Source organism: Stegodyphus dumicola, chromosome 11 (genome assembly GCF_044657685.1).
Source record: "Stegodyphus dumicola isolate Sdum_Otavi_A_Nest chromosome 11, ASM4465768v1".
In the NCBI taxonomy this organism is placed as follows: Eukaryota; Metazoa; Arthropoda; class Arachnida; order Araneae; family Eresidae; genus Stegodyphus; species Stegodyphus dumicola.
Genome location: NC_140778.1, coordinates 54,717,709 through 54,789,797, shown reverse-complemented (window position 1 = coordinate 54,789,797; position 72,089 = coordinate 54,717,709). Strand labels below are relative to the sequence as shown.

The window sequence follows — 72,089 nt, the reverse complement described above, 5'->3', positions numbered from 1 at the left end:
AGTAATATGGCAGCCTGGAGTTTCCCGTCAAACAATTTTGCGAGAAATTTGGCGACCTGAGGGCGCATATAAGAGTAGTTTCCATACTTATCTTGCATAAATCTACTTCCAAAATACTTTATTTCAATACAACCCATGGTTTAGAAAATTAATATTACTGACATTCAAGAGTAGATAAAAGAGTAGATAAAGATATGTCGGACTTAATTGACAAAAACATGTAAAATTAAAGTAAGGCAAAAACAGAAGCGTAAGATAAAATCTTGTGACAGTTTTAAGAAATAACTGGCATTGGTTCCTCTTCTATAGTTAAAAAAGGATTTTAAGGTTTTTATTCCTGGGTTTTGGAAGCACATATATCAGATAACCTTAGAAAATTAATAAGAATTATCAAAACTCTGCTTCAGTCTAAACTTTTTGGATTTATTTTAACGTTAAATTAATAACCTGTCAAAATTTTGTATTTTGTGAAAACTATATAATTTTGAAAATATGTTTGCAGGTGGATTTGTTCAAACAGCATTCCAAGTTCTTCGATTACATATTTGCATGAAAAGTCTACAATTAAACTCATCAAAAGCTTTAGAAAGTGGAAACTAATACGCTGAAATGAGTTTGTTCCTACTGTGTGAGGAAATCAGCTTTTTCATTACCATCAGTTATACGGTAGGGTACGAACTGCGCCAAATTTGATCGAAAATCCCTGTCCCCCTCTTTTTTAATCCACGAACTGCGCTACGTTTCCTGTCCCCCATTTCTTTCCAAGAAGATTGGGTGCTACAAAAAGTCGTTTATCGCCATTAATGGGACATTCTATTGAGACTGCAAGCCTTTATTATCGTTTATCAATATTGTAAAAATTGTGCATGTAAAACAAATATTAATTTAAAGTCTGCCGAGTGCTAAAAAATAAATTCCTTTTACAATCATTTTAAAGTTTTATGATGCTTAAAGGAATGATGAGCCAGATCTTTTTTATTCTCTGTAAGAATTAAAAACTTTCCAAATTGTAGATTTTAGTCGCTGATACATATATCAGTTTTGAATAGTAAAATTGTTAGATTAATGACATACACAAAACTGATACATAATCAACCTATCAAATATCGGATTTGTAGCTCACCTTAAATAAGTTTCTTGTCTAGATAAATATTAACAAATCTTCTTAGATAGCAGAATGGTTTTAACTTTCAAATTTACCATTTTAGGTAAACAGTTCTAATTTAATTATAAAAAATTATCTTTATTAAATCTAAAAATTGGACTTCTTAAATCGTTCTAAATTCACACTAATATTATTTCAATATATTCCGGTATTAAAGCTTTCCATTTTTAATCATTGAAGTTATTTTAAGGTTATTTAACTTTTACAAATTCCATATTTTAATACTAGAAACGTTTAAATATTTATTCTGTTTTCCACCTGATGTACTTGGCATACATTTAATTTCTAATACACATTTAATTAATAAATTTATAATTATGAGCGTCATCAGAATTTTTATAATTAACCAAAAAAAAAAAAATTCAAACTCTCTTATATTCATATCCTGGGATTTTCAGTCTCCCTTTTAATCCATTCCTTTTTCACATATTGTTGCACTGTACTCAAGTTTTCATATATGTAAAATTTATATAATTTGTATTGTATTTATGCCAATTTATATTTAAATGATAATTTTTACAAATTCTTGCATCACAACTCTAGTTAACAGAAGATGTTTCTAACACCTTGGGCAAAGCTTAATCTTCAGCACGTAGCTTATTTTCTAACCTAGTTAACTAGTTCTAATACACATTTAATTAATAAATTTATAATTATGAGCGTCATCAGAATTTTTATAATTAACCAAAAAAAAAATTCAAACTCTCTTATATTCATATCCTGGGATTTTCAGTCTCCCTTTTAATCCATTCCTTTTTCACATATTGTTGCACTGTACTCAAGTTTTCATATATGTAAAATTTATATAATTTGTATTGTATTTATGCCAATTTATATTTAAATGATAATTTTTACAAATTCTTGCATCACAACTCTAGTTAACAGAAGATGTTTCTAACACCTTGGGCAAAGCTTAATCTTCAGCACGTAGCTTATTTTCTAACCTAGTTTCAGGCTGAATTATTTGTGAAATTAATTACTTGAAATTATTTCTTAACAAAGATGGTCGCTAAATCACGCTAATAATATTTCTAACTGTTGTAATTTATAATGCAACGAGTTCGTGTGATTTATAATATAATGTATTTATAATTTTTTCAGCAGTATTGAAATTAATAGCAGATACTGATAATGTTATAGATTTAAATTACAATGATTTAGATTGCCATTGCCTTCTTCACTCATGCTTTTATACTACATTCCTAATATTTCATAATGGCATACAGGTAAATTCAATTCATTCACCTAATATGTAAATCTCTAATTCAGCCCACTTTTGTTTTTCCTATTTTCTGTAATATATTGCTCAGCCTAATTTTAAAAGGTCTTATGATCAAGCGGAAAAGTCACTAAACATTGGTAGTTCGACCCGAGTTTCTAGTCCCAGTGATCCCCAAGCTCTTTCTTTTTTTGTACTTATTTACTGTGTAAAAATGTATAGTAAAAATTTCAGTTCATGAAGTAAAAATACTTTTAAAATTTATTCTTTAAAAATATTGCAAAATTTTTCACCTTTCTTTTTAAAAATCCCTCTGATAAGATAAAGTAAGGAAATAAATTAACTTGGTTTCAGTGATTGATATCTCAGTGCAAATTATGTGTAACTTTTTCCAAAAGCATAGTGTTTATATGGATATCAATAAATTATGGATTATTTCTCATCTAATTTTCTTAACATTTTTATTCCTGAATTTTCCTTTCACACTGTAGTGTTTAACTTTATGCGTTTTCTATAATAATTTACATTTGTTTATAATTTTACGCGAATGAAAGTAATTATTTAATTGTATAAGCTTTGAAAGATAAACGAGAAAACAAAATTCTATCACTTGCGGTCAAGAGAGTGTTTGATTCTTATATATTTTCTTCGATAGTTTTTATTTAATTTCTTTCATTTATGCATTACTACATAGTTCTTTTCAAAAAATATTTTTGTGTGCCGCTATGTCCGTATTTCAGTTTCAAGGAATGCGTGCTCCGTGTAGGGGATATAATGCTTAATAAACTTATCATATGAAAGAGATATAAATTCTCTTCTCATTTCTACTGTATTTTTTAAATTTCAACCCCTAAGAAATTTAGAAATCGTTTTCATGATTTAATATTTTATACTTATTTATTTATTTTATTCATACTTTAGCATTTTCTTTAAGTTTATTCTTTATCATGCTAACCTGTTTTTAAATATTTTTCTCAATACTTTTGTAATTTAAAATTATTACATTTATTATGATATTTCATATTAATTTGTTTGAATGCAATGGATCGCAATAATTAACTTACAATTTTTGGGTAACATGAAACACGTCTTAGGAATTCTAATCTTGAAATCATTCCATACCTGCGCTTGTTAAGTAAATCCTCGATTCTTTCCTTCCTTGTTTGCGTAATTCCTGTTTGTTATTTTTTTATGATGCTTTACACCATTTATTGCAGCGTATATATCTATCTGAATTTGAGGAATTACATCTGTGAAGACAAATATATTAGGATGGGAATGATAAAAATTCGCTCTGAATTTTGAATGAAATGCTTCACATGCATTAATTGTTCTTTCCGATGAAATATCAGCGCAAGCCCAAAGTATCGGGGGAAAATTCGCATCCTCATCTAGGTAGTTCTCGGTTATGTAATTAGTAAAGCGTGTGATGTTTGCATCCCGTGGTTGCTCTGACATCAGATCTTCAACGAAGCTATCCGAAACTTCAGTAGCATCCAAAAAGGGTAATCCAAATACCAGTCGAAGCTATCTGCCAATTTCTGAATTACCATTCCTATATTGTTGCTGCAATCCGCACTGCTGAAGTTTTCGCCACCAAGCTTGAGTCAAGTGGAATCTACATCTTGTAATAGAACATGCAGCTTCATGGATTTCATTTGCTCACAGCTTCATGGATTGCATATTCAAAATCTGCCACCACAATTTCTGGCTGAAAATTCAAATGCAAGTTAGAACAGAGTTCTTTCAGTTTTTGAAACATAGTTTCGTATATTATTGCCATAGACTTTCCTGGTAGCAAAAAAAAAAAAAAAAAAAAAAAAAAAATACAAGTTTGATATAATGTCCATTTTCCACTGTATGAAACGTAAACATCTGAAAGAAAAATTTTGGGCAAAATGTGAAAGTGCCATCAGCAAAAAACTTTTTTTTGTCACATAAGATCCTTAAATTTGAATCTGTTGAAAAACAACCTATATTATTTCTATCGTCATTAATCTGAAGAAGATTTTCATGTCGATAAGATATCACTTGCATTACATTTAATGCAGAATGCACATCAGAAATACATTTTGGAAGTGGAGGTAGGACTTTCCTTCTCTGTCGGTACATATTTCTCCGAATACAGTGAACATCATGGCTGCTAACAATATCTGAAAGATGAGCTGCAACACTAGTCAGTTCTTTCCTGATTAATTTCTTAAGTTTTTCAGATATATCTTCCGCTGCTTTCTGTTTAACACCGTTTGAAACAACTTGCCTAGAAATAGTCTTGCAACGCTCATGATTGTGACACAGATAAAATTTTGATAACACGTTATTTGTCTTAACAAGATAAAGTGTTGCTTTGCATTTTTTACTTGTACAACGCCATTTTTGGTACTCTGCTTTTCCACAGTCCTTATAAAATTTATGTCCTGAAAAAAGAACGAGAATTTTTCCTCTCTGACTGCGAATAAACTCCTTCTTAGGTAAGGGTGTACTCAAACTGCGCTAATGAAAATCCCCCCTCATATAGTCCAACTGCGCCAATCAAAATTTCTTCCCCCCCTTTGACTACAGGGTTACAATTTTACTTTTCGAAGCCAATTGTAGCCAAGAGGAAAATAAAAATAAAGAAATACAATTACATATCACAATCACAAGAACAAGTAAAGAATATCTAACAAGCAGGCTAGTTACTTGAATAACAGCAATAAATGCGCGAGCTAACAAAGAAAATAAAAGGTATTGGTAAACATACATATTAGCATTACAAACATCTTTCATTAATTACAATATTAGAGGAAAGAGTATTACAATAATATCATAAATCAAATAATTGTAAAGCTATACTTTTTATAAATTACATCAATTATAGTCAAGATGTCTGAATTAGACTGGAAAATTTAGTATAGCTCAGTGGCGTGCAAAAGATTTATCCGTATCAAAGTGTGCTAGAAATATTTTTTGTTAATTAAAGTAATCATGTAAATATTTGCAGAAATTAATAGTTAAATTAAAAAAAGCTTAGCATGAAATCTATTATAACAAATTATATTATTATTATAAATCTATTATAACAACATTACTATGCGTTTGAACACTGACGTATAAACTGCAAATAAATTTAAATTATTATGCTAAGAAGTTTTATCTAAAATTTATCTAGAAGAAAAGAATTAAGTAAACAGTACTGCAAATTAATATAATCAATCAGGCCCCTCAATAAATAAAAGCTTATTTTTGTAACCAAAAATTAAAAATTGGGATGCAAAAGTTTGGGTAATATACTTGGAAATATCTGAACACATAATTAGAAACTTACAATTAAATTAATAACAAGCTAATCAACCAACAGCAAAATTAAGCTTAATTTCATTCAATCTAAAACAAGCAATCGATCAGGAACTCCGAATAAGTGAAGTTTTATTTTACTTAGATTTGCGTATAAAATGAATATTTGCATTTGTGAAACAAGTGAATAATGTACTGATAGTCAACAGGAATTAAAATAACAGTGGTTAAAAATATGACTACTCGTCAGAAGGTATGCAAAGTAGCAATAACTAGAGAAATTGAATGATTATAGAAAACTCATAAAGCGCTACAGTGTGAAAAGAAAATTCTGGAATAAGCATGCTAAGACAATTAGATGAAGAAATAATCGTTAATTTATTGATATCCAATATAAACTCTATGCTTTTGGAAAAGGTTACACATAATTTGCACCGAGGTATCAATCACCGAAACGGAGTTAATTTCTTTCCTTATTTTTTCTTATTAGAGGGATTTGTAAAAAGATGTTAAGGTAAAGGTGAAACTTCTTGCAATATTTTTAAAGAATAAATTTAAAAAGTATTTTTGCTTTATGAACTGAAATTTTTACGCTACAATTTTACACAGTAAATAAGTGAAAAAAAGAAAAAGCTGGGGATCACTAGTGATCAGTCGGTACTACCGAACCGGGTATTTTGTAACGGGTACTTAGTTGTAACAGACCCGTTACTTCAGTACCTAAATCGGTACTTTTCGGTATTCGTTTCTTCTGTACCGAAACGGGTCCTTTTCGGTATTCGTTACTTCTGTACCGAAACGGGCACTTTTCGGTATTCGTTACTTCTGTACCGAAACGGATACTTTCGGTATTCGTTACTTCCGTACCGAAACGGGTACTTTTCGGTATTCGTTACTTCTGTACCGAAAATATGCGTCTCTTCTCGGTATTCGTTACTGCAGGATCGATGAGGGTTCAGCTCACTTCGGTTTTGGTACGAGGACAGTAGTATCTGGTTGTATTTGCGAAATGCGATATGCGCTCCTTGTGTCCATGAATGGTCTGCTTCTCAGACACGTCCGTAGTTGACATGTTTTCTGATATTCAAAATCTTACTCCGTACAGATAAAATCAAACACGTGGTGACGTGGCAGAGTTCCTTCAGTGCGCAAAATCGTTAGCTGCGTATTTCGGTACTCCAAATCGTTACTAGGGCACTTCAATACTCCAAATCGTTACTAAGGTGCTTTGGTACTCCAAATCGTTTCTAGGGTACTCCGGTACAGCAAACCGTTACTCCGGTATTTCGTTACTTCGGTACTCGAAATCGTTACTTGGTGTAGTGTCGCTTCAGTTCCGTTAAGTTTCTAATTAAATTTAGTTAAAGCGGAATGGCAATACCTTCTAGTCTCCGCGAAGAACGAAGTAAACAAACTTCGAGTTTTTGTCACGCGATGCTACGTGCATGTAAAATGTAAATAAATCTTATGAATAAGAATCTATAACATCGTAAGGAATAAAATATTGGTTCCATTGGAGTCAGAGAAGTGTTATTTTTCTATATTTGCACACCAGACACTTCACTTGGGTACTCGGTACTTGAAATCGGTTTTCGGTACTTTTCAAAGTAACGGTTACTTGAGTAACGGGTATTTTGTACCGGGTACAAGAATGTACCGAAGTTGCCCATCACTAGGGATCACTGGGACTAGAAACTCGAGTCGAACTACCAATGTTTAGTGACTTTTCCGCTTGATCATAAGACCTTTTAAAATTAGGCTGAGCAATATATTACAGAAAATAGAAGATACAGCACACGAAAAAACAAAAGTGGGCTGAATTAGAGATTTACATATTAGGTGAATGAATTGAATTTACCTGTATGCCATTATGAAATATTAGGAATGTAGTATAAAAGCATGAGTGAAGAAGGCAATGGCAATCTAAATCATTGTAATTTAAATCTATAACATTATCAGTATCTGCTATTAATTTCAATACTGCTGAAAAAATTATAAATACATTATATTATAAATCACACGAACTCGTTGCATTATAAATTACAACAGTTAGAAATATTATTAGCGTGATTTAGCGACCATCTTTGTTAAGAAATAATTTCAAGTAATTAATTTCACAAATAATTCAGCCTGAAACTAGGTTAGAAAATAAGCTACGTGCTGAAGATTAAGCTTTGCCAAGGTGTTAGAAACATCTTCTGTTAACTAGAGTTGTGATGCAAGAATTTGTAAAAATTATCATTTAAATATAAATTGGCATAAATACAATACAAAGTATCTAAATTCTACATACATGTAAACTTGACTACAATGCGACAATATGTGAAAAAGGAATGAATTAAAAGGGAACTGAAAATCCCAGGATATGAATATAAAAATAGTTCTCTTTTTTTGGTGGGGGGGGATGATGGTGTTAATTATGAAAATTGTGCTGATGCTCAAAATTATCAATTTGTTAATTAAATGTGTATAAGAAATTAAATGTATGCCAAAGTACATCAGATGGAAAACAGAATAAATATTTAAACGTTACTAGTATTAAAATATGAAACTTGTAGCAGAATTAAATAACCTTAAAATAATTTCAATGACTAAAAATGGAAAGCTTAATACGGGAATATATTGCAATAATATTAGTGTGAATTTAGAACGACTTAAGAAGCCTAATTTTTAGATTTAATAAAGAGAATTTTTAAATTAAATTAGAACTGTTTACCTAAAATGGTAAATTTGAAAGTTAAAACCATTCTGCTATCTAAGAAGATTTGTTAATATTTATCTAGACAAGAAACTTATTTAAGGTGAGCTACAAATCCGATATTTGATAAGTTGATTATGTATCAGTTTTGTGTATGTCATTAATCTATCAATTTTACTATTCAAAACTGAGCGAGTAAAATCTGCAACTTGGAAAGTTTTTAATTCTTACAGAGAATAAAAAAGATCTGGCTCATCATTCCTTTAAGCATCATAAAACTTTAAAGTGAGTGTAAAAGAAATTTATTTTTACTTTAGCACACACCAGACTTTAAATTAATATTTGTTTTGTATGCACAATTTTTACAATATTGATAAACGAAAATAATGGCTTGCAGTCTCAATAGAATGTTCCATTAATGGTGCTAAATGACTTTTTGTAGCACCCAATATTCTTGGGAAAGAAATAGGGGACAGGAAACGTCGCGCAGTTCGTGGGTTAGATGAGAGGGGGACGGGTATCTTCGATCAAATTTGGCGCAGTTTGTACCCTACCATAGGTAAATATGCTTAAATAACGCCAATTTTAATTCACGGTTGAATTTATAACAGAAGCAAATATATTTTTCACCAAGTTAGTCAAAGAATCGTTCGGAACTGATTGAAAATTTAGCTATTTAAGGAATATACACTGACTTCCGGTTGTAGGGGTGAAAAAGTTTAGAGCCAATAGTTGTGCTCATGAAGAATGCCTTGTAGCCCCACATGTTGTTACAAAGATGAATTTATTGCCTGCAAGAGTATTACGAAACCTTTTGCAAGTCCTCTGTAAATTTCTTTTGTGTTACAGAGCAATTAACAAAAGTAAATCTAAAGTGATGTATAAAAGAAATTAAACAAACAAAAAAGAAACGATTTTTCACAGACAATTCAGTGTTTCTCATCAATTAATTCAGTTCTTACTTCACGACAAGGCAAAAATACATAAAAACTCAAAATATCTGTATTAAAAATTACGAAGTAAATTTTAAACACTTATTTCCTGGAATAAATTCCAGAAAGGATTAAGCATGACTTAATTCGCAATAATAATAAATGAAGACGTTATCTTTGTTGTTGCGGAAGCTTAGTTCCTCTAGATTGGCAACAAATCCACTATTCATTTATAAAAAAATATATTTCTTTATTTTTATTTTCCTCTTGGCTACAGTTGGCTTTGAAAAATTAAATTGTAACCCTCTAGGCAACAGGGGAAAGAAATTTTGATCGGCGCAGTTGGACTATAGCAGGATTGGGGGGGGGGAATTTTCATCAGCGCAGTTGGAGTACACTCAGTTATACAATGGGAACCTGCTTGAAAATTACTCTGAGTTGAAAGTTTCTTGAGTGAGTGAGATTTTGGCGCAAAAACCAATGATGATTATGATGCGCCAAACAAAAGGTGAGATGACCTAATTTAATGAAATGAAATACTTATTAATAAAAAAATTTAAAAAGCTACATGTACCAAATCCAGAGGATGAAGTCATATAAAAAACCTGGTAAAAGCACACATTAAAATGTAATACACGATCTGGTGAAAAGATTACATTAAGTAATAAAAGCCAATGTCTTTTAAATAATAAAATAAATTACAATTGACCTCTCTTCCGATTAAACGGTCGAGAGGTAAGTCACAGCTATTAAAATATTTCTTACGAAGACTATTAAAACAGGGACACTCAATTAAAATATGACGGACAGATAGACAAACATTACAATTTGAACAAACAGGCTCATTCTCAGCTTTTAAAAGGTAGTTATGTGTCACTTTGGTGTTACCAATTTTGAGGCAAGTCAAAAGAACTTCCTCCTTACGATTTTTGGTTAATTCCCAATGCTCAATTCTAGGTTTTACATGTCTTAACTTGTTTTGAAGCTGCACATCCCAAAGTTGCTGCCATTTTTTTCGGATCTTCTCACAATAGATGGAAAGTTTCTTGAAGTATCTCAATATGTCTTCAAATATAGCTCTAATATAAGTAAAATTTCGGTTGATCTTTACATTATGGTAACTTGGCGTTTTTTTGGCGAAAATTTGGCGACCAACTCTCCTACAGCAACCCTCTATTTTTTTTTTCCCGCCGCCATTTTGTCTTCACGAAGTAAAGACATGTTTCTTTTCTTTTTATCTACTGAACACTTCTTCCAACAATCTACTAGCCGAATTACACTTATGCTAGAAATTTTATCTAACAAAACTGCTTAATCATGACAAATATTCACTGCAAAATTGGGAAAAAGTGCACAATACCATACTCCTTACGCGTTTTTCAAAATAACACATACACATAAACAATGTACACACCGACTTATTTTTACTTAAAAAAAAATCCCAGAATTGCACAAAAATGGCATTGCGCACACTCTTCACTATATCCATGTACACTGCTTGTTTCTCATAAATTAGAAAAATTTCATGAAAATACATGACAATTTTCTCAATCTTTAAACCCGGTAAAAAGAACACATATGAAATTACCTGATCGCGAAAAAGTATTTACCCTTTCCAAATATGAACATTTCCACATATAAAATAAATAAAATATCCAAAAACTTTTACCTCTAAATCATCTATTACATTATACACGTCACCAACGAATTCATACCGCAAGCATTACAAATACTTAGTATCAAATATTTAAATTATTTCCATGCACGTTTACTTCAACTTAAACGTGTACCAAATTCCTACAAACATAAAATTCACAAAATAACTATCATTTAATTAAAATATCACTAAACCATGTACACGTCGACTTATTTTTACTTAAAAAAAATCCCAGAATTGCACAAAAATGGCATTGCGCATACTCTTCACTATATCCATGTACACTGCTTTTTTCTCATAAATTAGAAAAATTTCACGAAAATACATGACAATTTTCTCAATCTTTAAACCTGGTAAAAAGAACATATATGAAATTACCTGATCGTGAAAAAGTAATGAACATTTCCACATATAAAATAAATAAAATATCCAAAACCTTTTACCTCTAAATCATCTATTACATTATACACGTCACCAACGAATTCATACCGCAACCATTACAAATACTTAGTGTCAGATATTTAAATTATTTCCATGCACGTTTACTTCAACTAAAACGTATACCAAATTCCTACAAACATAAAATTCACAAAATAACTATCATTTAATTAAAATATAATTAAATTCAAAATCACTACTTAAAATATAAATGAGCACATACATTAAATTAATACATACGTAAATACCCATTTTGAATTCACTTTAGTTACGGCCACGGGATCCAAAAATTCATGAACACTGTTTCACACAACACAGAATAAAGCCAAATACAAAATTTCCAGATTTTTTCCCGATTTCCCCCCTTTTCCAATTAAAGAACCGTAATTCGTCCATTAATATCACATGACATATCCCATGATCTCTCATTTCCCTCACACAAAATAATGCATAATCGGAACTGAGTACTGCTCACATTATTACCAAAGTGCCAGGTAGTAAACTTTATCGCCAAACTACCAGTTACCATATTGTAAAGATCCACCAAAATTTCTTTAGCTTAGGTTATTGTAACATTAAATGAGGTACAAAAAAAGTCTATTATATCTTCAGTGGTGAACTGTAGGAAGCTTCATGTGTCCTTTGTTAAATTTATCTCGAAATTGCAAACCCTATGTTCTTTCTGTTTGCTTATTATTTATCCCAGGAAAAACACGTCTTACATGCTGTAACCATACTTTAACAAACATTATATTTTACCTTAAAGCATGAAACAAAAATTAATTACTTTGGGGTTTTCATCAAGATGAAAATTGGATAAAAAAATTCCTAATTGTGTAAATGAAGCTAGTCATTATGGAGATTATTGCTTATAGGTGAAGTTAAACAAGCTTGGTTTTAAGCTTGATAAACAGTATTTTCACAATAAGATCTTCTTTAAGACTCGCAGTAAATTTTATATTTAAAGACAATCGTAAATGGGGAAACATCTAGCAGAATGTAGAAACTTTTTGAAAAATCTCAGCTTTGTTCTTAAAACTTTTCAAATGATCAACTGAGGTGAGAGAAGATAATAGCATGTGGCAACATCTGGCATAAATTTTGCATATTCTGAAATTTATTTGATATTTTATGTAATTTCCATGACATTCTTTATTTCAATTTTTTTTATGCACAGTTATTTATTTTCTGTGTTTGTAAAAATTAAAACATTTAATTATAATTCGGTATTTTGTTTCTATAAAATAAAGTGTGAGCTCTTTGTTAATATTTTAATAGCTCACCACTAGATATTTTAATCAAAATTTTATTTAGGTTGATAAATTACAGTTTAATATATATTGTCGAAACCATCAGATTATATTGCATAATATGAATATTTTTTATAAATTCTTAAAACCTGTAAATTTTAAGTTTTTTAGTACTATATTTAAAAATATCTTTTGCACATAGATCATATGCATAATTACAAAATAAAACTTGAAGTTAGAATATTTCAGTTGATTGTTTTCTATGTACAAATACGTTGCTTTTATCCATTTAACATTTCATCAGTAATTTCTTAACACATTAAATATTGCATTGGTCCCTAGGAACCAACCTTAAACCAAGCAAAATAGACTTGCTGTTTAAGATATTAGATATTGTGAAAACATAACATTAATGTAAACCATTGTAAATCAAAAAATGAGTGTTGATTATGTAATTAAATGCACAGAAGCCATTTTTGACTCTTCTATAACAATGGTATAATAAACTAAATGTTGCTAAGATATTAAATCTGCTTGGAGAATAACAATTATAAACAGAATCTTTTTATACACTTATTCTGCTACTAGGAATAATTATTAAAAAGGAAAAAAAAAAAAAAAAAAAATGCAGTTTCTAAATCAGTTTTAATATGAAGAAAAAACAATGATACATCATGTAATAGTAATTTCATCTAAAGATTCTCAAGCACAGTAAACTAAGAAACCTTCTATATAATGAACACAAAATTTTCACATTAAGAAAAACTATTACCATCTTTCATAATTAACATTCATTAGAAGTCAAGTGGATAAGACTAAAGTGCATGGTATTTTAAACCCTGGTAAGCAGGCTAGCTGCATGAGATATTTGAGTATGATATATGAGTCACATGAACAGGAGTCATTTTCTTGTAATATATACGTCATGAAAGTTTCCTTCCCTCAAGAAGATACTGCATACAAAAATGCAATTAGAGTGCAAAATGTAATGAAATTTCCATTCAAATGAAAATGTTCAATATTTCAAGCTTTCAAACATTCCAAGACATTACCTGAATAGGAGGAATGTTGCATCAATAAATATTCCTGATTCAGTCTCTAACTTTTCACTGTTCAAATAAGCTCTTTTAAACCTTTCATTACTAATTAAATACTAAGACAAGGAAAATGCTACTTTGAATAGGGTATGTTTTAAAATGACTTGTGACATACCTCGCAAACATGAGGTTTTCCTCTTGTGAAAACAAATAAATCATTTATTAAGACTTGAGATGAAAGAACAAGTAAACACACCTCATACAAAGACAATCTTCATGGCACAGACAAGTCATTACTGCACACATAAGTAAAGTTTCTTATTAATCTAACTTTCTATAAAAGACATTAACTTTTTATTGTCTGTAGACATGCATCTTTCAATTTTTTTATCATTCAAGTGATTTCTTACACATGTAACTCATGGAGTTTCTCCAGTGTGAATAAGTATATGCTTTTTTAAATTCCCTTTTAGACTAAATGACTTATTACATACCTCACAAACATGAGGTTTCTCTCCTGTGTGAATAAGCACATGTTTGTTTAAATGACCTTTTTGAGGAAATGACTTATTACATATGTCACACACATGAGGTCTCTCTCCTGTATGATTAAGCCTATGTCTGTTTAAATTACCTTTTTGAGTAAAGGACTTGTTACATACCTCACACACAAGAGGTTTCTTTCCTGTGTGAATACGTATATGTCTGTTTAAATTACCTTTTTGAGTAAAGGACTTGTTACATACCTCACACACGAGAGATTTCTTTCCTGTGTGAATAAGTATATGCTTGTTTAAATGAGCTTTTTGAGTAAATGACCTGTTACATTCCTCACAAGCATAAGGTTTCTCTCCTGTGTGAATAAGCATATGATTGTTTAAACACGACTTTTCAACAAATGACTTATTACATACCTCACACACATGAGGTTTCTCTCCTGTGTGAATAAGCATATGGCTTTTTAAAGAACTACTTCGAATAAACGACTTCTTACATACCTCACACGCATGACGTTTCTCTCCTATGTGAATAAGCATATGGGTTTTTAAATAACTAGTTGCAACAAATGACTTGTTACATACCTCACACACACACGGTTTCTCTCCTGTGTGAATAAGCATATGGGTTTTTAAATAACTAGTTCCAACAAAGGACTTGTTACATACTTCACACAAAGGCTTGTTTTCTGTGTGAATAAGCATATGGTCTTTTAAATAAGTTTTACGAGAAAATGACTTATTACATACCTCACACACATGAGGTTTCTTTCCTGTGTGAATAATCATATGGGTTTTTAAATGGCTTTTTCCAGTAAAAGACTTATTACATATCTCACACACATGAGGTCTTTCGCCTGTGTGATTAAGCATATGTCTGTTCAAATTACCTTTTTGAGTAAAGGACTTGTTACATACCTCACACACATGAGGTTTCTTTCCTGTGTGAATAAGTATATGCTCGTTTAAATGAGCTCTTTGACTAAATGACCTGTTACATTCCTCACAAGCATAAGGTTTCTCTCCTGTGTGAATAAGAATATGGCTTTTCAAAGAACTACTTCGAACAAATGACTTCTTACATACCTCACACGCATGAGGTTTCTCTCCAATGTGAATAAGCATATGGGTTTTTAAATAACTAGTTCCATCAAATGACTTGTTATATACCCCACACAAAGGCTTCTTTTCTGTGTGAATAAGCATATGGCTTTTTAAGTAAGTTTTACGAGAAAATGACTTATTACATACCTCACACACATGAGGTTTCTTTCCTGTGTGATTAAGCATATGGGTTTTTAAATGCCTTTTTCCAGTAAAAGACTTATTACATATCTTACACACATGAGGTTTCTCTCCTGTGCGAATAAGCATATGGGTGTTAAAAAAACTAGTTCGAACAAATGACTTGTTACGTACCTCTCAAACATGAGGTTTCTTTCCTGTGTGAGTAAGCATATGTTCATTTAAATTCCTTTTTGAGTACCCGCGAACGGGCTGGCTGCATGGGCGCTTTCGTGGTTTTCCCCATGTGTAACATGTATATGAGCCAGTTTCCCTTAGAAAGTCCTCCACGACGGCATCACTCCCTTTAGGCAGATAGCCCTAGTGTGCTTTGCCATAATTAAAATACACACACCAACACCAACACCTTTTTGAGTAAATGACTGGTTACATGTCTCAAACAGATGACATCCTTTCCTGTGTGAATATGTTCGTTTAAATGAGGCTAAGCATATGAACCTCAAAACTAGAGTTATCGAGAAATACTTTATTACATACTTCACTTCCTGATTACATCACATTGTGCATTTAAAAGTAACCGTAGTGGTTTAATCCTAGTACCTGGTGCACACGGGATTTGGCTACTTTTGGCGACTTTTACCAAGCTCACATACATGAGGTGTTTTTGTTGGGCGAGTTGATATGAGATTTTTCTGTTGTGTGGAGTAGGTATGTGCTCTTTTAAGAAGTTTCTTTCTACACATGACATTTTCGAATATACGTTATTTTCAAATATATTAGAAAACTGAGAGGACTTTGAAAGTATATAATGAAGAATTTATCACTTATTCATGGATTTCTGGGAGATGTTACAATTTCAGACAGAAGAGACACATTATGCAGATCCGCGAAGTTTATTTTAAAGAGGCAATCCATGCACCCTCCATACCTTTCTGCGCATGTGCGAAATAACATCAGAACGGTGTTGCCAGATTATTTTCAACTAAAGTAGCAAAAGCAGTCTGAAAAAGTCGCAAATGACGTCAGAGATCACATGCTTTTTGTGACATCATGTTTTCTTCTTGTTTCCTGTTTCTTAGAAAGATTTCTTTTCTTTCTTTCTTTTTTTTTTTTTTTTTTTTTTTCATATTATTATTTATGAAAAAAATATTTACCTATGAGCCACGAAGTTAGTCAAATAAACAATTTTTGCATGTTTACAAAATTGCCAATGAAAAGCAGAATTCCATTCATTTCCTTGTGACTTAAACTAAATGTAATTAAAAGTAAATTTGTTAAATTGCAGTGTAATACTGTCATAGGATCGCCTGCGCATATCAGATAATATATGCGTACAAGATTAGACACAGTAACACAATTTGCAAAATGAAATTTCCCACATAATTATTCTTTTACAATCTTAAATCAGATTAGCAACTAATCTAAGCTAAATGAATACTGTCACAAGTTCTTTAGTATCTGATGCGATTGCGGCAGCATGGGTTAAAACGATATCCTCCATCATGAGCGCTTGTGTGTTTTTGGTCGATATCCCGTTTTTCCTTTTCTCCTTCCGAAACCGGGCTATGATCAAAAGTGATTCTTGGGGTCTAGACGCTTGCCACTGTTCTGCGATCACCGAGGCAAGCGGCAGCACGATCGCTACGCTCCGTAAAAAAGTGCAAAAATTTCCTTTCCTCTTGGTGATTATCAATTAAATTTCTTTGAAAAATGCTTTTTTTTTTTTCTACAACACCTATATCATTCCAATGAATTTCGACTGCGATGTTGACGAGAATAAAACAGCGGACAATGTAAGGATATACTCCAAAAGCCTGGAATTTTAAGATAAGTACTTTTCTTTCATCTAAACTAAATCAAATTTCTATAAATAAGTGCCTTTAAATCAATAAATCTTAATTTTTCATCAGTTTAAAGCATTAAAAAATACTTAAAATTGCCATTGCTTGTAGCTTCCTTTGTGTATCAACTCCAAACAGACGCCAACGTTATCAGTTCACGTCTGTCAACACTTACAAAGCCCTTAAGGAATCTCGAGAGAGGGAAAATTTGGGGATGAGAGGAAAAATTTGGGCATCGCGCTATTTCCCTCTCGGATCTTCTGGATTCTCTTTTCTTTTTAGATCGCTTGAATATAGTTTCGCCTTTAAATAATATTATACCTCACCGATTTTTTCTCATACTGTTCTTTGCTATCTGTTAAATGTCCATATGTAAGGGATGGTTTATTCTTCACCGCCTTAAATGAATTCTTAGAACTATAAGCTTATATAAATAACAGTGTGCCTCATTGTGTTATACTAACATTAATTAACTAGTAATAAATTATGATTAATTAAAATAATTAATCTTGTAATAAATTATGATAGTTAAATTAATAAATACTGTTTAATTTGTGTTTTTAATACATATACTAAGTAATTTACACACACATATATATATATATATTGGTGTGTGCGGCTGTGGTCTTGTATTGTATATGGTTCTATGTTGATAGTCTGCTGCTGTTTTTTGAAAAATGTATGAAAATGTTGAGAATGAAAGTAGCATAAGTTACTTTGGTTAAATTAATATATACTTTTGTTTGATGACCTTTGTTGATATCTCCGGATGCAAGCATACATATTACTTTATATTCCATGCTAAATACCTTAATACAAAGCAGTTTAACACCGTCAATATTTGTTTTTTCCTTAGTAACACATCTATTCACCATTACCAAACACACTCACTACACACACACACACCTGTGAGACACTATTTATTGTAAATGAAGACAGTTTCTTCTCCTTTTAACTACACTCATGGACACAATCGTATTTTAGGATATTTTCTACTTCTTTTCCTTTTCTTTCTATAGGCCCTTTTTTTTTTTTCCTTCTATTATTTTTGGGCCATTTATTTTAAATTTTATTTTGTCCCATCTTTTCTTTCTGGCCTTTTGAACTCGTACAAGATGTACGAAGTTCCTTTTTACTCTCCTCAAATACGAAATTGCCCCTCTTTCTATATACCTTTCCTTCGCACCTATGCTTGATTTTTCGCCCATCGGTGCAGAAAGACTTAGCGGGTGGAAAACAAGACATCTGTCCAAGGAGGTCTATTCTAACCTCCTTGCATCTGTCTACTTTGTCTGTCTGTCTGTCTAGACGCTTGTCAATAGTGCTGTAGAAGTAACGAGAAATTGTGTACCCGTATGTATTCGTTACTCGGTGAACCAGTACTCGTTACTATCGTATCGTTACTCGTTACTTTCGGTAAAATCGATCGGTATCCGTATACTGAGCCTATTTTATCGGTCTACGGCCCTAAAAAGGGCTTTGAAACGTCGCATTGTATTGAATCACGTGAGCTATTCTAGTTTTCCGTCGCCTTTTTTTGGGTAGAAATAATTCACTTTATTTTGGCTATTATTTTTTGGTGCACTGGATATGATTCATTATTAAATTTTCTATTGCTGTCAGGGCTTAGTTTCTAAAGTCAGAAGGGCCTACGAAAGGCCGTCAGGAAAAAATAAAATAAAAATAAAGAAAGAAAGGAAATAAATATTACAATAATAACATTAATTAGTAATTAAAATAACAAAAAAATTACTTATTAAAAAACTTAATAATTAAAATAACAAAAAATAGTGATTAAAATAATGAATAATTAAAGTAACATAATAATTAGCAACTGAAATATAAAATACTTATAAGTACAATTTAATAAAAATGTAAAAACAAATAAAAATTAAAATAATTTTTTAATTTATGATGACTAATTAAATAATAAAGTAAAATACCAGATCTTGTCTTATTGGCTTAGTATCGTTTCGTCCTTTCTCATTTAATCCCCAGCTCGAAAAAGTGTTATTTCGTTCGCTGCCTTCCCCCACCAATTCCCTCTTTCCCGTTTCATCCGCTGTTTGAAAAATAGGTGTTTACTTTACGATAATGCGAACGTCTGTTTACTTCAATTAAAATGTTTTAGAAGAGATGACTGTTTCTACTTCGACTTAGCTTTTGATTTTTTAATATTATTTAATATTTTATGCAGACAAATTATGTTGAGCAGAATAATGAATTTCAGACGTGTTCAAAAGGTGTGTATCTGAATATAATAACATTTTTGTTGTATAGTATCCATTTTTTTAATTTCACACATTTCTAAAGCAACAGAAGTACGTTATCACTATTTTGGCACACACATCAAAAACATGTATAATTAAGATTAATGTTACATTCCTTATTAAAAGTAATGGGTCCTTATTAAATGCAACCATTCATGCTTTTAGAGGATTTTACATGTGGTGGTCTTAAAAAGATGATGTTCCCTACCAATGTTTGTTTATGTTCCCAAAAATAGAGATCTCTTAAAAGGTGACCTCTTAGAGATGTCGTAAATAGATGATTTGCTATAATTATTTTCCGATAGATAATGGAATTAATGTAATTTAATGTCAATAACTCGAGGAAGCAAGTTTAAATACGGTGCAACAAAAATACAGAAGTATTTTAAATGACGAAGATATTCATATTTTGTCAATGTCAAATTTAAAAAAGAATTAGTTTTGGGCAAATTATGAAATCTAACTTTTAATGTCGTCTTCTGGTTTCTATATTTATATTTGGAAAACCTTTATACTCGTTATGAAAAAGAAAAATACAAGAAGTTTGAGTCCTGTAGGACAAAGATTGACCAGGAAATTTAGTTTCAAAATTTGCAATGTTTGATGCCATTTGTAACTTGCCTTTGGGTATCGCTTAATTGAGTTAGAATAATTCGAGGAAATAAGTTTAAATGAAGTGCAGAAAAAATAAGCATAATTTAAGTAGTCGTAGAAGGAAGTCATGCGGAATCCATATCAAATTTTCACTTTTTCATAATGACCATAAAACTTTCCCAAATACAAATACAGAAAGTATTTGTATTTGGGAAAGTATTGGTTCGATCTCATTTATTTTCATTGGTTCTCATCTATATTGGATTTGTATTGAGTTCGATCTCAGGCAAACGGGTTGGCTTCATAAGCGTTTCGTGGTTTTTTTCCCCGTACCAGCTTACAAGCCAGCTTACCGCGTACCATACGAGCCAGCTTTCCTAAGAAAGTGCTCTACGAAGGCATTTTTCCTTTTAGGCACATAGCCCCAGTGTGTTTTGTCATAATCAACTAAACCAAATCATTTAAGAAATATATCAGTTGATCACTGCTCAGTATACATCTGTTGTTTCCTTATAAAAACACTTTGTAAAGACGTTTCCACTATTTTGCTAATAATTCTGGAAGGCTCATAGAGTCCGAAATTATGTTACACTAACATCCGAAATTATGTTACACTAGCTAACAGAGAACTTAAGTCTGCTTAATACAACTAAAATCTGCTTGACTTGCTTTCGTGTCTTTGGGAAACGTAAGTATATGCAGAAATAAATATTAAAATCTATCACGTATATTTGTAAGGATGTAAAGCATACTGTTTTGATTCGCGATAATGATAAATATGCATTATGTTACGACAGTTTTAAAAGATCACAAATAACTATACATATGCTAGACTTCTAACAAAATTTCTGTTACAATGTGAACATGCATTTATTATTATATGAGTCGTAAAACGGCCCACCAGCGGCCGAGCGGTAAAGTCGATGAACACTGTTAGTTCGGTCTGAGGTTCGAATCCCACGAATGGTCCTACTACATGGGTGTTTTCGTGGTTTTCCCCATGTGTAACGTGTATACGAGCCAGTTTCCCTTAGAAAGTCCTCCACGAAGGCATCCCCCCTTAGGCAGATAGCCATAGTGTGCCTTGCCGTAATTAAGTGCACCCATACACACATGAGTCGTAAAATTCAGTGTTCGTCATTTTTAGATTCTAGGTATATGACAATTTTTTTTTTTAATTTTCGTTTTGTTTTTAAAAATTAATTCACTTTATAGCTTTTCTTCAATTTATTATAAATGAATAGGAGTTTAAATTTTGATTTATATATAATATGATATAAATTGATCATTCATTAATAATATTTTATGTATAACAAAAAAATTATCATTAATGTTCCAAATTTTAATTTTTTTAATGATTTGTCTTACATTTGTTGTATATTTGTTGAATGCATAGCTAAATATTTCAATTATACACAATAAAGGTTATGCAGAAAACAATTCAGCTGGCATGATAGCTAATTACGAAAGAAAAATTAGAGTCTTATTGCTCTTAACTCTTAGTACAAGCAGCCATTTTTAAATTGACGTTAAAATAAATTTATTCTATGGTCTATTAGAAAATATTTATACTGAATCATTTATTGACGACTTCTAAGAGGTCGCTTTCTGAAAGAAACCTGTATTTTTGAGAGCATAAACATACGTTGATATTGAACATCACTTTTTTAAGATGCCAGAGCAAATGCACAGAGCTCCAAAAATCCTCTAAAAGCATAGACGGTCACGTTTTAAAAGGCTGACTACTTTTAATAAAGCTTGTATATTAATGTTCATTATACATTTCTCACATTTTTACTTTCTTTCAAAACAACGATGCTGTGGTTCAATTGCTTTAGAACTATGTGAAACTAATAAAATGGGTCCTATGTTATAAAAACCTAATTATATTCAGATACACACCTTTTGAACATGTTTGAAATCTATTATTCTAATCAGAATACTTTGTCTACAGAAAACATTGAATCAATATTAGAAATCAAAAGCTAAGCGAGATTAAAGTAGGAAGAGTCACATCGTCTAACCCATTTTAATTCAAGTAAACATGTGCTTACTTTATCGTGAACACCCGTTTTTTAAACAGCGAATGAAAAGAAAAAAAGAGCCCACCAGAGCTCGAGCGGTAAAGTCGCTGAGCACTAATAGTTCGGTCCGGGGTTCAATTCCCGGCTAACGGCTAGCTGCACGGGCGTTTTCATTGTTATTCCCGTGTGTAACTTGCATATGAGTCAGTTCCCTTTAAAAAATCCTACACGAAGGCTTCCCTCCCCGTAGGCAATAGCCGTAGTGAGCTTTGCTGTAACCGAATAAACCGAAACCGAAAAAAAAAAAAAAAAAAGGAATTGGTGATGGAAGGCAGCTACGAAACGTCGTTTTAAAAGAATGGGCTACATAACCAAATTTCTATCTATACTCTGGTAAACAGTATATTATTTGCTCATCAAAAGCCTAAATTTAGCTTATGCTCGGCTTAGTTCTTAAATTGCAATTTTAGCCACAGCCCCCAAACAAGACGATGTTTGGTATTTTATTTCATTACTTAGTTATTCATTAATTAAATTTTCATTTGTCTTTAAATTTTTATTGAATTATAATAATAATTTAATATTCTAGTTGCTAATTATTTTATTATTGTAATACTTATTTTATTTATTTATATTTATTTATTTATTTATTCATCTTTCCTGATTGCCTTCCATAGAGCTCCAGCACTTCTAATTTTAAAAATTAAGTCCTGACTACAACCAATGATTGCGAAAATAAAAGTCAAGTAACTTATTTAGTAATAATTAAATAAAATAAAAGCCAACGCTTTTATTTTCGCCTTACTTGGCTTTTATTATATATATATATCAAGCAAAGTATGTGTGTGTGTGTAATTTACATTTAATTATAATTTATTTGATATATATATACATATTTACGTTTGGTAGTATTACCGATTGCAATAAAAAGGGAGGTGCACATCTAGATGTTATCACGGACCCATATACAAAATTTCAACGTTCTATAACTAACCGTTTTTGAGTTATGCAAAATGCATATATACGTACTTACACATCACGAAAAAAATCCCTTTCAAGTATCAACTTAAAGTCAGAATCATTAGTCATAAGTATCAGCTTAGAGTAAATGGGATTACATTTAACAATAAGTTTTTTTGAAAAAAAAAAAAAAAAAAGAGAGAGAGAGAGTCTTTCATTGTGTTCGTACGTACAGGCGTCAGCCCAAAAAATAATTCACATGGATTCCGTAATCGTCAAAAACGGATATTTCCGTTAAAATATGATACCCAAACGTTTTCTCGATTACAATAATTACTACCATTTTATTTGATACAAGGAAGTAAAGAACCTATATTAACCTACATATTCTTATATAAACAATACCTAAGTGCAGTATATAAATATTTCAAATCAATAAAATCTGACTATGGCACGCTCAAGGGAAAAAAAAAAAAAAAAAAAAAGATGAATTATCTAAATTTTCAAATTACAAACATAAATAGCAATAGTAAAAAGCAAATACAAAATAACGCTTCACGCTATCAAAATTGCTCATTTTCTTAAATATCAACAACTAAATAGTATTTCAACTAAAACACATAATGTAAACAAGAGTTTGCCCGATGCCCAAAAAAATTCAAAATTATCTATGAAAAATATGAGCGCATTGTGATGCAACCGTATCATTCGTATTCGAACAGCAACCGCATCATTCGTATTCGCATAGAAACCGCATCATTCGTACTCGAACAAACCGCATCGTACGACAGATGTGAGTAACGAACAGATGCGAGTAACGAAATGAATTTGTGAGTACCAAATCGGTACTTTGAGTCAACCGATGTACCCGTTACTCAGTAACGAATACATGCGGTTTGCTCCAGCTCTACTTGTCAGGGGGGGCCCAAGAGCGATGCGCAGTGCAGGGAGAAAGTTATGCCACATGCGCATGACGTCATGTGGGTGACAGCGTTAGTTCTTGGCGTTTGTTTACTTTCGTTGCATCAACAGTTTGATTTGATTTGTGTTGTTAATTTGCTATTATACCTAGGCGGAAGTGGCAAATTGTGCTATAGCGTTGTGTCAGAATTATACACGTTAATACGTTTTTTGGCGGAAAACACTCTTTACAACCAGATAAAATAACTATTTTTTTAATGAATTTATGTAATTTTCATACATAAATGTGATGTAATTTTACATTTATTTTTCATTTTACTGCTATTTTACATTTAAATTGAAAAATTTCTCATTTTAAATCATTTTTTATCATAATCTTCATTTTGTGTATGAGACTTACATCGTAGTGAGATATTTAAACTCATGTCATGTTTACCAATACTGAGTACCTGAATGATTAGTTAATAAATTCGCGTATCCAACTTCATTCACATGTTTTGGTTACTTTCTTTACATCCCAAACGGAATTCTATGTATTGAAGCAGCGTCTGGGTTAAGCTTTGCGAACTAAGTAAACTGATACATGCCTCACCGTGAGGAAAGAACAATTTCTCGACCACACTATGATGCAAACATCGAATGAGTGAGTGACATATTTCCTTCAGTGTTATTTAACTGATGCATACAGGTATGTGTGATGTAATTTAATTGATATAACTTACACATGCTTGAACCTGAAGGAAAACAAATCTGTGTATAATGCCAGAATACAAATAGCGAAAGAGTAAGTAAGATATTCGGTTCAGTTTTATTTAACTGCTGCATATGTTTTAATTTTGATTCCATATAACTTGTTTTTAATTATAAGAGAAAGAAAAATAATTCAATATTGAACACATATTTCGAGTATAACAAAAGTATTTTAAGAAATAACCTGATAAAAATACATTAGTAATTAAAAATATCTAATTTGTGTACAGGCTGAATTGAAATTAAGATGTGGTGGTGTATTTAATTATGGCAAAGCACACTAGGGCTATCTGCATAATAGGTGTGATGCCTTCGTGGAGGACTTTCTCAGGGAAACTGGCTCGTATACACGTTACGCATGAGGAAAACCACGAAAACACCCATGCAGCCAGCCCGTTCGCGGGATTCGGACCGAACTACCAGTGTTCAGCGACTTTACCGCTCGGCCGCTGGTGGGCCGAAACTAAGATGTAGGGCAAGTTTATTATTATTATAATTGTGCGTATATGTGTAAGAAAATGTATTTTAATTGTTCCATTTTTAATGTATGGAAGGAAGAATAGGATGCCAATATCGAAGATTATTTACTATAGCAAATAATCACGTCAGGATAAATGTTATATAGAAATCTTGTTGAGTGTAAGGGATTATAAGTTATAAGAGTACTTTTAGATTATACTGAAAATATACGCACTTCTGCTAAAATCTGAAGTGAATCAGTATGAAGTGACTTTTCACTTTAAAAAGAATGAGATAAGTATACTATTTAAAAGTATAATGACGGATATTAAGAAATTTGTAGAATTTTATAGTATTTAAATATGAATTTGTTAAGTCAAATCTTTTTATATATATTTTTGCTTGAGATATGTAATTTAAACTGAAATCACTATCATATATTTCTCATGGAATGTCAAAGTTCATTTGTATTAAAAAAAGTGCATGAGCAATGAAAATAAATAGAATAATACTTTTTGATTATGTTTTTACCATGGTCTTAGCAGTTATGCCATCATGTGTTCTGTTCAACAAGATTTATTTAGTGCAAACAATACTACGAAAAAATATTGAAAAATACCTTGTTTTACAATATTTATTTCCCTTAATTAACTTAAATATCGTTTTTCATTTTCTAATGCTTTCCTTTACGAAAAGAATTTAATGTTTACAATTATTTTCAGCATTCGTACGAATTCTGTGCATAAAATAAACATTTTCTTTAACAAAATACTTAATCGGAAAGTATATACCCGGTATTTCCGGTGTATCTACCACATATAAAATGATCATTTTGCTTTAGTTTACATTTTTTCCATTACCAAAATCATGTAGCAGACGCGTCGGCCGATGCGTCTTGTCTCCCGGGTGACGTCACTACCAGCAACCAATGGCACGCTTTTTCCGTTCCTGGCCTAACCTTAGTATATTAAAGAACCTTGTCTACTTGTCAAGGCAGAAGCGTTTTGTACTTCGTTACCGCATTCGGCTCTTTAACCGGAGGAAGAAGACCATGGCGCATTTTGTGTGAGTTGTATGGAAAATTGTTCATGCACGATACAAATGCTTGAAGAACCATTCGTTTGAAATGGGCACGAGGCCAAAAGCTAATGGCAAAAAACTTGGCGCAGAAATAAGTGGTAGATTTTTAGATGTTTCTACAACACTCAAAATATCATAACGGCACGTGATTCTTTTCCTGTAGGCTGTGAATATTTCCTGCAACATTGTTATAGTTTTAAAACGGTTTCATTTCTTTTTCTATGTAATTTTGGATTTTGAGCAATGAATGAACAAAATGAGCATCAGAGTGCTAGGGAGAGAAATCATGTTAGTCCGAATTATTTTTCTTGAAATGTCTTCCATGCCATGCATATATCGCAGTAGTAGATGTATCTTTTATTCAGTATGTACTAGTGTTTTAGATCATGTGTACATGCACAAACCACTTTGCTTAATCTAAGCATTCAGGTTGAATGCTGAAATTGTAACTTTTCCCAGAATGCCATAAATAAGTAATAAATTCATGATTTTAATTTCAAAGTGACTCTCTGAGTTTTTCCAGTATATTTTTGTGCAACATTTATTGGAAAATGTCATCCGTAGAAAGAAACTTCTTAAAAGAGCTTATGCATACTCAACAGAAAAACTTCACATATCTGAGGTAGGTGAAAGTCACTTAGACAAAAGCTTCAATTAAACCTGCATTTCCATCTTCATGCAGGATGTGATGAAATCAGACTGTGAGGTATGTAAAAACTCATTTGTCGATTACTCTAGTTTCATAGTCCACATGCTTATTCACGCAAAAGAGAAACCTCGTGTATGCAGTGTGTGACAAGTCATTTAGACTAAAGACTTAATTTAACAATCGTATACATATTGACACAATGAAAATTTGTGTATGAGGTCATTTTAGACAGCATGGTTCTTTAGATAAGGATATGCATATACATACAGAGAAAAAAGCTTGTATGTAAGGTATGCAAGAATTCGTTTTGATGAAAGAGCATTTTAAATATTAATTTGCTTATTCATGCAGGAAAGAATCTTAACATATGTGAAGTATGTAACAAATCATTTATTCAAAAAAGTTGTTTAAACAACCATTTGCTTATTCACACAGGAGAGAAACTGCATGTGTGTGAGATATGTAACAAGGCATTTACTCAAAGGCCTCATTTAAAGGAACATATTCACACAGGAAAGAAACATCTGTGCGAGGTATGTAACAAGTCATTTACTCAAAAAGGTCATTTAAATGAACATATGCATAAACACACAGGAGAGGGATCTCATGCGAGATATGTAATAAGTCATTTGTTTACAAACGTAGTTTAAACTACCATTTACTTATTCACACAGGAGAGAAACCTCATCTTTGTGAAATATGTGATCAGTCATTTACTCAAAAATCTAATTTAAAAAAGCATTTAGTTATTCACACAGAACAGAAACCTCACGTTTGTGAAATATGTAATAAGTCATTTATTCAAAAATCTAGTTTAAAAAAGCATTTACTTATTCACACCGAAGAGAAACTCCATGAGTTGCATGTGTAAAAAATCATTTGAGTGATAGAAACATTGGAATACTCATGCCTACAGATAATAGAAAGCTGGTCTTTTCTGGATAATTTTGATTACTGAGAAACTTTCCTTATGTGTGCAGTAATTACACTCATGTCCATAAATTAAGGATAGTTCAGAATCACATGGAAATCGAACTCTAAAGTAAAAATTTCACCTGTAGCATTATCACACACATCTTCAAGAATAATACGCAAAATACAGGAAGCCATCAGATGGTGCTGATAGTCCGTCACAATAATGAGAGTTTAAGAGAAGTGCATTTAAGAAATAGTAGCGAAAAAGTAAAATTGTTCACAAGTGTTCTGTAAGCTGCTCAGCGCCATAGCCGAATAGTTGTGACACAGAGGATGAATGTGGATAATCATTTACGCAGTAGAATTATTGCTCACCTGGAATATAGGTGTACTCGGAAGTATCCAAGCAGCTGGACACAGAGCAAAGTGTCACCTCTAGGCTTTGGCAACAATTCCAAAATGATGGAAATGTCAATAGAAGTTACAGTACAGTTTACCCCCAAGTTACAATGCCGAATGACAATGGTATATGGCAGTAACTGCCAAAAGAAGAAGACAGCACAGCATTAGAACTGTCATATCAGATATCTTTAGCCACAGGTACGACAGTTTCAAGGCAAACCGTGTACAGACGTTTGGGACGACTTGGTCTACATGTTTGCATGCCTGTCAGTTGCGTTTCGCACACGGCAACTCATAGCCTAGGGTAGAGAACATGCAATGTGGACATAAAGATAGTGGGTTTGTGTGATGTTTTACAAGTCCAAGTTTAGCTTGCAGTCTCATTCACGTTGGACTTTCATATGGAAAAGTCCAGGTACCTGTTATCACCAAGATAACATCATTAAACAAAACCCTTACAGTGGTGCAGGCTAGCACATTTAGGGTGGACTTATACTGAGCTCCACAAGAGATCTGCACGTTCAGATCAGAACCATGGCAGACCAAATTTATCGGAACATCATTCTGGAACAACGTATATGTTTGCCACGGGTGCAGAATTTGTGTTTATGAATGACAATGCTTGTTCTCACCATGTAAACATAGTAAAGGAATGCCTTCAATCTGAGGGTATCACACATATGGAATGTCCATCATTCTCACCTAACTTGAATCCGATACAGCATGTGTGGGACATGCTTGGCCAATGAATTGCAGCCCGTCAAGCACCTCCTACATGTGTACCGGAACTCTGGAAGTGGAGAGCACTGCTTGATGAGTGGAGTATCTTTCCTACATCAGCTCAATAATTTGATTTTTAGCATGCCTAGGCATTGTACGGACTGTATTTCATCATCTGGAAGACATATAATGTATTAACCATTGTACCAACCACGTAACGTTAAGTTTTTGTAAGGAAGATATTTTTCGTAAGTGCTCCTGGGAGCAACAAATGTAGTTTTTAGGAATGGTATCATACATACATAATTTTTGTGTTCTTTATCTTTTGTTTAAGAAAGGGCCTTTTGAATAAGTCATGTTTGTTTTGTTTCTGAACCTTCATTTACTGGATCCCTCAGGGGGCTCACTTTTGTGAGTACGGGTGTGGCAATCCCGAGGTACCCTAGCCCTTCAGGGGATCATCTTCTTGGTGAGACGGGTGTCACGATCCTGGAGCCCCAGTGATCTATCCTCTTTTCCGTCTCCTCTCCTCTTGGCTGGATCTTTTTCCCTTCCCTTCTCCCTTGTGGTTTCTCTCTACGGAGTTTGGGGCTCGTCACGAGAGGCTGGAACAGACCTTGTTTCTAGTTTTCAAGTGGGGAGAAAACTGCCCACGTGTTTGCCGTGCGTGGAGACCCGTGTCGCTGGAAAGGAGGGTCCTGGTAGTTGAGGGGCGAGGTACTGTCCCCAACACACTGCTTTGGCCTCTGCTTCAGCTAAACGGGAGGCACCTTAGTCGTCCTCACGGGTGTCAATCGGCTGGTCACTAGTCCTTGTGTCAGTGGCTTGGGGTCAAGCTCTCGGGAGTACCTGCTTTCGGGAAAGCCGACTGTGGGGCTTCAGTTTGCGTATAGGTCCGGCTAGCCCTAACACAGGAATCTGTGTTCCCTTGTTGGGCTCCGTGGTGGGCGGGGCCGTCGGACCCGAATCTTTATTCTTTCACTATGGCTTCTCATATTTACTTAATAAAAGATTTCGAGGTAACTCCAGTCACTCAAGTCAATCCTGTCACTCAAGTCACTCAAATCACTCCTGTCACTCAACCTAGTTCTGAAACTTCTACTCCTAAACCAGTCACTCAACCTAGTTCTGAAACATCTACTGTTAAACCAGTCATTCAACCTATTTCTGAAACGTCTACTGCTAAACCACTCACTCAACCACTCACTCAACCTCTCACTCAACCTACTTCTGAAAAGTCTACTGCAAAAAAATTACGTACAGATACAAATGAAAAAAATCATAACAATATTCCCCGTTTCCTAGTCATCTCTAGTCCTTCTGGCGAAATGCATAAGATGTCTCCTTTCGTAATAAACAAATACATCCAGTCCTGTATTGGTGAGCCGAGAAATATAAAGCGTCTCCGCTCCGGAGACCTGCTTATTGATACAACCTCAGCCACCCAGTCTGCTTCTTTACTTCAGATAACTAAACTTGGGCAAGCGAATGTGACTGTAACACCACATAAGTCACTCAACTATTGTCGGGGTGTAATCTCAGAATTCGACCTTCTGTATGTTTCTGAAGAAGAGATCGCTTCTGAGCTCTCCGAACAAAATGTCTGCGGTGTAAGGCGGATCAAGATGCGTAAAGAAGGTAAGTTGATAGACACGAAACACGTGATCCTTACCTTCAACACGCCTGATCTGCCTAAGAATATTAAGGCCGGATATCTAAATATTCCTGTAAGACCTTATATTCCAAACCCTATGCGATGTTTCCAATGCCAGCGTTTCGGCCATTCTAAGACGTCTTGTCGTGGCAGCCTTACATGCGCCCGATGCTCACAGATTGGCCACGATTCTGAAAATTGTACGGCTGCGCCTCTTTGTATAAATTGCAAGGGTGAGCACCCAGCATTTTCACGCCTCTGCCCAAAATGGAAATTGGAAAAAGAAGTGCAGACTGCAAAGTTTACGAGGAACATCTCATATGCCGAAGCCAGAAGATTAGTCCAGAGCACACAGCTTCGACCAAATACATCATACGCCAGTGCTGTAAAATCATCTCGTACAGTCGCCACCCAAACATCAATAGGCACACAGACCCTAGCAAATAAAACCCATCCGTCTACATCCAACAAGCAAAAAGAAAATGCAACCCATATAGTACAAAAGAAAGAAACAGTTATTCAAAGTAAGCCCAAAACTTCTACACATAAAATATCCAATAAAAATAGAAGTCACAGCAATAGCTCTTTTGATGAGATGATTTCTGAATCTGCGGATTCAGACTTTATGGAAGTAGAAGAGGGTCTAGAAGTTCCCAGGCATCTACTTCCACGAAAAACAAAAGAACAGCACAGAAAAAACAAAAACCATTCATAATGGCCACCCTCATGTCATGGAACTGTCGCGGTTTCCACCGAAATTTCCTTGACATCAAATCTATAATAAATGTGTATCATCCTGTGTGCTTAGCAATACAGGAAACAAATTTGAAACCTGAACACCATGCAAAACTTCGGAGGTTTTCTTTCGTCAGGAAGGATAACATTGCAGGTGAGCATTTGGCAGATGGAACAATTTGTAGTTATTTTTTATGTAATAGAAGTGATTCATGTAAAATAAAAACTGACAGAATACGTCACATGAAATGTGGAGGTTCAATTAAAATAGGAAAACATGTCCTGCTGAAATAAAAGTGTCATAGAAAGAGATTGGGAATAATATTGAAATTAAAGTTAATTACCAATCAGTGCATGTTGGTCATAAGCATGAAGTTGGGAAATTGCCTCACTCAACTGAAAAATGCAAATTACCAAATATAATGCAACAAGGTATTCCAAAAGAAAAGATTTTGATGCCCATTTAAAGTAATTATTCACCAATAAAAAGAATTGGTGTTACTCACTTAAAAGATTTACATAATTTTCTAGAGGTATTCATGTAAATATTGAAATTGTTTTTGACAGTAATGATGCAGTATCAGTGGATTTAAAATTCCAGAAAATGAAAGCTGAATCTGGTTGTCCAATTTTGTTGTATAAAAAAATTGGTGAGGAACTGCCAGGTTTTCCAGGTTTATCAAAGGATGATTTCCTTTTAGGGGTTATATATGGTACCTAGCTTAGGTTGCTGGAATTAAACAGCAGCTTTATTATGATAGACTCTACTCATGGTATGAATTTCAGTTAACTTCAGTACTTGTCAATGACGATAATCATGAAGGTTTTCCTGTTGCCATTTTGTATTCATCAAAAATAAAAACACAAACTTTTTTAGTACCATTTTTTTTCAGCTATTAAGGATAGAGTTCCGATTCTTAAACCTAAAAATTTCATGTCAGATGATGCTCCAGCATTTTATAATGCATGGTGCCAGGTTTTAGCTGAAGTTGATAAGTGTCTTTTGTATAGCTGGCATTTTTACAGAGCATGGAGTAAGAACTTATCTAAAGTAAAAAGTAATGACTTAAGGTTAAAAATTGCAAATTAGTTAGTGCAAATAATGCACGAAATTGACATACTTTCTTTCAAAAGAATTTCAGATGCCTTTGTCACCAGCTGTTTGTTTAATGAAGAAAAAAAAAAAAAAAACTTTTGGAGAATATTTTTATAAAAATTATATGTCTCAGCCTGAGAAATGTGCCTATTGCTATCGAACTGGATAAGGGGTTAATACAAATGTGAAAGTTGAAAGGTGGCACAGGCAGCTTAAGTATGAACATGGTAATACAAAAGTGATAAAGAGACTAGATTATTCTTTATCTTTGGTGTTAAATGCTATTGCAAGGAAACTGATGAATTGTGCTATATCTTTAGAATGTCTTAAATTCACAACTAGGGTCATAGAAATTCGTAAACTACACAAATAGAGTGTGAATATACCTGAATATCAGGTAACTGAAATCAAGCTTAAGAGACAGTGGTCAGTTTCGAAGGCATTTAGTTCAAGAGAAATAATTTTTGTTATGTTTGGTTTCATGAACTTTGTGCATGTAACATAAGTTGTGCTGACTGCAATATTTGTGTTCATGCATTCTCCTGTACTTATTGATTATGGTATCTGTTTCAGTATTTGTAAGCATATTCATCACATATGTCAAAACCAAGAAACTGAAGTTCAGAGATTTGGTATGTCAGAAAATGATATGCTTCATTCAAATAATTTAGTTGTTGATGTGACTGAGAGGGACTGTAGACATGCTGAAGGACATTCAGCTTTAGTTAATGAAATAACGAGTGAACAAAATGGTGAAAGTTGTTAAAATATTAGGAAAGAATGAAATTGTTTGAGAATTTCTTAAAGCATTAAAGGGTGATGTGTTATCATTATATGCTAAGTATATTACAATCAGTCATATAACTTTATTATTATATCTTCTACGAGTTGAAATATAAACCCTGTAAAGGAGATTTTTTAAAAGATATGTATGTTCTATATGAAATAATTTGTGTGTTTTATGTAATATGTATTACTTTTTCCTATGCTACAAATATGTAAATTTCTGTGTTTGATCTTATATGTGTTACTTTCTCCTAGGTTATGAGAATGTTATTATGGTATTATTTTTTGTTTATAATACAGTATAAAGTCTTTAGTCCGGACCTCAAAGCTACAAAGTTTCTGTGCATGTATAAATGCATAATGTCTTTACGCATGCACATAATACGTTTGCGCATGCACGTTTAATGTATAATGGATGGGATAAGCTAGGCTAAAATTATCTATTTCAGTTAATGTGGCAGATTGCGTTGTTCCTTAATCTTCTAATTGGATCTGGCTTATTATTTTTTGCAGACTGTTAGAGCAATTTTATAAAAAGTAAGCTTGAACTTTCGATTATGTCAAAAAGAGTTTCCAATTCTGGAGCTGCCAAAGGATCTACAAAGCAAAAGCATGTTTTGATGTCCATTAAACAAAAAGTGGAATTGCCACAAAAAAAAAAATGCATAAAGGCATGAAGAAAGTGACAGAGAGGTGATTTGTTTCTCTAACCATTCCGAAATCTGTTTATCAATTTCACGCTGCTCAGCGGTTGGGGGGGGGACATCACGGCGCGCAATGAACTGGAAGTTGATCTGTCAGCACTATCCTCATCTTCAGGGCAGATGTTTTTATTTTATTCTGCTTATAATTCCTTACTAAAATGTAGTGTTTCATCTCGATGTACTCCAATATGATTTAAATCAATTTCCTCGTCGTTATAAATATCACAAATACATATCAAATAGTTTTCTGGTTGCAATTTTCTAATTTCCACTGTGCATAATGTATGCTTTACGCATGTGCACGTTGAAAGAAATGTGTAATAAAGTAAACAAATAAATATTAAGCTTTTTTTTTATAAATTTTGATATCCTTTAGATCATAATTGCTCTTTATTTCATAAATTAGTTTCATATTTTTAATTGTATAATTTCTGCATGCCATCTTACCAGATTTAAATTGATGATCTATAATTCGGAAAAAACCCTAATCCTTAATCATGAAGTCCCAATAAGTCCGGGTTAAAGACTTTGTACTATATATAGGAATATAGCATATTTTCCAGTATAAAATTTCAGTTAACCTTTACTCAATAGTATGGGAAAGCAGATTAGTTTCATCCATGGTCTTTATAATACTTGTATGAAATGAGTGAATTTTAATCTGCAAACATTTTTGTTAATATTGAAATGTAGTTTTGTTTTTCTATGAGTACATTTTTAGGCACACATATGATCACATCAGACTACATGCATTAAAAAAAGATAAAAGATGTCCAGTATGCATAAAATTTTCGGTACTTTTCTGTTTGTCTGGCGCAAGCGATAAAGTCGCCCAAAATGGTACAACCGATGCCAAACCCAATATCCTCATTGATAACCTTTCATGCCACATTTTCAAAACAAGTCCTTGCTATTTCTTATCAGATTGATTGTTTCTTTCAATATTGGCATACAGTAGTTGCTTATAATTTTTTAAAATTATAATATTGAAATAGTTTTTGCATTTAAACTCATATTCCAGCAGTTCGAAATCAGTCACGGAACAGTTGTGGATTGGAATAACTACATGCGAGAAGTTTGTGTGGATTCTTTACTTAAACATCAACAACGCAAAATAGGAAGACCTGGTATGATAGTGGATGAAAGTATGTTCACGAAGCGCCAAAACAACGCGGGACGAATTTTACCACAACACTGGATCTTTGGTGAAGTTTGTCGTAAATCAGATTAATGTTTCCTTGTGAAGGTGCCAAACCGATCCTATTATATTAGAGGCAGTAAAGGAAAATATCGAAAAAGGAACTACGATATATTCCGATTCATGGAAGTAATATTGCACTGAAAAACTGGAAGAGGAAAGTTTTGAACATTTCAAAGTAAACCATAAATACAGTTTTGCAAATCTGGAAACTGGAACCCACACACAAAAAATAGACTATGGTGCCAAATGGCGGAATAAGAAACACAGAGAAACGGCCCGTCACCTTCTGGAAAGTTACCTCACCGAATCTATGTGGCAAAAGACCCCTTTGAAAAAATTTTAAACGATATTAAAATATGTATGCCTCCAAAATAAAAAAAACTCTTAGAAATAAGACTTGTTAACATTTTTTATGTGTATAATGTGTGTAAGATTTGTGCCGGCGAAACGGAAAAGTATCAAATTTTCCATTTATGATATTCCATATTGCTGTATTTGAAGTACTGGGTGATTGTGCTGTTCAGTGAACTTCATAAATATGTGTTTCAAATTTGACTATTCAGTGGAGAAGTGGAATCATACTTTAAAAAATTATGTTCATTTCAACAAAATTTCAGGACTAATTTTTACTATCATACTACATGTAATTTCTCAGTGTAAAGGATAATGGACGAAAAAAATTATTATGTGTATCTAATTTTGAAGAATTATAGTTTCATTTGTTTTAGTAATGCATGCATAAAAGATGGCATGTTTTACTTCATTTTATCTAATTTTCAAGGATAATCTTTTGCATTGCTATACTGCAAGTTATTTCTCAGTGTAAAGGGTAGTGAAAATAAATTAGTATGTGCATCTGTTTTTGATGTGTAATGCTTGGATAAAAGATGTTGTGTGTTCCTTCATTTTAACAGAATTTCAAAAATAATATTTTTCAGCTCTGTACTGTATGTCATTTCTCAATGTAAAGGGTAACAAGGGGGGAAAAACTGGTATGTGCATCTGCTTTTTAAAGCATTATAATTTTATTTATTTCTTTAGTGATACATATATAGAAGGTGTTTGGTCCAACTGAAGTTATAACAAAATTTTAATTGTTATATCAAATATAAATTTACTAGACCTCAAGTGTAGAAAAGTTTCAAGTAATTTTCAAGTGCAAAACGTGTATTTGCAGAATTAAGTCGCTTCTGATAAACAACTTCTTATTCATTTTTTTAAATAACATGTTGTTAATTCAGAAGTCAAACAACAAAAATCAGCGTTATACCTACAAAATTTTCACAGGACTAGTTTCGATGGTTTTACCGAACCATCATCTTCAGCTGCAAAACCGCAAATGAACAAGATAGGAAATAATGACAAGATAGGAACAAACACATTTTGTTTTCCAAAATAAATATTACAAGCAAACTGAGGGATTAGCCATGGGAAGTCCCCTCAGTCCCATCCTGGCTGATATCTACATGCATTATTATGAATCAAAATTGTTTGAAACTTTAAACTTCCCGGCATGGTTCCGCTACGTAGACGATACTTTTACCCTGTTTGAAGGTAATAAAGATGATTTAAATAAAGTTCTTTCAACAATGAATTCTATTGATCCTGCTATTCAGTTCACTTTTGAACTTGAGACTTGCAATTCTCTTCCGTTTCTCGACATTCTGGTCACACGTAACACATCCAACTTCAGTACTACAGTTTACCGTAAACCTTCATCGGTTTGCCTTCCACCACACTTTAAATCATGTCATCCGACTAAACAAAAGTTAGCTTCATTTTATTCCTATGTTTTCCGTTCTCTTCAAGTTTGCTCCTCCAAACTAGCCCTTGATGAAGAACTAAATTATTTAAAAGCAATAGCTATTGACAGGGGCTTTTCACCCAACATTATTAATCAAGCAGTTAAAAAATTCTCATCTCAACACACTAAAAGCCACACTCTTATTTTAGGAGATTATAAAAATTCTGTTGTCATTCCCTTCTTTCCATCAATTAGCTATAAAGTTGCACATATTTTGCAGAAATTTAACTTTCGGGTTGTTTTTTCTCCCATCAATAAAATTCCAACTTCTATACTCAAGGACCCCATTCCGGATATGAATTCCTGGGGTATTTACAGGATTCCTTGCCAGTGTGGTTTAATTTACATTGGCCAAACTAAGAGAGCCTTAAAATTTCACGTCAAAGAACATGAGGCATATGTTAGAAAAAAGGAAACACAGAGGTCTTCTGTTGCTCAACATTGTTGGTCCGAAAATCACACTTTCAATTTTTCTGCTGCCAAAATTATTCAAAAAACATCTTCCATTGGAGAACTGGATTTTCTAGAGGCATTTCACATTGATAAAAATCTTTCTGTTCTAGTTAACGATCCTAATTCCAATCCAAATTTGCCTTCGGCTTTTAGAGAAATTATGTTTTAGTTCTGGTTTCGCCAACAGATGGCGCCACTTGCTTATTCTTGTCCAGGCTTTTTTATCTTATCTAATCATTATTTCCTATCTTGTTCATTTGCGGTTTTGCAGCTGAAGATGATGGTTCGGTAAAACCATTGAAACTAGTCCTGTGAAAATTTTGTAGGTATAACGCTGATTTTTGTTGTTTGACTTCTGAATTAGTATTTATTCGGCGTGTTATTGTGTCTTAACATGTTGTTAAGTTACACATTGTACTACTGTGTAATTAATCTGTCTTTATGGCAAAAAAATAACTATAATTTTGCATCTGGTGACTAATATCATATGCTTCTAAGAATATTACTTTAATTTTTGCCATAATTTCTGTATTTAAGGAACATAGAACTGTTATTCTGATATACTTGAATAATAAAAGTGTTTATCTGAATCAATTAATGGATACAGATATTTGACAGTTATTTTTAGAAGATATTTTTTGTCATATCGCTTCTAATAAAAGTATGTTAAGATATTGATAAATAATTTTTTGCAGAATTCAAATTTAGGCTGTGTGGTTTACATCAATAAATATATAAAAAATATAGTGAATCATGAGACTAAATTATTTTTATTGTCACGATTTGCCTGGTCTGAAGAATGTACTTTCCGCCTGGTGGAAATTGTTAGCAAACTGTCTTGAACAGGCTTTTTGTTGATAATGGCTTCCAGGCTTGTCAGTACCTCCTTTTGAGTGGATGGTATGCAATTGTAGTACCCAATTTAAATGACACTGTAATTATAATAATATTATGGTATTAATAAGTGATTATAATTACAATTTATGTAATTGCATTGTAATTATATTACATTGTATCTGTGAACTCTAATTGTATTACTTTATGCAATTATGTTGCAAGTGCATAATCTAATTGCAATTACAAAATAATTATAATTGCAGTTGCATCTTAATTAGAGGCTGTTTTAATACTTTAAAATTTTTGCAAAATAAGTTCCCATTAGCCTTCTGAGTGGCACAGGATTTTAGATCCATCATGAAAATTAGTATTTAAACAGCATTTATTGAGTTTGTATAATTACTTATTTTAGGTTGTATTTTCATAAACTTAAATTCCTTAAGATGACATTTACATTATTAAAGGAAGTAAGAAAGCAAAATATCTTAACTTATAAGCTAATATATGCAAAGTAGCAAAATTTCTGATGACTATATAAAGCCAGTTATAACGCTTAGAGGGTTAAGGTTCATTTGAAGGAAACTATATGCATATATACAGTTTGTTGTTACATTGCTGTTCAATATATAGGGTTTTCTAATAGAATGTGTGTGTTGCGTAAAACCAAATGTAATTGACCATTTTCAGAATAAATGCCTAAAATAATAAATAATAACTTTTAAAGCTTTATTAATTACTGGATTTTATTGGAAGATAAAATTTGCTAATATTTAAAAGCTATAATATTTTTTGAATTATAATGAATACTGCGAGAATTCAGCAGACCTAATAGCTCTAGTAAAATTCAGGATTATGGCAATTTAAAGGAAAGCTAAATAGGAATTGAATACCAGTGTGAAAGAGAATGCTTTTATGGTGAAATATAGGATAGATGTAGACAAAGTGTTAATAGTATATAGGTGAAAATGCTGATGACTAATTGAAACACATCACAGGTTTGTGTAATGTTTTCCATATTATCTATCTCAATATAAGTATCAAAATACTTAAATTAGACATAGTTTAAAAATGTAAAAAAAGAATTGTCTGAAAATTTATAGCACGATACCTTGATGAAAACTCTACTATTAAAAGATTTTAAAATTAGGATATCGAAATAAATTTAAAAATTAAAAAAAAAAAGCATAATGTTATTCCTTTTTTTTAATGAAGTAGCATCAACTGTGTCCAGATCCTAAAATTAAACTTGCATTGCTTTTTACTTATTTTAACACATAAATGAACTAAAAATGAATGAAATGTCTACAGTTATAAGTAATGTAAAAGAAAAAGAGACGAGACTCGTCAGAGTAAGAACATTCGTGTTGAATTAAAATGGAAATGTTTAAAAATAATACAGCAGCTCGGTTTAATTATTCCAGATCACAACAAAATGCCTCACAGAAGCATACAAAACATTATAAGTAAAGTTGTAAAGGCATACAGTATCATTTTTTTTTTTTTTTTTTTTTCTATTTGGACATTTTTAAAGATTTGAATGATGAATTTACATCAGTCAAATACTTTATTACTACTTACTTACTTACCTCTGTCTATCTATATCTATATCTATATGTTGTACTGCCAAGCAGTGCGTGCCAGATGTGAAGGTCACGGCCACTAACTATCTCACCAAAAGAAAAAGCGGTACTATTCGGTTTTGAGGGCCGTAAAAAATCGCTAAACTATTGTTGATGCCAGTGCTGCCAAAAATAATTGCGGCAACCCTAAGGCAAGAAAGGAAGTATAATAGTAAATAACTATCTAAGATTGATGTTTTAATTTAGATGAAAGGTTAATTTCATATAATACTTTTTTATTATTATAATTTATACAAAAAAGGCTAAACATAACTGAATGGATTCCTGCATCGCTATTTCGCTACAGAGTTATCACTAAAGCATAATTTCATCTCGTTGGTTGTTCAAACATCATTTTCTATAATTAATGATGCCTTTTCTTTGAAAAAATTCTATTGCAGACTTTTTGTCATGGGCAATTCCCAAATTGTTAAATCCATAGGATATCAAAAAGGATTTAAAAATAAAACTAGTATTTCAATGGCGTCTTAAGCAATATAGAACTATCTAAACTTACGCATTTTGAAATCAGCGCGTAAGCTACATTTGGCGGGTTTGCTAGATTTAGTGCTTTTGCGCATACATTTTCGCTGCAGTTTTTTTACGGTCCTCAAAATGGAATAGTACTGAAAAAACTTTTATTGAAGAAAGTCCATAATGATCCCATCAGAGAAATCAGAAACAGGCTTTACATCTAAAATCATTCTGCACACTTTTATGAAATATTTCAATTTTTATTTTCACATTTATTTTTTATTTTGTTCAATCAAATGTCTCACAAATCATTCCAACACGTCAATACACTGTTTCTTGTAAGCAGGAAATACAGCAGTGGCTGGGTGCATATATTTGCTGAATAATGGAAGTTCAAACAAAGTTCGATCCCATTTTAACAGGTTGGCTGCATGGTTGGTTTTCCACATATGTAACATGAATACAAGCATGTTACCCATAGAAAGTTCTCCACTAGGGCTCTGGCATAGTAAGGAGGGCAAGGGGAGTCTATCATGACTGTGCACCACTGACAGGAGGGTGCCAAATGATCCCAAAGACTAGCAAGATTTTCCAGAAAATTTCAGTTTTTATTTTTATCATTTTCTGGAAAATATATTATAAATTAATTTAATATTGTATTAGAATTAATTATTTCTTTCTTTAATTTTTGTCCGCTAAAATATGTTATAAATAATGTTTGTAGTAAACCGATCAAATATCTCCGTATACAAAATGCTCTTCATTCTTTCTGAACACTTTATTTTCCTAACATAGCGATATATTTTTATTTTTTAAACGAAATGCACATATGGCTCGCACTTGTTATTTTAAAACAAAACAAACAATACACTATATTCTTCTATTATATTAGAAACCCTTCGACCTTGAACTATTATTAATTCGGCGGCCAACCTATAACTATAGATATTTTTATTATGCATTATTTTAATATCAACTAGACGATTCAGTTATTCGGCAAATTGTTAACAGTGGTCTATAAGAGAATTGAAGATTTAAACAATATTCAAATTTTATTACTACATTGTTTGCAATTTGCAATAAAATAAGTTATCCTTTTTATATTGAGGTTCCAGCTGATGTTTCCTTTCTGGCCAACCTCTCAGAATATATTTCTTTAAGCACTGTAATTTAGCATCACATCCACTTTCTTTCTTCAGGTCATAAATTTTGTCATCAGTTGCTGGAGTCAACATACAAATTTCTGTATCTTCATCATTATCTTCTTCTGTTGTATTCAGATATGCTCTACTTAAAGTGTTTGCTACTACTAAATCTTTTCCCTTTTTGTATCGTACATCTAGATCATATTTTTGTAAATTTAATAGCATTCTTTGCAATCACTGTGGTGCTTTAAAAAGGTATTTCTTAGTTATGCTTTCTAATAAGAATATTGTGTATAATAACTGGTAATTATAAGAACTCAAATGCATGAAACTGCTAAATTATTTGTATAAAATATATAATTTATTAATTATTTTGTAACATATTTCAAATTACAAAAATTCATTCTTATACATTCAAATTTATTATTTTTTTATGTAATAATTGTTTTTTAATTTAGGTTTTTTAATTGGGTTTTTAGCAAGTATTACAGATACAATGCTACACGAGGGTGATCTGATTGGAGAGGAAAATTTTCTATTACGAGTTTCTAGTTCATTGTTCCATATATGTTATGAAATACTTCATACATTTAAAAGAAAGTGTTTCTTCAGAGTCTTGTACGATTATTTCCATATACCTCAGATTTAATTGACAACATGTTCTAAAGTTATATTATTTTTTTTAGTATGAATTTAGTGTTTCTTTGAAATTTTTGTTAATGTATTATTAAGATAAACTTATTTTGCACTCTCTAAACTTTAACTATTTTCCTATTTGACACTATTGAAAGTTTTTATTCATATGTTATTTATTTTACTCTGCTAACCAAACTGAAACAGCTAAAAGCATAAGTTATTTTGAATACGTTTTACAAATATACGTGAAATTTTTATTTAATTTGATATGGTATAAGTGCAAATATGTTTACATACTATATCACAGTATCATCTTTTTTAACACACATATAATTCATTAATTTTTTTAACATTTTCTAAATTTCTGTATAATGTAAAATTAAGAAAAAGTTTTAAGGCAGAATTTGTTTCCTTATTGTTCTAATGTTTTCAAAAAGAAACATCATTTTCAAGAAACTTCAAGAAGAAAACTATTAGTATTTACAACGTAATTTTAGTACAGCTAAAACTGATGCAAGATCTATATACTTGGGTCATTTTACTTTACTAATTTTCTAGAAGCGACCATATTTTTTAACCTCAAAATGTGCTGAAACGTTTTGTTTAAAGTTAATGTAATGAATTGTGGTTTAACTGTAAAAAATTGGTAAAAATAAAATATAGTTGGTTCAAAATTACTCAACTTCTTATATTATCAAATATCTATTGAATCTAAAAAGCTGATGAAATATCAAATGTAACAAATCTGTTTTTAAAAGGCAGATGGTTGTACAGCATGTAGGAATTGATGATGATTTTTAATAATCCTAAAGTAATATTCATGTATAAGGTATAAATAAGGTATAATAAAGTCAACATTCATGTATATTTTCGTGTATGTAATTTTCATGAATGATTACATAACATTGCACTTTAATATTATAAACTATGCTTGGATTGTTTTCATGCATGCTATATATTATTGCAAATTAGTTCTTTATAAAATATTTCTGCAGTGCTATTATATATTTCTGCAGTGAAAAGTATGTATGCCATCATGCAAGTTACAGGAAAACATGTACATGTACTGCACATATAGTAGGAAGTCAATAATTATTTGCTTATATCCGTCAAACTGACTAATCCTAAAGTACACAGACTATAGTAGCCAAAGATAATTTGTAGAAAAAGTGTACCAGAGATGCATATATGAATTACAGTTAGTAGATAATCATTCTTCACTAAATAATAAAATTTAAATACAATAAAGATAAAACCTCTTATTCCTTTTTTTTATTAATTCTCTTATTATTATGATGATATGATTTTACAACCATTGACACTCTCCCATTATTAAATAATTTATTCAGCACAGAACAACATATGTTTTGATTGGTATAGAAATAATAAAATATTTTGTGTGTATGACCAAGTTATGATCTAAGCCTGAATCATCCTTTTAAAAATTTTTATAAAATGGTTTTAATTTCAGGCATTGGCACAGTGAATGACAGCTGAAAAATTTTGACCCTTGTTCCTGGAAATGGAATGTTAGATGTAAGTAATGATGTCTGAGTTGCTGTTAGATCATTTCTGTGCATAACGTTGAGTAAAGATGTTAGAAGAAACTGCTATGCATTTCTCTTCGTTTATGGATTACTTCTTGCTTTTCTGAGGTGTGTTTTTTGTGCTGCCTCTAGTGTTTTGTGCTCGGATTGATATGGAATCTTCGAATAGTGTGGTAAATATTTCTCCCTCGGAAGAAAATTTTCCCCCGCTTCGTGTTACCCCGGCTGAAAATGGTGAAGGCGCTAAGCCTACCTCGTGGTCTGATGTTATGGAAAAACAAGATAAAATGGATACGGAAACGGCTGCTCAAGCCGCGGAAAATTTGTTCTCTGAAAACGAATCTCTGGAATTTCTCCAAAACGTGAATAGATTAAATCCCACGGATATTAAGCACAAAACACAGAACACTAGAGGCACTCCGAGCACAAAACACTAGAGGCAGCACAAAAAACGCACCTCAGAAAAGCAAGAAGTAATCCATAAACGAAGAGAAATCGTTAAAAAGTGTGTGTCGATAAACGTGCAACTCGCGAAGAAGCTCGATCAGGCCCATGCGGATGCCGTTATCAAATTTTATGGTGTGTGTCTCGAAAAATTACAAGCAGCAATACAACGGGATTGTGCGCTTTTGGATACCCCTGTGTTTTTATCTGAAAAGATCATACATGAAATCAAAAATAATGTGAAAATGTACCAGAAGTTCTCCGTTGACTTGCAAGGTAAGTGTGCATGGCTTTGTTACAACTTATATGATTATGCTAAACTTGTACTTTATGTAAATAGTGATGATAATGGTAATTCCAATGTTAGTAAAATTGTAAAAAATAAGAGGAAAAACTCTGCCAAATATGCAAAAATAAATGATGATGATGATGATGGGTTTCAAAAACCATCTAAGACGGCTAAAGGCGTTAGGCTGACCCAGCCTCAGGCAATACTACCATTGCAAAACAAATTTGCAAATTTTCGGTTCAAAACCCTAATGTTGAGACATGTAACGATTTAAGAGACGAACATATAAATGCATGCATTGAAAATGTTGTAAATAATACTGTAAATTCTGATAATGTTAATTCTGAAAATCATGCTGGTGTTGTAAATCCTCAAACAGGAAACTCGCACCCGCAGATAGACTTGCAAACTCCCCCTATTATGGTTAGGCCCAAAGTGGGCACGAAATATTATGATTTCCTCAAGGAGGTTGCTATTAAACTACCAGAATGCAAGTTCTTTGGCTGGGTCACCGGGGAGTTCTTGAAAGTGGAACCATCCACTCCAGACGATCATCGTATGTTAAGTGAGTTCTTTTTAATGAACAAAATTGAGCACTAGGTGGTTAATCCTAAAAATAAAAAACCAGTAAAGGTCCTCATTAGAGGCCTTCCAATTGACGCAGATGTCAGCACCATTACAGAGGCATTGCGGGAACTAAACTTTAACATCAATAAAGTTATTCAACTTACTAAATATAGAACCAAGGCTTTAATGCCGCTCTTCCAAGTACAAATATTCCCGGATAAGAATCTAGAAGAAATCTATAACATCAAACATCTTATGTATTTCAATATAACTGTTGAAAAGTATATTGCCAAAAATCAGGTTCCACAATGTCACAATTGCCAGAAATAGCACCATTCATCCGAGAACTGCCATGTCGCACCTAGGTGTGTTAAATGTGCAGGCTTTCACAAAACTGGCAATTGTGACAAACCTGGAAAAATTGAAAATCCCGTTCGTGTTAACTGTCTTGGGCCACACGTGGCTTCTTATAGAGGGTGCCCTAGGTTCCCTACCTACAAAAAAGTTAATAAATCTGTCAATGTCAAGCCAGGAGTTAGCTACGCCCAGGCAATTAAAAATTCTACCAACCCTAGCAATGCCTCCGCTACAAGTGTCTCTGCGGATGCGGGTCAGGCAAAAATGCAAACTTCTCAGAAAACTGGTATGCCTAGTAATGCAAATAAGAATAATTGTAATTATGAAAATGCTAATACTCCTAAATTTATACCTGATAATGCAAACCCTGTTAAAAAATAGTAATGATACCAATGATATTTTTGAATTAATGAATATTATGAAAGAAATTGAAACTATTTTTGGATGTAATATTAGTAAAATTATCAATGTTTATAAAAGTAAAATGCCCGAACTTAGAAAGTGTGATAACATTCTGGATAAGATTCAGGTGTTACACCTAATACTTGAAGAAATTCACGGGCTAGTAAATAATGAGTAATAATGGTAAATGAACTTGGAATTGTAACATGGAACGCAAATGGATTATTTCACAAACTTGATGAACTACGCATTTTTGTAAATGAGCATTGTCCTGACATCTTACTCCTACAGGAACACAAGCTTAGTCCACACACTACTGTCCAGATTGCAAACTACTATGTTTACAGGCTAGACCGTGAGAGGACTAACAGACATCCAGGAGGAGGACTTATCATCCTCATAAAGCGCTCCGTCACCCATCACCACACAACACTGCCACAGCTTTTAGGCCTCGAGGCCATAGCTATTACAGTCACCACACTCACTTCACACCCACTCACTGTTATCTCTGCCTATATACCAGGCAACGAAAGATCACAAGCGAATATTGCGCAGGACTTTGAAGTGCTATTCCAACTTAACAGAAAAACTATAATAGGCGGAGACTTCAATGCACACCACCGCGCATGGAACTGCAATTGCTCAAACTACCTAGGCACTGTAATTCACCGTTTTGCCACTGAGGCAGGTGTTACCATTGCAGCTCCAGATACCCCAACACGATACAATGGCAGATCAGCCAACGTTCTGGATTTTTTCCTTCTTAAAGGCTGCCACCACAGATCTATCCAAACCCTCACCGAGTTATCCTCTGACCATAATCCGGTCATGATACAGGTGGGGACCTCTGTAGCACACCACACAAAAAGGCCTTCATTACTAACTGGGCAGGATATGCCAAAGCCTTAAACAACACCACACTACACATTCCAACAGCCAGCACGGGTGATGAGTTAGACGCACTGGTCCAAAAATTCACCACGAATTTAACAACTGCCCTGGATGCCAACAGCACGACTATCCCTCACAGGCAAAAAGCCACTGATCCTGAACTCAAGAAACTCATACAGGAGAGAAACGCTGCTCGCAAGGAATGGCAAAGGTACAGGTTTCCTGCGGACAAAACTGTACTCAACCGACTCAACCACCAAGTCAGGGCTCGCACACACCAACACACACAACGCGACTGGGCCAACTTCCCTTTCAGCAGATCATAGTTCTGTCTGGAAGGCGACAGCTAAGCTTAAGAGATGCCACACCAATATTCCGCCCTTAAACGGCCAACAGAATATTGCCCTCACTGAAATTGAGAAAGCTGAGTCACTAGCTGATCACTATGCTTCTCAATTTTGCACAAACAACATTTCTCACCCTCAAACAGAACACATTGTAAACACCACACTAACAGAATTCCTCTCAAAACCACACACGAACAACATTACTCCTGTCAAACCCTTAGAGGTCTACGGCTACATCGAAAATCTCCTGGTCAAGAAAAGCCCAGGCATTGACAAAATCTCCAACAAAATGATCAAGTGCATGGGGATTCTCATGCTGCTTAAACTGGTCTCTATTATAAACGACATGCTTAGCCTGGGCCATTTTCCAACGCCCTGGAAGACAGCCATCGTCATTCCCATACTCAAGCCTGGCAAGCCTCCTGCAGAACCAGCCTCCTACTGGCCCATTAGTCTTCTGTCCTCGCTCAGCAAGGTGGCGGAGCACATTATCCTGAAGAGACTCCTTGGATACATGGACCAGAACAACATCATCATTCCGCAACAACACGGTTTCAGGAAGAAACACTCTTCCGTCCACCAGCTGTACCGAGTGACGGAGTACATCTCGCAAGGATTGCAGGAACGACAGACTACAGGTGCCATCTTCCTCGATGTAGCTAAAGCCTTTGATCGTGTTTGGCTGGAGGGCCTCATGTACAAAATTACCTCTCTGGGTTTCCCAGACTACATCACAGCCATCACCTACTCCTATCTTAAGGATAAACATTTCATCGTTCGTGTAAACAACACATACTCAACCTCACGGGCTACCAGAGCTGGTGTCCCGCAAGGGAGCCTTCTTGGGCCCATCTACTATAATATCTACACGAACGATATCCCACAATCACCACACACCATCCTGGCTATGTACGCCGACGACACGGCAATTCTCTCAAAAAATACATCTCCTGGTCCGGTTATACAAGCACTCCAAGCTCACATCCACACACTCGAGTCCTGGCTCACAGCCTGGAAGTTCAAGATTAATGTGGACAAGTCGGAGGCGATCTGGTTCACAAAAAGAGTCACCATAGACTCGGAAGACTCCATCCTGATGTATAACACCCCTCTTCAGTGGACTAGGCAAGCCCGATACCTAGGCATTACTTTAGATAGGCGACTCACTTGGACCCCACACATTACACAGCTTATTGCCAAGTTCCGTGCTCGTAAACGAACACTTACCCCCTTAATTAGCCGGAACTCCGTTCTCTCTACTGATAATAAGTTGCTCATTTAAAAAATCATTTAAAAAAAAAATTATCCAAAAGACTTCCTCCATAGGTGAATTGGATTTTGTTGAGGCTTTTCACATTCACAAAGATTTAGCAGGTTTAGTTAATGATTTGAAGTCCAATCCAGTCCTTCCTAATGCCTTTAAAATTCTACTATCTTGATTCAGTTATTTTTGCCGATAGATGGCGTTACCTCCTCGCGTTTGGTACTACCAGAGGGTATAAAAATCCGTTCAGTGGTTGCTTTCCATTATTTGAAGTTCAGATTTTGAGCGTAAGGTGCATTTGTCCCTCGCTCCCTATTTTAACTTCGCTAATTTTTCATGCTCGATCAGATAGCCTGGCTCAGTAAAAGTAGGCGGCCAGTGCAACTCTGAATAAAAATCTAGTTATAACCACGTGCAGTGCTGATAAGGACCACGTGTTTCTGTGACTCCTTTATTTTCTTTCTAGGTATTTCTTTCTCCTGATGAGGAGGGACCTTTAGCTGCCCTCGAAATCGATTGAGTGTTTCATTATACCTACGCTAAATACAAGGTTGTTTTTACGATTTTGATTATTTTGCGCTTCTTGCAGTGCCACAATATGACTTCACAAATGATGTGAATGGTAAACGGCCGCTTGCGGTATTAAGGTACCTTGTTTAATGCAACTTATAAATTATACTTAATTAAGCACTCTTCCTTTCTCGTTGTTTTGATTTGACTCGCCGCCTGCTGCAATGTTTATATAAAATGTATATATCTCTCCTTATGCATTTATGTATTTTTTCTGTTAATGTATTAATATTTATTTATGTGAATGTTATTTAATCATGTAATGTATATATGTTGAGTGGTCACATGGACTCCGATTCAGAGTAGAATTAGGCAATTTCTTTTCACTTATGCCATTGCCATGCACACTTATCTCCGCCTAAGGCCAATCAGCTGCTGGAGTTGTTTCTTTTGGACTCATTCATCGGTTCGCTACGTTATGAACTCTATGTGTATTCGAATTTTCTCTCCAATGTTCGACGTTCATAGATTCGAAAATCGTAAATCTCTTATGTCGGGATAGCGTCGTAACGCGGGGACCCCTTTTGCGATCAACTCATCGAGTTTGCCTGAGCTGAGTTGCTGTTAATAATACTGTGAAGCAATTATATGCTTTGCTAATGAATATGTACTAGTCAACTGTGGTTATTATGAAAAGAGGTGAAATTTCAAATACAGTTGCTTCAATTACAATTATTACGGACATTATTTAATTTTGTCATAATGCTAATTAAATATATGAATTAAGAAAATGCAAAAATTAGTGCATAAGCATACTAAGTAGTTCAGAGTATGATTTGTACTTAGTTTTATAGTAAGTAGTTATTCACACATACGATGACTCGTGCACTGATATAAATTTGGTGTGCTTTTATGCTATTTACATGTCTCCTATATACAGATTTGAATCATCATCTGCCTACAAATTCAGTTAATCAGGCATTATTGACCTTATTAGTTTCTTGCAGATGTGTGAAATTGGAAACATTTTTAGATTCAGTGTAGTTGTTTGCTTTTCAGGTTTTTGCATAATATCAACCAGAAACATCACATCTTCATTTTAAAGGTCAATGAGATAAAATTAAAACAATAAATTGGTTAATATCATATCTAAAATGTTCTTTTATTACACTATTATTTAAGCCATCCAAATGAGGGCAATATTTTTATAATACTTTTACTTACTTTTCCAATATATGTTATTGAAGCCATTCAAATCCCACTTGAGCATTTTCAAGCATACTAGTTGTTGAGTATTGAGTTTGACTGTAAACACACAAGCAAAGTATAATTATTATGCAATTAACCTATCTTTCCTTCAAATATTTCTTTAAAATTACGATAGGCAAGGATATATTTGAGCTTTGATTAACGGTCTTAGGGTAGTCGCCATGACGGATAAGAAAACAAATAAATAATAGTCATAATCACCAACATATAATACAAGGATTTGAAAATGAATATTGCTTATTAGCATAATAGTGCATTGTATATTAGATATAAAAATTTTAGAACTGAAAATTTGTCACATATCAGCTTTGCTTATTGTTAGATACATTGAAAATAAACAGTCTGCTTCTGCAACAGAATAAATATCAAGTATCTTATCTTGAAATTTTTTGTCTATATGAGTTTGTAAACTGTTCGATACATTATACTAAGAACAGTATTATAATGATTATCAAGTCTGCACAGAAATTTTTAATGGAAAATTCTTGTGTATAGATTTAGTTGAAATTATGTAAGACATGGCAGACTTTTATTCTAAACACTGTGACAAAATAATTGTAGTAGATTACATTATGTAGCTTATATTAATAGCTTTCATATATATGTATGTAATTCTTTGTGAATACATCTGCCTTAACTACCAGGTAATAAATAGAAACTGACAATCAAAAGATTGATGAATATTTTGATGGGATAGATGATTTATGAAAGTAAAACAGTTTAAAATGTACAGTACAAAGTCCAAAATCCGGACCTTAAAGCCACAAACTTATTTATTTTTTGGTATGCTTTACACATGCGCATTTAACTTTTCCTTATATAATAAAACGTGTGGAGATTTTCACATAAAAATTCCGATTCTTAATTTTACTTAGGCTTCACATAAACTACATTGTTATGAAAAAACAATCATGTAAGCATAAATTTGTGAGATTATTAATTTGGCTCCGCAGATGAGTGTCTGCTTGGCATTACTCCTCAAACCGAAACGTTTATCTATTTTATATCCCTGATGCCGACCTGGAGAGTCATTATTTATTATGTTTTGCTTTCAACACCGCATGTTTATCAGTACATGACAGCTTCAGTAATAACTCATGCAGTTATTTCTAAACTTTTTTTTTTTTTTTTTTATATTAGTAATTGAGTAACAAGAGTAAGGCAACCTTTTCTGCTAACATTATGCTTGGCGATGATTATAGATTTTTTAAATGTTTTAAGAAATGTTGATGAGGAAAAATTCAACAAAAATTTCTTTTCATACGCTAAAAATATATTTTGTTAATGAAAGTCATAGGTATTACATTTAGTGCTATTTTAATTAAGAATAAAATGTTATTTACCATAAACCCAGAAGCGGCGACAAAATTTAGAGAAGACACAATTTTTGGAATTTGGGGAAGTACCGAGCGGTAAAATTAAGGGATAAGAAGTTTTTTATAATTAGGGGGAAAGTATTGGGATCCAAAGTTTAGGCGCGGCGAAAATTTAGAACTTAGGAAGGCACTTTGTAGCAGAATTTAGAGACTGCACCAGGTGGTATCTAGCGACGGCCCTAGATAAAGCCTTAAGTATCTGTGGGAGTTTATTTATTCAGGACTCAGATTAGTTTTAAGCATGTGCAAGAAATAAACGCAGGTGACTAAACTTATTTTTTTTAAAGGTTATTTTTTATCGACGGACCAGCTTCACTGCTTCGTTTTTAATTATTTTATTTAGAAAAACATCATATACAAATATTTACAGTGAAGCAAAATACAATTTAATTGTGAGCTTCGGTTACAAGTAATTGCTCACGTCAGACCGGTTAGATTTGTTCTTCAAGTCTGTTGCCTCAATCGTAGGAGGCGATAATTTGGCGAGATTCGTTGGCGTAAAATGCGCCAACATCCCGCCCGGCCTTGCTATGTTCACATGCAAGAACTTAACATAAATTTAATTATGAAATACCAGTATTAAAGTTTCAGTTATTCATGTAAACAAGTATAAAATATGCATAGAAAAATATAAAATAAGTAAACAAAACATGAATACAAAATTATTGAGAAAAATAATTTTCAATATAATTACTAACAACTGAGTAACATAATTCACAACTTACTAAACTTCAATAGGCAATACAGCTATTTTATTAATTGTCCTTTTAAAGTCCCCTGTTTTGGTACGAACTTTTACAACACGGACTTTTCCATCAGAACCGTGGTACAATGATGTTATTCGCCCTAAAAGCCAATTGTTAATTGGCAGAAAATCTTCTTTAATCAAAACCATTTGGCCGATCATCAGATCATTTTTTTCAACCATCCATTTTGATCTAGATTGTAAAGTATTCAAGTAATCAGACTTCCATCTTTTCCAAATAAGTTGTGTAGTTTTTGTAGTTTTTTGCCAACGACTTAAGCGGTTTTCCTTTAAATCCGTTAAAAACGGCTCAGAAATTGCTGTTATAGGTCGCCCTATCAAGAAATGACCTGGCGTCAGAACTTCGAAACTTTCTGAATCACTAGAAAGAGGAGTAAGCGGTCGCGAATTTAATATTCCTTCTATCTGAATGACAATCGTTTCGAATTCTTCGTAAGTGAAATGAAAATTGCCAATCGTACGTTTAAGATGGTACTTACCGATTTTATCCCAGCTTCCCAAAGTCCACCGAAGTGAGGCGATTTGGGTGGAATAAAATTCCAATCTATATTTTCTTGCGAAAAATGATTAGCTAATTCTTTGTCTGGGAAATTAATGAGCTTATAAATTTTTTTCAATTTTGAATTCGCTCCAACAAAGTTAGTAGCATTGTCGGTATAAATTTTGAAACATTCGCCACGTCTACTTGTAAAACGTTTAAGTGTTGCAATTAAAGCATCGGAAGTCAAATCTGTTAATGTCTCAAGATGGATGGCTTTTGTTGCGAAAGATATAAAAATACAAATATACAATTTATTCAGAATACCTTTACGTTGATTTTTAAATTTCACTAAATAAGGGCCACATAAATCAATACCTGTAATAGAAAATGGAGCTAAAACATTAACTCTTTCACTAGGCAAATTACCCATAATTTGTGAAGAAAGAGTGGGCTTACATTTAAAGCATTTAACACATTGATGTACTGTTTTACGTGCGAGACTACGGCCACCTAAAGGCCAAAATTTCAAGCGCACTGCATTTATCAGACCTTGTGGTCCAACATGAAATAATTTCCTGTATAAACTTTCAAAATAAATTTTACTTAATCTTGAACCCTTAGGTAAAATAGGAGGATGTCTTTGAGAATATGGCACTGAAGCATTCTTCAGCCTTCCTCCTACACGTACTATTCCTTTGTCATCAAAAAAACGGAAATAAATTCGAAATATTACTTGGCAGTTTCTTTCCTTCAAGGAGAACTCGTTGTTCATGCTTAATCAACACTTCTTCGGCTTCTCTTACCTCCTCCACTGACAGTGGTCCTGTGTTTTTTACCTTATTCCTGCAATTGGAAATAAACCTGAAAATATAAGACAAAACATGGTTAATTTTATAATAATTGTTTGAAAGTTCTAAGAGGTCGTCCACAATAAAATGTTGAGAGCTGTCATTTAGCAGGGCTGTCTCTTTACAAGTCTCATCTTCAAAAGGAATTTTCCTTTCTCGCCGCAAAGTTTCTTTTTCGACTTGTTCGATGGTTTCAGTCTCAGGAATAAATGGTTGCAAGTTCTTGAAACTGTCAGGCTGCATAAAGAATTCTGGACCTGTCCACCATCTAGAATCTGTCACCAAGGAATCAGCATTCATTCCACGTGAGAGAAGATCGGCAGGATTTTCTTTACCTGCACAGTGATGCCAAGAGTTGGGATCTGTCAAGCTGGTGATTTCGTTCACTCGGTTTGCCACAAATTGCTTCCATCGGGTTTTTGCACCCTTTATCCAAAAAAGTGCAATCTTGGAATCTGTCCAATGGTATTCAACAGAAGATCTTTTCAGATTCACGATTCTCTTTACCTTAGAACTAAGACGAGCTGCAACTAGAGCACCCAATAGTTCTAATCTTGGTAAGGTTACACCGTTTAATGGAGCCACGCGACTTTTTGAAGTTAGGAGTTTCACCGATATTCCACTGAGTGTCTTCACCTTCAAATATATGGCAGCGCCATATGACTTTTTACTTGCGTCGCAAAAACTGTGTATTTCAACAGTATCTTCCTTTGATGCAGAATCATTAACCAACCTAGGTATTTTCAAATTTTCTAAGTGATGAAGTTCAGCACACCACTTCTTCGATTCCTTTTCAATTTCTTTTGGTAAAGGTTCATCCCACTGCATTTTTCCATTCCAGAGATCTTGGATGAGGCATTTAACTCGAATGGTGAAAGGCGAAATTAATCCTAAAGGATCAAATATCTTCCCTATTGCTTGAAGTAAGAAGCGTTTCGTATTTGTGTCCATAGAAAGAAATTCCAAAAGATTTTTAGTACCCATAGTTAAATAATCTTCGTGCGTCTTCCAAGAAAGTCCCAAGATTTTAGTTTGGTGTGCGCCCACGCTGAGAGTAGCGTCTGCAGGATAGGTATCGAATTCTTCATTCTTCCATTGCTCCATTAATTCAGCATTATTGCTAATCCACTTCCTGAGGACCATTCCAGCCTCTTCCATAATTTTCTTGGCATTTTTAGATACTTCAAGTGCTTCTTCAAAATCCTCGCTTCCAGAAATGAGATCATCTACATAAAAACACTGGTCTAAAATTTCAACTGTTTCGGGAAAATCTTCCTTGTATTTTTTAATATGATGTCTAATAGTAGCTGCTAACAGGAATGGGCTCGAACTGACCCCGAAATTTACTCGATTGAAACGGTAAATCTGTAAATTGGGCCTTTTATCAACACTTGGATCATCACTACTCCAAAGAAAACGAACTGCATCCTTATGTTCATCAGAGAGGCATATCTGCAGAAAAGCTTGTTTAACATCTGAACAAAATGCAATTTTGTTCAATCAGAAATTAATTAGTAAATCCCAAAGATTTGGATTTAAGTTAACCCCTGGCCACAAGCAGTCATTTAAAGAAAGTTCATTATTTTGATGACTACCCGCATCAAAGACGATCCTAGTTTTCGACGTTAAACTACTTTCTTTCCGCACAGCCTGATGAGACAAATAATATATAGGCTTGTGTAAAGAATTTTCTTTTGTATCAGGATTTACGATGCTAATTATGCCTTTTTTTAAATAATCACAAATAATTTCACGGTATTGTTGATGTAACTCAGGATCATGACTAAATCTTCTCCACAAATTCTGAAAAAGCTGCCGCGTCAAGGAATAATTATCAGATAATTCTTCATAATGTTTCCTAAAAGGTAGTTGTACTACATAACGTCCATTTTTAAATTCAACGGTGTCATTAAAAATTTCCATTGCCTGATCCTTTTCATGCAAAGCTGGATCATCACGAATACCAAATCCCTCTAAATCAAAGAAAAGTTTTAAAGTATTTTGAAGAGAGTCATTTTGCACAAGAAAACAATGTCCCTGATAAGAAGGTTGTATTTCGTTAAGCTTCTCGCATGCGATCCATCCGAATTCAGACTCTTTAAACAATAAATCATCATTTATTTTATACGTATTATTTTTCAAAACCTTAAAAAATAAATCAGCACTTATAAGGGCATGTACTTCTGAAGCTTCATAAAATGATTTATCAGCTAAATTTAAAAATTGTGGAATTTCTACTTTCGAAATATCTAACGTAGTACACGGAGTTAGTCCTGTTATCTTATTTACAATCAAGGATTCAACTGGTTCATTAAAGGTACATTCTTCATTTGAAATAAATGTATTCACTTTCCATTTAATATTTTGAATTGATCCATTAAGACCTGTAACAGGCATTTTAATTTTCTCCCTTTTTATTCCTAAGCATTCACTTATTTTATCTGTAAGAACACATATATTAGATGCGCTGTCTAAAAGCGCACGGATTTTTATTCTTCGATTATTGGCGTCACGGAGATAAATCTCTGCAGTAGAAAAAAGTACACTTTTTCTTTTTTGTTTATTCTTGTTACTTAAAACACTCAACGCTTTCAATTCTGAGTCACCTTTTCCAGCGGCGGCATCGAGCTCACTTTTGTTTTGTCTAAGTGGCGTCACCGAGCGACAAGGAGTCTTCGAATGACCTTCATTATCCATGCATATTAATTTATTGTGTTTTTCCCCGCAAGCGCATTTAAATTTCGAGAGACACTGACTTTTCTTATGATTTTGCCTTAGACATAATTCGCAGAGTTTATGTGAACGAATTAATTTTAATCTTTCATGAACACTTAACTTTAAGAATGTATCGCAAAGGAAAATAGGATGAAGGCTCCTACACACAACACAGTTTTTACTTTTATTTTCATTTGTCAAAAGAACCTTCAATTTATGGGAAGGAGTGGAATTCTTATTTATATTAACCCTACTTCCGGGTGTAATATTTCTATTTATAGATAACAAAACTGATTCACGCTGTTCCAAAAATCTAATAAACTCGTCAAATGTTGGAACTACTTTCGATTTGTGAGATAATTCAAAATTTTTTCTAGATTCTTTATCTAGTTTTTGAAGAAGAATATTTATTAGAAAAACATCACATAACTTGTTCTGTTCATATTTTAATACTTTCAAAGCGCGGAAATTCTTTTGTATACAATCAATCATACTTCTGATATCTTTCGCATTTTCGGATTGAATCTTTTCAAAATTTAAAATATTCTGCACATGAATGTCAACAATCAGACGTTCATTATCATAGCGAGATTCTAAAGCATTGTACAAAGATTCAAAATTATCAAAGTTACTACCTAAATGCTTAGCATCATTAGTAAGACAAGATCTTAGATAATACAATTTCTGTGAATGACTCAGCTGAACATTATTTGTAATTAAATCATCAAATTGAGTTTTAAATGAACTAAATTCTTCATATTTTCCTGAAAATTCAGGCAAAACTAACGCTGGGATTTTAGTTTTGATTTGAAAATTTTCATCTACATTACTTTCAGTAACATTTACTGCTTTTGCAGAATTTAACTTATTGTAAGAATTAATGAGAATTTCAATTCTTACCTCCAATTTTTCCAGACGATCATCACATTGGTTTAAGTCGTCATCAATTTTGGTCAGATCATCATCTTTCATTTCACTTTGTGCGTAGCACGCACTTCGTAGTTCATCAACTTTCTTTTGAAGAACTTGAATGTTTTTTAGTTTAACTTTAAGTTCAACTAAGTCCACATCATTATTTGCAGTTTGCACAAAAGTTTCGAATCTAGTTATTTTCCCCTTTAGGGATGCTTTGCTTTTCATTAATATATCCATACCGCTGAAGTAGGCTCCAGGGTCGACGGAGCCAGATGACTAAACTTATTTTTTTTAAAGGTTATTTTTTATCGACGGACCAGCTTCACTGCTTCGTTTTTAATTATTTTATTTAGAAAAACATCATATACAAATATTTACAGTGAAGCAAAATACAATTTAATTGTGAGCTTCGGTTACAAGTAATTGCTCACGTCAGACCGGTTAGATTTCTTCTTCAAGTCTGTTGCCTCAATCGTAGGAGGCGATAATTTGGCGAGATTCTTTGGCGTAAAATGCGCCAACAGCAGGTATAGTAAATAACTAATACAGTTCAGGCTTAATTCAGTACGCAATAGGAGAAAGACAAAATTTAGTGGAACAACATGGCTTTCGTCGCCAATCTTGTGATACACAGCCAATAATGTATAACGGACACTATACATTGAACTGCGGTGCTTAACCATCAGGGTTCCTGGGCGCCATAGCCTTACCCCTCATCGAATAACATGATAAAAGTTTCGAATTATGAGAAATATAACTGAATGTGCTAAATAATTAAATGAGTAAGAGTTTAAATTCAGAATTGCTAATAGTTAAATACATATTTTTTTCCTTAAGTACCTAATTACTAATCCATACATAATTAACTATTTTTTTAACAACTATTTCACAGAAGAATACATGCACACACAAGAGAAACAAAATACGAAGTGCGACGCCTTAGTGCCACTAGTAAAAACAAAATGCAATCAGGAGGGAAAAAGAACAATATACAATAAAGAATCTGAGCAACAATTTGCATAACACATATACAAAATTACATATTACTAACATTTAGGATCGCCCTTGGGCGTTTACTGAAATTGGGGTCCCTAGTATCATAACAATAGTTAACAACCACAGGATTGTTCAGAAGTTCCTGTTTATCATAAAATGCCCTAGATAGGCGGCAATAAAAATCACAAAGATCCTCTATTCTTAACTCTTTACGAATTTGGCTATTCCGAATATACCAGGGGGCATTACATATCATACGCAATACCCCGTTTTGGGCAGCTTGTAACTGCCTTCTCAAACTTATGCACGAGTATGCCCAGACGGGTCATGCATAGCTAAGAATTGGACGCAGCATGGTTTTGTAAATGAGCAACTTATTATCAATAGATAGAACACTGTTTCGAGCAATTAAGGGGAAAAGTGATGCTTTACTAGCTCGAAACTTCCTAAGAATATGTGTAACGTGTGGGTTCCATGTAAGAGATTTACTGAGGATCACCCCAAGATAAGGGACCTGCTTGACCCAGGGAATGTCCACACCATACATTTGCAGGTGAGTCGGGATATCCTTCTTAGTAGTAAATAATATGGCATGTGTCTTGTCGACATTCACTTTGACTTTCCATTTGGTCAGCCAAGTCTGTAGCGAGTGGATGTGGTGTTGTAGCTGTTGTATTGCTGAACTAACAAATGCACTTTGCGTAAGGATCGCTGTGTCGTCTGCATACATGGCTAGTGTTGTGTTGTGTGTAGTGGGGATGTCATTCACCTAAATATTGAATAGGGTAGGGCCCAGAAGGGATCCCTGTGGAACACCAGCCCGTATAGGCCGGTTTGTGGATAATGAACCAGAAACATGAACGACAAAGTGTCTACCGGTTAGGTAGGATTTAATTATGTTTGTGATGTAGCCTGGGAGTCCCAGGTTGTGTAATTTGTATATGAGGGCATCCAGCCATACTCTATCGAAGGCCTTGGCGACATCTTAGAAAAGTCCACCAGTGACACGATGTTGTTGCATCCCACTGCTTATTAACTCAACAACTCTGTAGAGTTGATGCGTTGTCGAGTGCTTACGCCTGAACCCAAACGGATAGGGTATGAGGATCTGCTGATCCAGGAAGATGTTTAGTCTATGGAGAATAACTGCTTTCACGATTTTGCTAATTGAGCTTAGCAAACTGATTGGTCGGTAACTCTCAGGAGCAGTCGCAGGCTTGTTGGGCTTTAGCAGAGGGACAATCTTGGCAGTTTTCCAACAGGTTGGAAAGTATTGCCAGCGTAGTATGATATTCACTAACTTGGTGAAGTAGAGTATTATCTTGACAGGGAAGTGCTTGATCATCTCATTTGTGACCCCGTCTACTCCAGGGCTCTTCCTTTTCGCATTTCGCATGATATACAGACAGACCTCCGATGACATGGCTGAGATAATGTTGTTTGTGCATGGCTGTGTTGTAAAATTGGAGTGCAAGTCAGCAATAAGCTGTTCAGTGTCTGAGTCTGAAATGTTGTTAATGCAGAACTGAGATTCCATATGCTGAGCTAAAAGTTCTGCTTTCTCAGTTCCGGTGTAATGGATCCGTTGAGGGCCGTGAAGGGGCGGAATGGCGTTATAGCATTTTTTGTACCTCTTCACTGCTTTCCACAAGGAGTTATCCTCTGCAGAAAGAGATCTGAGGTAGTTAGTCCAGCGATCTTGTGAGAGTTTATTTGTAAGAAACTTGACTGCTTCGCACAGGCGATTGAAGTTCCTTTTATCATCACGGTGTCTGGTACGTTGATACGCTCGTCTTGCAGCATTTCTCTCTTTAAGAGATCTGAGCTCTCGAGGCTTGTGTTTCATACCAGGTTTAACTTCAACTTGTGCTTTCTCATAAGCATTTTGTATATTTTCAGTGAGGTCCTTGACCAAACTATCAATGTCATTCCCCTTGTGTATCGTGGGTAAAGTGTACTGGGTGTTGGAGAGGGCTTTGGCAAAGACCTGCCAGTCTGTACGAAAGGCCCTGGTGTCTGATGTAGTATATCTGCTGAGGTTCAGAATAATCCTAACAGGATTGTGATCACTTGAAAGTTCGTCCAGTACGGAAATATCCAGTGGAGAACTGGTGTTCCGCAACAGGAAAAAATCAATAATTGCGGTGGACCCAGCAGCATACCGTGTTGGGGTACTTGGAACTGCCACGGTTTGTGCCGACGCGGCCAAGGAATAAATCAGTTTGCCTGTTGCATTAGAAGTGTAGTAGTTCCATGTGCCGTGTCTTGCGTTCAAGTCTCCATCAATAATAATATGTTTATAACGGACACTATAAAGCTAGGCTAAAATTATCTTTAATGATTCTAAGGCATTTCGGTTAATGTAGCAGACTGCACTGCTCCTTAATCTTAATAATTTGATCCAGCTTATTATTTTTTGCAGACTGTTATTATTACAGCAATTTTATAAAAATTAAGCTTGAACTTTCGATTATATCAAAAAGAGTTTCCAGTTCTGGAGCTGCCAAAGGATCTACAAAGTGAAACCAGGTTTCGATGTCCTTTAAACAAAAAGTGGAATTTCTGCAAAAAATGGATAAAGGCATATCCGTCTCAAAATTATGCGAGGGGTATGTCAACTGTATATGACATAAGAAAATGTAACTTTTTCAATTTTTTATGGAAGCAACTTAAACAACTTACATCAAAAGAAATGTTTAATAAAGAAAACAAATAAATATTAAGTTTTTTTTTGTAAATGTTGATGCACTTTAGATCATAATTGTTCTTTATTTTATAAATTACGATTTCATATTTTTAATTGCATAATTTCTGCATGCCATCTTACCAGATTAAAATTGATCTATTATCCGGAATCGCCGAAGTCCCGACGAGTCCGGATTTCGGACTTTGTACTGTATTAAAAATGGTTTTCCAGAATGTTTTTTTAGTATAGTTTTTAATCTCAGACTAAATGATACATATTTTATTTAGTCTAGAAGTTTGTTTTTTTGCCATAAAGTACGTAATTTGTCTTAGATTGTAAAGTTAAGTTTATAAAAATATGATGAGTTAAAAATGTATTGCAGATATTAAACTAGATTTTAATTACATGTAATTTTGAAATTTTAGAAATCTTGCTTCATGTAATTATTTTTAATTTACATGAATTATGTGCTATTATGCATGCATTAGAAAGTAAAATGAAAGAATAATTAGGGATATAATTTGGCTGCATTATGTTGTTTCTCAGTTCAATTATTCTGCATTAAAAAAATTACTCGATGCTCATGAATATCAGCTCAAACAGTTCGGAAGTATTTCTGCAAAATATATGTAATTACTTAAGAATTGTATCTTTTTGATAAAGTTTTTTTAGCCTTCACACATTACTGCCAAAATTATTTTGTAAATCGGAAATCTTCGAGGGGATTAGTGTGTCTCGCATAGTTACCCTGGTGCCACACTATAACATTGAAATTGAAAGATGTATAATTGAATGTTTAATCAAAAATGTTTAATGCATCTTTTATGATATTTCATGTACTTCTGAAACAAGAACTATTGGTACATTAACATTTTCTTAATTTTCATTATGTATTTGTTATGATACATGTATTAATGTCATTACAAGTTAGCATTTGGTAATGTTTGTTTCAACAATATAGGCTTTGATGAAGTGCCACAGAAATTATCACTCAAAGAATGCGTCAGGCCAACCACCAACACAAGATATTAAAAAAGCAATGAAAATGAAGATTTAACTATAAGGAGAAATCTGAGTAATGCTATTACTCATAACACTTAATTTTACATATGTTAAGTTTATGTGAATATTCCTGTATTCTGTTTATTTTCCATCTTATGTTATTGTAAATTCATGTATATGTTTTCATTCTTTGCTCTGTTATGCATTTCATACAATAATTGTTTGTTGTACATATTAATTATATGTGTATATTACATCTTTGAATTACTGTATTTGAATTTTAATAAACGTTTTTTACCATTCACTAGTACTTTTCCATAAAACTCTGAACATTCAAAACACCCATTTAACTAAACCTTGATTCCACATAATACTTTACTTAATTCATGTATTAGTAACGAATTTGAAAAATAATACAACATTAGTATATTTTGAGGTAAAAAAATCCTACTCAATTGGACATTTTAAAATGGTTCTTTCTTTTAATAGTGGAACATTTTTTAAGGAATTAATTAGTATTTGAATATTGCATATGATTAATTAGTATTTGGATATATTGCGTGTGTAATGAATATGTAGTGAATAAATTTTGAACAATAACTTCATAGGAGGAAATATGATATGCCTGAGTTAAATGCACTTATTTATGAGATTATATGGCTGAAATCTGTAACCCATAAGAAGTCAAAGCAATTCCCTCCCCCCCGAAAAAAAAAGAAGATATTTCAAATAGTTTCCTCCGAAACTTCAAATATGTAAACATTATATGTCCCTAAATTTCTAGTGAATTTAAAATATGTTTAATTATAAATTTAAAATACTCATTTCATTCAGTTCAGCTACTCGCCATTATATGAAATTTTCCTATATTATTTAAATGTTGCTCATGCATTTTGCAAAGTGAAGACCACAAATGCTCTGCCCTTATAACTAATAATATAATAGCACGGTGTAGACTTCAGCGTAAGGAATATGGAACATCATATTTTGGTCTTTGTTTATTAAGTAGCTCGCATTCAAAAAATTCATATACAGTAAGTAGTATTCATAATTTTTTCTCATTTTTTTATATTTCACTAAAGTATTTAAATGCTAATTTATTTAGCAATACCTAATAATGTCAAATACGTATATTATTATATAGAATGGGATTCTGGCCATAACACTCGTGCAAAGTGATATATACATGTTTTCACCAAGTTTCTGCATTATACTTTTAACTTTTATACAGTGTTTGGTTTTAATTATTATTTGTAGGAAGCAAATAATAAAAAAAATAATAATAGCAGATATTGTGACTTTCTTATATTATCCAACAGGAGAGCTATGTTTACATCTTATATTTTAAGTTTACAGTTTTCTTTTGTAGATGACAGACACCATATATTCAAAAGAAATTACCATGCTGTTGGATATATGCATGTTTTTCATATCTACAGCTATTGCATCCGATATGTTATGTAATCAGATAAAAATTAAAGAATAAATTTATTGTCACCAAAACAAATGTATACTTCGACATAAAGGCTGCATAAAAATAAAAATTGCTAAATTAAAATAGTGAATTGAGGTTGTAGAGTTGTAGAGTTGCGCGCCTCCAACCTGCACGCAACAAAGTGGTGACTGCTGAAACTGGAAAATAGACAGAGTCTTACGAAGGGTTTAAGTCCCTTTTTATTCAACTTAAGAAATTACAATTGCGTGCTCTTGACGCTCACAAACTACGCCGACCCGGCGGTAAAATAAAAATAAAAACCTGTAAAGAAATAATAACAAGACTACGAGGCTCTCTAAACGTAACTAACCTCACCGCGTTTTACAATACCGCTGCTAATTCAGCAAACTTTGAATATCACGTTGAACGATTAACAATTCTCCGAGGCAAGCACACAGGCCGAAACGCGGGGTTCTTCAATTTCTAACTACCTCCGCGCTCGTGAAGTAAGAAAGCACCTCTCGAACTCGTTTCCTTTCTATTTAACTCAGAATACTTCCGCTGATAATTTGAATCCTTGCGCGTTCTACTAAAATTTACATACTCTGGCATAGGCAGTTCCAGGGCTAAGTAAGGCTTGACAGGAAAGATAGTTTAAACTTAAAATAAATGTTAGTTAAAATAAATATAAACCCTACATTTGCCGCTGCCAGAATTTGGAAAACTTGGAAGCAGGTCCTACAAACGACCTGTTGTAAAGTTTCTACAATTCTGAACTAACTCTTAAGAGCCTCGTTTACACAAAAAACTTATGTAACAAAACGTATACTAAATTTCTGTAGATACTTATATAAATCTCTCTTCTTAAAGCAACTTTTCCTGGACTTCAGCAATCAATCTTGTTCTTTTCCTTCCAGCATCTGGAAGGAATAAGTATCAGTATCTTTCTAAATACATTATAATTTACACTTTCTTGACACTGAATAAATTTTTGTTTTTAAACGATTCGTTTTCCTTAGTTAATGCTTAATTCACATTCATTCAATTATTCAAACATTAATTTAACTTACCCTGGCTCTCCACCATGTGTGGTGTCAAACGGGAATATTCGTGTTTTAGTATTACAACACTTCCCCTAACCACAATGATTTGTTAGAATTCAACGACCAAATAGACACACCTTACTCGCCATTCTACAACTCGATGAGCTACTTTAACATTCTTAAAAATTCAAGTGTAGGTGGAGAACCCTACAAAACACATTCATTCTAACTTCCCCCTCATTCATCTTTAGACATGCAGGCTTTCGCTCTAAAGCATGATTTTATCTACAGTTTAATACTTAAATTTTGACTTCATTGCTTTTAAGCATTTACTTTTAGCATCTAAAATTTTATGCTTCTAGACTAAATTCTACTTTTACATAACATTCAAGTATTTACGTATATTTACAAAATTCGAAGACATTTGATTTTTACAATCTACCATAAAATGAATAAGAGAAAATAAATTTTTACTTTACTCATTCTTCGCCAAGCTGGCGGCACTGAAACTAAAGTTTTTATTAATAAGAATACAAAGTTATTTTTATCTTCGGCCAAATTTTGGCTTTAACATAACAGAATTAGTCTTTCGACCAACAGAAACTGCTTGTTCTTAGATTTTATACTTAAAGAAAATAATACTTTTGCCTTAGCTAAATAAAGTAAAACAAAACTAAGTCTCAACCGAGACATATTGACTTTCGTCAAAACATAGAACTTCGTACTTACGCATAACATTTCGAAACAAAAGAAAAAAAAAATTATAGAAGATTTTAACTTATCTTTGAGTTTTTGATGATTGAAATTCCGTCATTCTTTTCTGGCAAAACTGTTCCCACGTTATAGGTTTCATGGACGTCAATCTTCTCCTTACTGACCTCCGAGTGTCGTCCACATTAGTTTATCTTTTGCGTCCTCTGCATGCTGGCCTCTTGGCGTCGTAATCGTCGGGTTGCTGTCTTTTTCGTTTTTCCCTTGGACGGCTGGTCTTGACGTCCTCCGGTCTGGAGTCCATCTTGAATTTCTTCTGTTGTTGCTGGTATTTTCGTTCCTCCTGTTGTCTTTTTAGTTTCCGGAACGGCGGCTTTGTTTGCACCTGACTCTCTGGCCCTGGGAGCATTCTCCTTGATGTATAATTTCTACTGCGATGCGTTGTAGGTGGTGTTTTCCTCTCTACCAAGGTTTCTTTACGCGGTGGCTTTGCATTCTTGTTTTTCTTAAATGCTGGAGTCTGAAAATTTTCGTTTTTTCTTTTCGGTACCGTCGCCTGGGTTGTAGAAGGGCTAGGTCTCTCTTCAGTTCTCTGCTTCTTGGATAGTGGAACGGTTGTCGTTATTTCTGGACCTTCTACTTCTTTTAGACTTGAGTCCTGCAAGAAACTTTTAAGGATTTCAAAATCATTTTGATTATAGTATTTTGTCACCTGGTCGGGACTTGCTTTACAGATTTCCCCTCTCTCGTTCTTAAGGTACAATACGACTCCTTTGACTTCCTGAATTACATAAGGGCCTTCAAATTTTGGAGCTAACTTTGCAGTAAAATTGTCTGGGGCACTTGATAAAGAAAGTTTCCGCTTCAATACTTTATCCCCAACTTTAAAATCTGCTTCACGGCGTTTTCTATCGTAATATATTTTTTGCTTATTTCTTGCCGTATTCGAGCTTTTAAGCGCCTGATGAATACGTTTTTGCACATCTTTCTGTTTAAACTCTTGCTCTCTTTGTTGCACAAAGAATAATTTATCTAAAGGCGTAATTAACTTTCGGCCTAAAAATAATTCTGCTGGGGTTTTTCCCGTAGTAGATTTGCCGTTCTTAAAGCATAAGCTAATTCATTTATGTAGCCATCCCAGCGCTTGTGATGTGTGCTAACGTAACTGCGAATTATTTTTACAATGTTTTTATTCACTCTTTCTGTTATGTTTGCCTGTGGTCTATACGGAACCATTTTGATATGGCGTATGCCAAGTCCAGTGCATATGTTTTCAAATATTTGACTAATGAATTGTTTTCCGTTATCGCTAATGACTTTTATCGGTGCACCGTATTTTAAAATGTATCTGTGTAAGAATGCATCTGCGACTGTTTTGGCTGACGCGCGTTTAAGTGGAACAATTTCTGTCCATTTTGAAAAATGATCTACTATTACTAAAAGAAAACGATTTTTATCTAACTCACTCTGGGGGAAGGGACCAAGAAGATCTATGCCTAAAATTTCATTCGGAAATGTAGCGCGAATGCTATTTAGGTACCCGGCCGGGCTGTAATTAATATCATTTATTAACTGACATTGATTGCAGGACCTGACATACGCAGTTACTATTTTGTATAATTGCGGGAAATATACCGCCTCGCGTACTTTTTTTTAAAGCCTTTCTGACTCTTTAATGACCCGCTGTTTTCGCGTCGTGTAATTCCTTCAAAATGCTTAATCGAAGCGAGGCTGGGATGAATGGTTTGTACTCGAGATTTTCGTTTGTTGTTTTCGTATAAAATAATAAATTATCTATTATTTCATAGTTTTTTGCTCTATTTCTTATCGCATCGATATCTGTGTGCTCAAAGCTTTCGGGATCTTTCAAATATGCATAGATATTTCCAAATTCAGGATCAGCTTTCAGTTCAGTGATAATTGTGTCTCTAGAATCTAAAATTTTTGAAGTCAACACAGCGCATTTAAGTTCATTTCCTTCATCGTCCAGTTTTATACGAGAAAGTGCGTCAGCTACATTGTTTTCCTTACCCGGTTTATATTTTATTATTAGATTATATTCTTGGAGTTTTAAAGCCCATCTTATTAACCTGGGCGTTAGGTTTTTCCCCGAGTAAAGTCTACCAACAGCCGCATTATCCGAAAAGACTGTTACTGGCGCTTTGCCGAAATAAACTCGAAATTTGTGTACAGCCATTAATACGGCTAATGTTTCTCTCTCTGTAGCTGTATAATTCCTTTGTGTTTGATTCAACGTTTTACTAAAAAATGCCAGAGGATAGCTATTTTGCATAAGAACCACACCCACCGAATAGTCCGACGCATCTGCTGCAATTTCCAGTTTTCGTCCCCCTCGGGAATTTCGAAACAGGGGCATTGATGAGCGCTTCTTTTGATCTTTCAAATGCGGTATTTGCTTCCTCTGTCCACGTGAATTTAGTTTTCTTTCTTTTAATGACTAACAGGGGTTCAACAATATTAGCGAAATCTTTTATGAATGACCGATAATAAGAACATAATCCAAGGAAAGAAGAAAGTTTCTTGGCGGTGTTGGGAGGTGGAAAATTCTTGATTGCTTTTATTTTTGAATCTTGCGTTTCTATACCCTTTTGCGAAATTTTATAAGCCAGATATTTAAGTTCTTTAGTTGCGAACTTGCATTTTGAGGCGTTAATTATAAGACCGGCCTCTTTTAATAATTTAAAAACTTCTTCTAGATCTTTAATATGTTGTTCCAAGGTACTACTCGTTATAATTATATCATCTAGATAGATTAAAGTTGATTTTCCTAGGACAAGCTTTAGAACAATGTCCATAGATCTCTGGAATGTTGATGGGGCCCCACACAACCCAAAGGGCATGCGTAAAAATGCTAGTGCCCGATTTTGTTATAAATGCGGTTTTATGTATGTCTTCGGGTCTCATAGCTATTTGATAGTAGCCAGATTTTAAGTCCAAAGTAGTTATGTATCTAGTAGATTTAATCTTTCTAATAATTTCCTCTATAACCGGCAAAGGGTAAACTGGGAATTTAGTAATACTATTTAGTTTTCTGTAATCGATAGCAAACCTCCAAGCTCTTTCATCCGAAGGAGAAAACTCGTTCTTTTTTCTACATAGTAGGACTGGACTCGCGTACTCACTATTTATGGGCGTTATTATTTTATTCTTTAACATCTTCTGAATATGTTCTTCGATGATTAGGTCTTTTTGTTTATCATAACGATACGGTTTAGTGCTACAAGATTTTTCGGCCGTTAACTGTATCTCATGCGTAACTATTTGACAGCTACCAGGCTTTTCTGAAAACAAGTTTGAAAAATTACTCTTGCTGGATGGCTTGACTTTAATGGTCATTCAAATGGCTAAGGTCAACTTGCGGTTGTTCCACAGGTTCCACCACCCTCTGGTCCATCTCCAGCACAACAGAACTGTCTTGAAAATTCAGTTTGTCCCTCGTGGCCCTTAAAAACTCCATACCTAAAATAAGAGGATTTTGCAGATTCTTCACTACAAAACTTAATACTTTGAGGCTTTCCTCTTTTACCTGTATGTTTAATGATAATTTCCAGATGCAGTGACAGGTTTTTCCTTGCGCCGCTATAAGTTATATCTTTTTGTTTTTAAATAATCGTAACCTATAAAAATTCTTTTTGAAGAATGTTTCGCTCATAAAATGACCTTCTGCTCCTGTATCGATGAGGGTTTCTACTGGTACATCCCCAACCAGAACTTGTATAATTGGTAGATGTGAGTTTTTTACGATGACCGTATTTAAATGTCTTTTTGAGGGCTTTTTAAAACTTCCGGCGTCTGGACCCTCACTTTCACAGGCCCCTCTACTCGTTTAAAGCTTTCCTTTCAACTTCTGCCTTCTGGGTACGCGGATGTTTGTTTTCGAATTTCCTTTTTGGGCCTTGACCTTCGAGGTTCGATGAGTGCGTGAGTGAGTGAGTGATTATGGCGCAAAAACCAAAGATGATTATAACGCGCCAAACACAAGATGGGATGATTACAATTGATGACATTAAAATTCAATAAATAAAAACAACTAGACAAATGTATTAGATCCAGAGGATGAACTCATATAGACACAAGTTAAAAGCACACATTAAAATTCAAGACACAGTAATCAAAACAAATTACATTTGGTAATAAAAGCCAGTCTCTTTTAAATAATAAAATAAATTACAACTGACCTCTCTTCCGATTAAACGGTCGAGAGGTAAGTCACAGCTATTAAAATATTTCTGGCGAAGACTATTAAAACATGAACACTCAATTAAAATATCACGGACAGATAAACAAACATTACAATTAAAACAAACAGGCTCATTTTCAGTTTTGAGAAGATAGTTATGTGTGACTCTAGTGTGACCAATTCTGAGGCGAGTCAAAAGAACGTTCTCCTTACGATTTCCAGCAAAATCCCAATGCTCAATTCTAGGCTTGACGTTTCTCAACTTGATGTCATGCTGAACATCCCAAATTTGCTGCCAATTTTTCCGTATCTTCCCCATGATGACACACCAGATGTCTCTAAAATGGATAAGGCGAGTAGACGGTTCAACAGCATATTTGGCTGCGATGTCTGCAAGCTCATTTCCCTTTATTCCAGCATGTCCAGGAACCCAGCAGTACAGGACTTCACAACCTCGAATCGTTAAATTTCTATAAATTTTGAGAACATCCACTACCACAGGATTCTGAGTGTTGGGAAAAGCTTCCAAGGATTTAAGAGCACTATACGAGTCTGTATAAACTATGAACTTTTTGTGGCAGAGCTTTGAGATGTACAAAAGACCATAATAGTTCAGATAATAGTATAGCAGTTAGTTCAGACCATAATAGTATAGCAGTTAGTTCAGATGTTACGACTGAGAAAGCATGGTGCAGGCATCTGCTCTCAGTGTAATCTTCAAATACAAAAGCCATCCCGACATGATCATTTGACTTTGATCCATCTGTGTATATCGGATAATAACTGCTATATCTGTGCCTGTGCTCAGCGAAAAGTTGTCTGTAAACGATCTCGTTGGTGCTCTCCTTTACGTGATGTTTGAAAACATCCAGACGCTGGATCCATGAATTTTCCCAAGGGGGAATTTCAAAATTCTGTATTGCTTGGGGTTGCATATCAGAGAGGGAGAGTTCCTCAATGACAGGGCGAATTCTTAAAGGGAAAGTAGGAACACAGGATGGACATGTTTCAAATAATGTGTTACACTCATTATCAAGTAAGCACAGCTTATTGTGATGTTCAGGTTGGGATAGAATATTAAAATATTGCAAAAGGGACAATTGCTCACGCGTCAGATAAAGTGATGGTTCGTTAGAGTCAACATATAGGCTCTGTACAGAAGAAGTCCTGAAAGCTCCTGAACAAATCCGCAAACCTTGATGGTGAACAGGATCCAGTTTTAACAAAACAGATGACCGAGCGAATCCATAAACAACTGAGCCATAGTCCAGTCTAGAGCGGAAGAGTGCTCTGTAAATGCGAAGCATGGAGCAACGCTCTACACCCAGGCCAACACTTTTAGAATATTTAGTGTTTTTAGACACTTCTTTCTCAGGTTTAAAACATGAGAAAGGAAAGCCAATTTTCGGTCGAACGTCACTCCTAAAAATTTTACTTCCGGCGCAACTGGAATAATTGTACCATTCATATATAACTCAGGTTCAGGATGGAGACCACGCTTCCTACAAAAGTGCACGCACACAGTTTTCTGTTTCGAAAAAGTAAATCCCTCTTTGTCTGACCATTCTTGGATCTTATTCAGAGCCATCTGCATTTGCCTCTCTACATATCTCATGTCTGCCCCTCGACAGCTAATCTACAGATCATCAACATACAGAGATCCCAAGATGGTGGGAGGAAGTTCTTTCAGTGCAGAGTTTATTTTTAAAATGAACAGCGTTACACTTAGCACACAGCCTTGAGGCACACCCTCTTCCTGTTCAAAAACATCTGACAAAACAGAGCTAATCCTGACTTGAAAAGTTCTAGAATTCAAGAAATTCTGAATGAAAATTAGTAGGTTGCCGCGCAAACCACTCTCGTGAAGATCCCGAAGTATACCGTATCTCCATGCCTTATCGTAAGCTTTCTCAATGTCGAAGAATATAGAGACAAGGTGACATCTTCTTTCAAAAGCTTTTCGAATGGATGTCTCTAAGAGGAGCATGTTATCTACAGTTGTTCTCCCCTTTCGAAAACCGCTTTGATAAGGCGATATAATATTATTCTTTTCCAAGAAGTAGACTAGGCGGCTGTTTACCATTTTTTCAAACAGTTTGCATACGCACCTCGTAAGGGCAATTGGCCGATAGTTGGAAGGATTCCTCGCATCTTTCCCTGGCTTAGCAATAGGAATTACAACAACTCTCCTCCATTCTCTGGGAAAAGTACGCTCCTTCCACACTGTATTGTAAAACGTGCATTCAAGGGCATTCAGTGACTTATAGGACAGATGCTTTATCATTTCGTAATTCATGCCATCAAGACCCGGAGAAGACCTATGTGTCCGCAAAAAAGCACTCCTTAATTCAAGCATAGTAAAGTCTCTATTGTAATGCTCAAATTTGGAAGAGTTGAAAGCGATGGGATTTTTCTCAGAGTGCTGCTTCATAGAGAGAAATGCAGGTGAATAGTTTCTGCTGGAAGAAACGGCAGCAAATGCCTCACCAATAGTATTCGCAATTTCTTCTATAGAGCTAATCACTCGGCCATCATTTTCCAAAAAGGAAAGTTAGTTGTCTTTATATATTCCGCATGCTTTTCGAACTCATTGCCAAACCCGCTTACTAGGCGTGGAGGATGTCGTTGACGACACATACGAAATCCAGGAAACCCTCTGGCTCTGCCTCCTTACTTTTAGTGCATTTGCTTTGGCTCTTTTAAATTCTATGAGGTTTCGCAGAGTAGGATATCTACGAAATATACCCCATGCTTTTTTCTGTTTTTCAGTGCTTCATAACAGTCGCGATTCCACCATGGTTTTGAATATTTTAGTAGTTTTCCTGATGTTCCAAGAATGGAAAGCATGACTGCCTGAGTAATAGTATTAGTAACAGCTTCAACA

At 33.8% G+C, this 72,089-nt stretch overlaps 1 protein-coding gene and 1 long non-coding RNA gene across 2 annotated transcripts; one reads left to right on the top strand and one right to left on the bottom strand.

Annotated features, from left to right (window-relative positions):
• Positions 1–13,261: 13,261 nt before the first annotated feature.
• On the bottom strand, positions 13,262–16,371 carry LOC118179868 (uncharacterized). The gene has a single exon (XM_035349031.2). It carries the CDS (start codon positions 15,541–15,543, stop codon positions 14,092–14,094), a length of 1,452 nt encoding a protein of 483 aa, XP_035204922.1. The 5' UTR covers positions 15,544–16,371; the 3' UTR covers positions 13,262–14,091.
• Positions 16,372–31,309: 14,938 nt separating this feature from the next.
• Positions 31,310–62,111, top strand: LOC146994002 (uncharacterized). Its single transcript, XR_015043958.1, has 3 exons — positions 31,310–31,542; positions 43,615–43,679; positions 61,775–62,111. It is a non-coding gene; the product is annotated as an uncharacterized LOC146994002 (long non-coding RNA).
• The last annotated feature ends 9,978 nt before the right edge of the window (positions 62,112–72,089 follow it).

Bases quoted from the DNA above. Each gene is read 5' to 3' on its own strand.
- LOC118179868 (XM_035349031.2), bottom strand. From the start codon at position 15,543: ATGCTTATTCGCACAGGAGAGAAACCTCATGTGTGTAAGATATGTAAT.